The 72,089-nt window shown below is 41.0% G+C and overlaps 1 protein-coding gene across 1 annotated transcript; it reads right to left on the bottom strand.

Annotated features, from left to right (window-relative positions):
- ADAMTS5 (ADAM metallopeptidase with thrombospondin type 1 motif 5) lies at positions 17,525-71,090 on the bottom strand. The gene is made up of 9 exons (XM_013965221.2): positions 70,365-71,090; positions 68,195-70,032; positions 56,031-56,163; positions 43,495-43,662; positions 33,465-33,748; positions 31,327-31,510; positions 30,579-30,754; positions 28,234-28,409; positions 17,525-20,648 (listed from the first exon to the last, which is right to left on the bottom strand). The coding sequence occupies exons 2-9, from the start codon at positions 69,308-69,310 to the stop codon at positions 20,081-20,083; spliced, it is 2,805 nt and encodes a 934-aa protein (XP_013820675.2). The 5' UTR covers positions 69,311-70,032; positions 70,365-71,090; the 3' UTR covers positions 17,525-20,080.

Below are 72,089 nucleotides of genomic sequence, written 5' to 3'. Positions count from 1 at the left end.
AGTAAAGGGCTGGAAAAAGATATTCCATGCAAATAGAGACCAAAAGAAAGCAGGAGTAGCAATACTCATATTAGATAAATAGACTTTAAAACAAAGACTGTGAAAAGAGACAAAGAAGGCCACTACATAATGATCAAAGGATCAATCCAAGAAGAAGATATAACAGTTATAAATATATATGCACCCAACATAGGAGCACCACAATATGTAAGAAAAATGCTAACAAGTATGAAAGGGGAAATTGACAGTAACATAATAATAGTGGGAGACTTTAATACCCCACTCACACTTATGGACAGATCAACTAAACAGAAAATTAACAAAGAAACACAAACTTGAAATGATACAATAGACCACTTGGACCTAATTAATATCTATAGGACATTTCACCCTAAAACAATGAATTTTGCCTTTTTCTCAATTGCTATGGAAGCTTCCCCAGGATAGATCACATACTGGACCATAAATTTAGCCTTGATAAATTCAAAAAAATGTAAAATGGAGTAAAGACAATCTCTTTAACAAGTGGTGCTGGGAAAACTGGTCAACCACTTGTAAAAGAATGAAACTAGATCACTTTCTAACACCGTACACAAAAATAAACTCAAAATGGATTAAAGATCTAAATGTAAGATCAGAAACTATAAAACTCCTAGAGGAGAACATAGGCAAAACACTCTCAGACATAAATCACAGCAGGATCCTCTATGATCCACCTCCCAGAATTCTGGAAATAAAAGCAAAAATAAACAAATGGGATCTAATTAAAATTAAAAGCTTCTGTACAACAAAGGAAAATATAAGCAAGGTGAAAAGACAGCCTTCTGAATGGGAGAAAATAATAGCAAATGAAACAACTGACAAACAACTAATCTCAAAAATATACAAGCAACTTCTGCAGCTCAATTCCAGAAAAATAAACGACCCAATCAAAAAATGGGCCAAAGAACTAAATAGACATTTCTCCAAAGAAGACATACGGATGGCTAACAAACACATGAAAAGATGCTCAACATCACTCATTATTAGAGAAATGCAAATCAAAACCACAATGAGGTACCACTTCACACCAGTCAGAATGGCTGCGATCCAAAAATCTGCAAGCAATAAATGCTGGAGAGGGTGTGGAGAAAAGGGAACCCTCCTACACTGTTGGTGGGAATGCAAACTAGTACAACCACTATGGAGAACAGTGTGGAGATTCCTTAAAAAATTGCAAATAGAACTACCTTATGACCCAGCAATCCCACTTCTGGGCATACACACGGAGGAAACCAGAATTGAAAGAGACACATGTACCCCAATGTTCATCGCAGCACTGTTTATAATAGCCAGGACATGGAAACAACCTAGATGTCCATCAGCAGATGAATGGATAAGAAAGCTGTGGTACATATACACAATGGAGTATTACTCAGCCGTTAAAAAGAATTCATTTGAATCAGTTCTGATGAGATGGATGAAACTGGAGCCAATTATACAGAGTGAAGTAAGCCAGAAAGAAAAACACCAATACAGTATACTAACACATATATATGGAATTTAGGAAGATGGCAATGACGACCCTGTATGCAAGACACAGATGTGTATAACGGACTTTTGAACTCAGAGGGAGAGGGAGAGGGTGGGACGATTTGGGAGAATGGGAATTCTAACATGTATACTGTCATGTAAGAATTGAATCGCCAGTCCATGTCTGACGTAGGGTGCAGCTTGCTTGGGGCAGGTGCATGGGGATGACCCAGAGAGATGTTGTGGGGAGGGAGGTGGGAGGGGGGTTCATGTTTGGGAACGCATGTAAGAATTTAAGATTTTAAAATTTTTTAAAAAAAAATTAATAAATAAATTAAAAAAAAAATAAAAAAAAATAAAAAAAAATTAAAAAAAAAAATGAAATCATTCCAAGCATCTTTTCTGACCACAATGCAGTAAGATTAGATCTCAATTACAGGAGAAAAACTATTAAAAATTCCAACATATGGAGGCTGAACAACACGTTTCTGAATAACCAACAAATCACAGAAGAAATCAAAAAAGAAATCAAAATATGTATAGAAACGAATGAAAATGAAAACACAACAACCCAAAACCTGTGGGACACTATAAAAGCAGTGTTAAGGGGAAAGTTCATAGCACTACAGGCATACCTTAAGAAACAAGAAAAAAGTCAAATAAATAACCTAACTCTACACATAAGGCAACTAGAAAAGGAACAAATGGAGAACCCCAGGGTTAGCAGAAGGAAAGAAATCTTAAAAATTAGGGCAGAAATAAATGCAAAAGAAACAAAAGAGACCATAGCAAAAATCAACAAAGCCAAAAGCTGGTTCTTTGAAAGGATAAATAAAATGGACAAACCATTAGCCAGACTCATCAAGAAACAAAGGGAGAAAAATCAAATCAATAAAATTAGAAATGAAAATGGAGCGATCACAAAAGACAACACAGAAATACAAAGGATCATAAGAGATTACTGTCAGCAATTATATGCCAATAAAATGGACTAAGTGGAAGAAATGGACAAATTCTTAGAAAAGTACAACTTTCCAAAACTGAACCAGGAAGAAATAGAAAATCTTAACAGACCCATCACAAGCACGGAAATTGAAACTGTAATCAGAAATCTTCCAGCAAACAAAAGCCCAGGTCCAGACGGCTTCACAGCTGAATTCTACCAAAAATTTCGAGAAGAGCTAACACCTATCGTACTCAAACTCTTCCAGAAAATTGCAGAGGAAGGTAAACTTCCAAACTCATTCTACGAGGCCACCATCACCCTAATACCAAAACCTGACAAAGATGCCACAAGAAAAGAAAACTACAGGCCAATATCACTGATGAACATAGATGCAAAAACCCTTAACAAAATTCTAGCAATTAGAATCCAGCAACACATTAAAAAGATCATCCACCATGACCAAGTGGGCTTTATCCCAGGGATGCAAGGATTCTTCAATATCCGCAAGTCAATCAATGTAATTCACCACATTAACAAATTGAAAAATAAAAGCTATATGATTATCTCAATAGGTGCAGAGAAAGCCTTTGACAAAATTCAACATCCATTTATGATAAAAACTCTCCAGAAAGCAGGAATAGAAGGAACATACCTCAACATAATAAAAGCTATATATGACAAACCCACAGCAAACATTATCCTCAATGGTGAAAAATTGAAAGCATTTCCCCTAAAGTCAGGAACAAGACAAGGGTGCCCACTTTCACCGCTACTATTCAGCATAGTTCTGGAAGTTTTGGCCACAGCAATCAGAGCAGAAAAAGAAATAAAAGGAATCCAAATTGGAAAAGAAGAAGTAAAACTCTCACTGTTTGCAGATGACATGATCCTCTACATAGAAAACCCTAAAGACTCCACCAGAAAATTACTAGAACTAATCAATGAATATAGTAAAATTGTGGGATATAAAATCAACACACAGAAATCCCTTGCATTCCTATACACTAATCATGAGAAAGCAGAAAAAGAAATTAAGGAAACAATACCATTCACCATTGCAACAAAAAGAATAAAATATCTGGGAATATATCTACCTAAAGAAACTAAAGACCTATATATAGAAAACTATAAAACACTGATGAAAGAAATCAAAGTGGACACTAATAGATGGAGAAATATACCATGTTCATGGATCAGAAGAATCAATATAGTGAACATGAGTATACTACCCAAAGCAATCTATAGATTCAATGCAATCCCTATCAAGCTACCAGCGGTATTTTTCACAGAGCTAGAACAAATAATTTCACAATTTGTATGGAAATACAAAAAACCTCGAATAGCCAAAGCAATCTTGAGAAAGAAGAATGGAACTGGAGGAATCAATCTGCCTGACTTCAGGCTCTACTACAAAGCCACAGTCATCAAGACAGTATGGTACTGGCACAAAGACAGAAATATATATCAATGGAACAAAATAGAAAGCCCAGAGAGAAATCCACACACCTATGGACATCTTATCTTCGACAAAGGAGGCAAGAATATACAATGGATTAAAGACAATCTCTTTAACAAGTGGTGCTGGGAAAACTGGTCAACCACTTGTAAAAGAATGAAACTAGAACACTGTTTAACACCATTCACAAAAATAAACTCAAAATGGATTAAGGATCTAAACATAAGACCAGAAACTATAAAACTCCTAGAGGAGAACATAGGCAAAACACTCTCTGACATAAATCACAGCAGGATCCTTTATGACCCATCTCCCAGAATACTGGAAATAAAAGCAAAAATAAACAAATGGGATCTAATTAAATTTAAAAGCTTCTGCACAACAAAGGAAACTATAAGCAAGGTGAAAAGACAGCCTTCTGAATGGGAGAAAATAATAGCAAATGAGGCAACTGACAAACAACTAATCTCAAAAATATACGAGCAACATATGCAGCTCAATTCCAGAAAAATAAATGACCCAATCAATAAATGAACCAACGAACTAAACAGACATTTCTCCAAAGAAGATATACGGATGGCTAACAAACACATGAAAGATGCTCAACATCACTCATTATCAGAGAAATGCAAATCAAAGCCACAATGAGGTACCATTTCACACCAGTCAGAAGGGCTGCGATCCAAAAGTCTACAAGCAATAAATGGTGGAGAGGGTGTGGAGAAAAGGGAACCCTCTTACACTGTTGGTGGGAATGCAAACTTGTACAGCCACTATGGAGAACAGTGTGGAGAGTCCTTAAAAAACTGGAACTAGAACTGCCTTATGACCCAGCAATCCCACTTCTGGGCATACACACCGAGGAAACCAGAATTGAAAGAGACACGTGTACCCTAATGTTCATCGCAGCACTGTTTATAATAGCCAGGACATGGAAGCAACCTAGATGTCCATTAGCAGATGAATGGATAAGAAAGTTGTGGTACATATACACAATGGAGTATTACTCAGCCATTAAAAAGAATACTTTTGAATCCATTCTAACGAGGTGAATGAAACTGGAGCCGATTATACAGAGTGAAGTAAGCCAGAAAGAAAAACACCAATACAGTATACTAACACATATATATGGAATTTAGAAAGATGGTAATGATAACCCTGTATGTGAGATAGCAAAAGAGACACAGATGTAAAGAACAGACCTCTGGACTCTGTGGGAGAGGGAGAGGGTGAGATGATTTGGGAGAATGGCATTGAAACATGTATACCATCATGTAAGAAACAAATTGCTAGTCTAGGTTAGATACAGGATACAGGATGCTTGGGGCTGGTGCACTGGGATGACCCAGAGAGATGATATGGGGAGGGTGATGGGAGCGGGGTTCAGGGTTGGGAACTCATGTACACCTGTGGTGGATTCAAGTCAATGTATGAACCAATACAGTATTGTAAAGTAAAAAAATAAAATTAAAAAAAAAAGTTTTTCACTTGCAAAAAGTTGTTTATTAGAGGATTTCCATTTAAAACATTTATTTTTCTTTCTGTTGAATTATAATTTTTTGCTTAGCTTCGAAGTTCCATGAATTCTCTAGTAATTGTGTATAATATTTGTGTTCACGTCCCCTTAGAAGCAAACCACAGTTTTAATCAGGTTCTTAAAGTGATATTTGGCTTAAGAAGTTTAAACTTCTTATACAATATAGATTTTTTAAAAGATGAGAAATTAAAAGAAAATTTCTCTGAGAGAATTATTTCTAAGAAAATGAAAACAACCAGAAAGGGCCTATTTTGGAGAGATCTCTGTCTTCCTATGACTCTGAAGTAGTACCAGAAGACAAAAAAACAGACAGAAAAAGAGAAAGAGAAGAAAAAAAATAGCATCTTCTATGACAGTTCTGGATTTCATGTCAAACTCTGTCTCTTGAGATCATATACTGGTGTATTGCCAGTGTCAAAATCCAAAGAAGTTTCAGGACTCTAGTGGATTATAAAAACAAAAATAGTGGGCTCCAGAAATACTCCACAAGTACTGAAACAGTTTTATTATTTCACTAGGAGAAAAATGCAACAGACAAATTGTCCTTTCTACAAATCCCTGCCCATTTTCAGAAGTAGATGACTTTAAAAGTCTGTGTTGATAGATTTATGTTAATTCAACCATAGTCTCTGACTTCCCTGGTGACTCAGAAGGTAAAGAATCCCCCTGCAATGTGGGAGACCCCAGTTCGATCCCCGGGTTGGGAAGATCCTCTGGAGAGTGGCTTGGCAATCCACTCCAGTATTCTTGCCTGGAAATTTCCATGGACAGAGGAACTTGGTGGGCTACCATCCAGGGGATCGCAAAGAGTCAGACACAACTGAGTGATTAACATACACTAACTTCTTGTAGGACCAATGACATAAGAACTAATATAATTAGGAGTGAGGACTATCACTGTAAAGGAACTAGAACTTGATGTTGTCTGTACTAAATAAAGACAAATTAAGGTGCTATTCACATTCCCTAAACAGCCCATTTTCTAAGTCTTCATCCTTCTAATTAGAGGGGCTTTCCTAGTGGCTCAAATGGTAAAGAATTTGTCTGCCATGCAGGAGACCTGGGATCACTCCCTGATATGGGAAGATTCCCTGGAGAAGTGAATAGCTTATTCACTCCAGTATTCCTGCCTGGAGAGTTTCATGGACTGAGGAGCCTGCGGGCTCTGGTCCATGGGGTCACTTTACTTGCTTATGAAATGAACTGCAGATGATTGAACAATTTTATTGTATACATCTGGCTTAATATATTTTAGAAAATACATATTAGTTTGTTATTTGCTTAATTCCACATGTACAGCTGATACTCTAAACTTTCTTTGCAATATTAAGTTTAAGACCTGCTTAAGTCAGACACTCCTGGTCCACAGAGCTTCAACAACTTTTCAGACACATTGAAATGTTTTTTCAGGGAAAAGCACGCATAGTGGGAAAACTACAATAACAAAACTGAAACAGAGCAAAACAATAAAAATCAATTCATGTTTCCCACCCAATCAGAAAGATTCCCTAGAGTCTGGGCTGGTATACCAAGTTAATTACAAGACTGTGTGACTTCTTGTCTGTAGCCCACTGGTTTTGTACTCACACGAATATAAAGGGTAATGATTTCCATTTAATTGTTAACTATTATGTCTTTGTAATTTTAAGCATTGTTTTTTTCTTAAATGAAAGCCTCCATTTATTTGTGTGGAAATGACATGGTTGCAAAGAAAAGTTAACTTTAAAAGGTTGATAACTACGAGGAATAGCGTATCGTATAATCTTTCAACGTTAGAAGAATCAAGGAAAGATCTACGAATGTTGTTGATTCCTGTATTGTGAAATTTTTAATTAGTTGTGCTAAAAAAGAGTGTTCTGGGACTTCAGAGTCTTGGCCTCAAGAACCAGGTAGGTTCTACTTGATTCTCTAGAAACATCTACTTTTGGCCTTCTAAGCCACTTGTAAGAAGACTGACCACAACCTGCTGAAAAGATCCTTCTTCAGGGGAAGCCCTGAGACTACATGAAAAAGGAGGGCTCCAGCTGAACCCGACCTTCTTGTTGTCCTTGTCAAGATGCCAGACTTGTGAGTGAACCTGTCTTGGACCCTCCAATCCAGCTACAGATGAATCTCATTGAATAACTCCAGTTGGTATGTGAGGCAGGCACATCACTCAACTGAGGCCTGACTCACTGTATCATGAGGTTCAATACACTGTAGTCTTAAACCACAAAAATGTGGGGATGGTTCGTTAGTAGCAATTTATACTCAGAACATCCTTATTAAAACTTTGACTTATTTGATCAAAACTTTTATTCACTGATTTATTGCCAACAAAAGATTTACTAGCTGCATTTTGGAGAACAAGGTTCCAGGCAATAGATTTCTCTATTTCATGAATTCCTATCCCTTCTGCCCCTGTTTTCAACCTGTTTTCGCTTGTTCTAATCTGTAGCTACAGATTCTCACTTCCCGTCAAGTTTTTAGCTCATCCTGTATATGAGTCAAGGTGTATATATGGACCACTTCTCCAGCAGCCCAAGTGACTCCATGTCAAAGAGCTTAGATGAGGGTCTCATCTTAAGCCTTTGTACCTGTTTTAGCAAGTCAGAGTCTGTGTTTTTCTGTGTTCCCCCTTGTTATATTATAATCCCAAGAACTAGTTCCTACCTTGTTCATTGTTCATTCTGCTTAATGGTCTAAACCATTTCAGTTCAGTTCAGTTCAGTCGCTCACTCATGTCCAACTCTTTGTGACCCCAAGAACTGCAGCACGCCAGGCCTCCCTGTCCATCACCAACTCCTGAAGTCCACCCAGCCTTGTCCGTTGGTTCGATGATGCCATCCAACTATCTCATCCTCTGTTGTTCCATTCTCCTCCTGCTCTCAATCTTTCCCAGCATCAGGGTCTTTTCAAATGGGTCAGCTCTTCATATCAGGTGGCCAAAGTATGAGAGTTTCAGCTTCAGCATCAGTCCTACCAATGAACACCCAGTACTGATCTCCTTTATGATGGACTGGTTGGATCTCCCTGCAGTCCAAGGGACTCTCAAGAGTCTTCTCCAACACCACAGTTCAAAAGCATCAATTCTTTGGCGCTCAGCTTTCTTCACAGTCCAACTCTCACATCCGTACATGACCGCTGGAAAAACCATAGCCTTGACTAGATGGACCTTTGTTGACAAAGTAATGTCTCTGCTTTTCAATATGCTACCTAGGTTGGTCATAACTTTCCTTCCAAGGAGAAAGCGTCTTTTAACTTCATGGCTGCAATCACCATCTGCTGTGATTTTGGAGCCAAAGAAAATAAGTCTGTCACTGTTTCCCTGTTTCCCCATCTATTTGCCATGAAGTGATGGGACCAGATGCCATGATCTTCGTTTTCTGAATGTTGAGCTTTAAGCCAACTTTTTCACTTTCTTTCACTTTCATCAAGAGGCTCTTTAATTCTTCTTCACTTTCTGCCATAAAGGTGGTGTCATCTGCATATCTGAGGTTATTGATATTTCTCCCAGCAATCTTCACTCCAGCTTGTGTTTCCTCCAGCCCAGTGTTTCTCATGATGTGCTTCGCATAGAAGTTAAATAAGCAGGGTGACAATATACAGCCTTGACGTACTCCTTTTCCTATGTGGAACCAGTCTGTTATTCCATGTCCAGTTCTAACTGTTGCTTCTTGACCTACATACAGGTTTCTCAAGAGGCAGGTCACGTGGTCTGGGATTCCTATCTCTTCCAGAATTTTCCACAGTTTATTGTGATCCACACAGTCAAAGGCTTTGGCATAGTCAATAAAGCAGAAATAGATGTTTTTCTGGAACTCTCTTGCTTTTTCCATGATCCAGTAGATGTTGTCAAATTAATCTCTGGTTCCTCTGCCTTTTCTAAAACCAACTTGACCATCTGGAAGTTCATGGTTCACATATTGCTGAAGCCTGGCTTGGAGAATTTTGAGCATTACTTCACTAGCGTGTGAGATGAGTGCAATTGTGCCATAGTTTGAGCATTCTTTGGCATTGCCTTTCTTTGGGATATGAATGAAAACTGACCTTTTCCAGTCCTGTGGCCATTGCTGTTTTCCAAATTTGCTGGCATATTGAGTGCAACAGTTTCACAGCATCGTCTTCCATGATTTGAGACAGCTCAACTGGAATTCCATCACCTCCACTAGCTTTGTTTGTAGTGATGCTTCCTAAGGCCCACTTGACTTCACATTCCAGGATGAGTGGCTGTAGGTGAATGATCACACCATTGTGATTATCTGGGTTGTGAAGATCATTTTGTACAGTTCTGTGTATTCTTGCTACCTCTTCTTAATAGCCTCTACTCCTGTTAGGTCCATACCATTTCTGTCCTTTATTTAGCCCATGTTTGCATGAAATTTTCCCTTGGTATCTCTAATTATCTTGAAGAGACCTCTAGTCTTTCCCATTCTATTTTCCTCTATTTCTTTGCACTGATCACTGAGGACGGCTTTCTTATCTCTCCTTGGTTTTCTTTGGAACTCTGCATTCAAAAAAGTATATCTTTCCTTTTCTCCTTTGCTTTCACTTCCTTTTTTTTTCATAGCTATTTGTAAGGCCTCCTCAGACAGCCATTTTGCTTTTTTGCATTTCTTTTTCTTGGGGATGGTCTTGATTCCTGTCTCTTGTACAATGTCATGAACCTCCATCCATAGTTCATCAGGCACTCTGTCTGTCAGATCTAGTCCCTTAAATCTATTTCTCACTTCCACTGTATAATCATAAGGGATTTGATTTAGGTCATACTTGAATGGTATAGTGGTTTTCTCCACTTTCTTCAATTTCAGTCTGAATTTGGCAATAAGGAGTTCATGATCAGAGCCGCAGTCAGCTCCTGGTCTTGTTTTTGCTGACTGTATAGAGCTTCTCCATCTTTGGCTGCAAAGAATATAATCAATCTGATTTCAGTGTTAACCATCTGGTGATGTCCATGTGTAGAGTTTTCTTGTGTGTTGTTGGAAGAGGATATTTGCTATGAACAGTGCATTCTCTTGGCAAAATTCTATTAGCCTTTGCCCTGCTTCATTCTGTACTCCAAGGCCGAATTTGCCTGTTACTCCAGGAGTTTCTTGACTTCCTACTTTTGCATTCCAGTCATGTATAATGAAAAGGACATCTTTTTTGGGTGTTAGTTCTAGAAGGTCTTGTAGGTCTTCATAGAACTGTCTAAGCTGGTCTAAACTGATAGCTTTTCCAATACTCCACACTCTATTTCTATAAGCGCCATATCAAATTGCTATACACTTGGCAGCCTAAAACACCACCAGTTTATTATCTCACAGTTCTATAGTGAGATAATGATAGATGTTTAGACTTAGAGCTGGACTGTAAACAAGGCTGAGAGCCGAAAAATTGATACTATTGAACTGTGATGCTGGGGAAGACTCTTGAGAGTCCTTTGGACAGCAAGGCAACCAAACTAGTCAATCCTAAAGGATATCAACCCTGAATGTTCATCTGAAGGACTGATGCTGGAGCTGAAGTTCCAATACTTTAGCTACCTGATGCCAAGAGCCAACTTATTGAAAAGACCCTGATGCTGAGAAGGATTGAGGGCAAGACGAGAAGCGAGCGACAGAGAATGAGAGGGTTCGATGCCATGCATCACCAACTCAATGGACATGAGTTTGAGCAAACTCAGGGAGATAGTGAAGGACAAGGAAGCCTGGTGTGCTGCAGTCCATGGGATCACAAAGAGCCAGACATAACTTACCGACTGAGAAACACGAGGCTCAGCTTGGCTCAGTTGGATCTCTGGTTTCAGTGTAACCAGGTTGAAATCAAGGTGTCAGCAGAGTTGCCTTCCTTTCTGGAGGCTCTGGGGATGACTCTGATTCTGAACCTCATGCTGTTGCCAGTGTCTTGCAGGTGTAGAGCTGAGGTCCCTGTTTTCTCCCTGGCTGTCACCTGGGGGGTCGTTCTCAGCTCGTAGACTCTTTCTACATTCCTTGGCCTCTGACTCCCTCTCTCCATCTTCAGAGTCAGCAGTCATGCATGGAATCCTTCTCATTCTTGGAATTCCTCTGACGTGCCCTTCTGCCTTTCTTTCCTGCCTTTAAGAGTTCATATGATTGCTTTGAACCCTCCACCCCACCCCCAGTTAACCCAAGATAACCTTCCTCTCTTGAGTTAGAGAGGGTAGTAGCATTAATTACATCTGCAAAATGCCTGTACAGCAGTATCTGGATTAGTGTTTGATTGAATGATCAAGGGATGGGAATTACGGAGGGACATCTTTAGACTTCTTTTACAACATGTCATCCTAGGAACTAAAGATCTGTCTTGGAGCTAAGGAGCTACCATCCATCCGCTTTGGTTTCCTTACATCCTTGTCCTTTTGTCTAAAATGTCAGAACTCCCTGTTTAAAATATTTTCATTACCTGTTTTTCCCCACTTGCTAAGATATCTTTCATCATTTTCTGAATCCTTTTAGTGACGATTATCTACTTGGTTGCTATCCATTTCTTCCTTCTTTCCTTCATTTGGCAAGTACTTATTGAGTATTTATTTTTGCCAGGTAATTTCAGGGTAGCTGAGGAAATGGCAGTGAAGAAACAAACAAAAAGGCTGTGCTCTCAAGATATGTTTTGAGTTGGCCAAAAAGTTCATAAGATCTTGCAGAAAAACCTGAAAGAACTTTTTGGCCAGCCAAATGTATAAAGAAAGACCTCAGAGAGTCTAGGAATTAAAGATGGTTTGGACTTTTCACATGCCTATATTTCCATTTTGAACCATCTTCTTTGTTCATTTTACTCCTAATCTAAAAAAATACCCTCCAGACCACTTTTACACTTTCTACTTTGCCTGAACCAGCTCAATATTAACGTGAAGGAGTTTGTAAGATTAAATACCAAGGTGCTTTTTCCCCTTCCAGCCATTTACTGGTTTTCTAAATCAAATTCTCTCTCCTTAAACAACAGTTCTTTGTACACTCTAAGCTCTTGTCTCTATTCTCACTGTTTGCCCAATTCTCCACAGTTTCCATGCCATTTTAATTGGAATTTTAGGATCGCTCTTGTTTTTACTCAAAGGCCCACACATTAGGTCATTTAAATTCTCCCCTTCACCCCTGCCCCCAATTTCACGCATTCTTCCATGCACCCTGCAACCCCTCCCTCAGACTCCTAGTACTTTAAGAAGCCAATAACTGATGACAAATATCTAAGATTATTATACTAGTGCTTGGTCCTTGGCGGCAGCTAGACGACCACGACAATTGTTATGATTTGAGGGCCATCTGCAGTGTTGGTATCTTAAGACCAATGTCCTAAGGCTCATGGGATGGAAAATCTGGGAGACAGTTTGTGAGATATTTATTATTGGGCCTGACACAAAGAGGTGTTCAATAATCTTAAATTACAATATACCAGACTTTTAAATATTTAAGTGTTTTAAATTATTTCTTTCAACACTATACATCCTACCAAGGAGAAAATTTAAAGTACAATTCTGAAATACTATTTGATAAGAGAGAGAAATTCAGTGTTTGCAATGTACACTAACTAGTAATGATTTCAGTTTTAGAAGGAATTCATGTCTTTCAGAATCTTAATGCTGTAAATTTGATACCAAATAAATAGCCTTTTGTTGCTGCTGCCAAGTCATTCCAGTCGTGTCCGACTCTGTGCAACCCCATAGATGGCAGCCCACCACGCTCCCCCGTCCCTGGGATTCTCCAGGCAAGAACATTGGAGTGGGTTGCCATTTCCTTCTCCAATGCATGAAAGTGAAAAGTGAAAGTGAAGTCGCTCAGTTGTGTCTGACTATTAGCGATCCCATGGACTGTGAATGTTAATGCCTTTTAAATTTCCATGCATGCATTATTATTTTGGCTCTTTAATTTTATAGCTAGAATACATTTATCTTTGTAAAATTAAGGCTGAAGTAGGTAGGTTATGTTGCTTGTGGTTCCAATTTAACATCAGAAGTTTGATACTAGACAGATGTAGGGGCTGATGCTCTAGTAAGAAGAACTTGAAGCAAAAGGTCATTATAGTTTAAGATAGACAAAGTATTAAAGGCCTGTGCCAAAGTGAATGAGAGATGGTAGAAATTATAGAGAACCTGGGGCTTCATTAAGACCTAGCTTGGTCCTATTCCTGTTATGAGAAAATTAAGAATAAATAGACAGTAGTTTCTACCTCTAAAACATATTATATGCCGTACATACTTTAACCTATTTTACAGTTTACATTTATTATGCCCACTGAAACCACAAAACCAATGTTTAATTTTACAGTTTAAAGTCACACATAAGGAAATGCTTTACAAAATAGGATATTGTTCCTTAATGAAAACTATTACAGTAAAGGTCCCAAACATTTTATTTCAAGTGGTTTACCTGAATAACAGAGCTGTTGTGGAAGGTAGGCTACAAAACACAGTAATGCTTCCAATAGTTGTTTCAGGTTTGAAATATGCCAAAGCTGAAGAGACATTGTAAACAAGACCCGTCTTAGTTTTCCAAGATCTTTTTTTTTTTTTTTTTGATTTTCCAACAGCATTATATTTACTGAAAAAATGCCATCACTTCTGGAAAATTGAGAGTAAAAAGCAGCTTACATTTTACTGCTTGTATACAGCATGTAAATCTTCAATATTTTACTCTGCCTTGAAAGTATCTTTCAAGACTTAAAAATATCAGTTCTACACCTATTTTGGTTTATTACCTGACTTGACTCACAGACATTAATATAGAAATCAAATATCTGTGGCTACTGCCCATATCAAATCCAACATATTCCTGCAATCTGTTTACTTATTTGCAGTCTGTTTACAAAGCACATGCATGATTTCCGCTGATGAACGATCTTATTAAAATGTAAGCAGTATTTGTCAACTCCTACATTTATGTTACGCTGGAGTGTGTAATGCAAAAATACCATCCAGAGACAATATAAATTTCTTAATCCAAAGTCTAGTTTCACAAAGTCACACAGTATGACACTCTATCTTAGATATACTCAGCATGGGGTGAAATGTTTCTAATATGTTGTGAATTGTTACAGAAAAGATGGAGATAGAGTAGCCAAGTGTACAGACCTAAAATACTGCAAAACTTGAAGTCCAGCCAAATATACACAAAAGTTTTTTTGTGTATAAGAAACTTGAAACAAGTTTGTTTGAAAGGAATGCTGATGGCTTAGTACATGATGGAATGTGACTCATCTAAAACGGCTATGGTGACCTGATGCTTTTCAAGTGTGGATGTCACCTTAAATATCCTCAATGGACATGGAGCTTCTGTCACTAAACCCTGCCAATCTGAATGACCATTAGGTACAATTTCCCAAACTTTGATTATCAAGTTGTGCCCAGCCTTGACAAAAAGACTTAAAGAGCTCTTTCTTTCTTGTAGACCAAGAAATCATGTAGAATAAAATAGTAACTCAGAAATACTGCATCTGGCAGTTGGGTCACTGAAAGTGCTAGCACCTTGACAAAGATTGCAATTGTTCACTGGATGTGCCAAAGGAAAAGTAAAAAAAAAAAAAAAATCCCTGTTTTATTTATAAATCACAGTTGTCCTCACAGTGTTAGACTTGGATCATTCTGCTGTGGCAGTGCCTTATAGGAAGATGTGTGTGGGTGTGCTCAGTCATGTCAGACTCTTTGGCAACCCCATGGACTGTAGCCCACTAGGCTGCTTTGCCCATGGGATTTTCCAGGCAAGAATACTGGAGTGGGTTGCCATTTTCCTACTCCAGGGGATCTTCCCAACCCAAGGATCAAACCCGCAATAGGATGATGGGCCATTATATATTTTTTTCACTTGACCTATGGCAGTGCACATGGACTACTTGGTGGAGATGTGAGATATGCACCACAGACAGCAAACTTACTTTTAGTGTGAGAACATTAAGAGAGTGTAAGTTAACGTATATATATATATATATATATATAGATAGATATAGATATATATATATTTCAGTCCTATTCCATTTTAAAACCAACATTTTCTAACAAGACATTCCTTTATCTTTTCTACAAAATCTGCATTGCCAGCTATGATGTCATGGCAATAGGATAGCCAGATGGAGTGCTTTCCTGATCTGAACACTATGTATATTTTCATTTTCTGAATCACTGATACATGGGTTGGTGTTTCAATATGTTCTCATATATTAATTGAATAGAACATTCAGTATGCAGTATAGATTGATGTGTTTAAGAGCTGTAACTTAAAAAGTCATTTCTGTAGTTCATGTGAGTGAAAGTGAAAGTGAAACTCACTCAGTCGTGTCCAACTCTTTGCGACTCCATGGATTATTCAGTCTATGGAATTCTCCAGTCCAGAGTACTGGACTAGGTATTTCCCTTCTCCAGGGGATCTTCCTATCCTTGGGATCAAAACCCAGATCTCCAGCATTGCAGGCAGATCCTTTACCAGCTGAGCTACAAAGGAAGCACCGTAGTTCATGCTAACAGGGAGCTAATAGAAAGATTGTATTTTTCAGTGGGCTAGTTGATTTACCCACTTAGTTGGTCTACCTGTTTGATAACCTAAAACTACAGGTTATTGTCAAATTAGAAAAATAATAGATAAAACATAAAAGTTCCTTTTCTGTGTGTCTATATGATAGATCACCTTGACCCTGCACTTGAATGGCCATTTCTGTTGTCAAGGTCATTCATATAGAATAAAATAGTAACTCAGAGGTTACTTTGTAGCTTTGAAATGTTAAAAAAAAATAAGGTGTTTCTATGACTTCAAGTTTGACTATTAATAGATTAATAATAGTCACTGATCATGCAGATAAGATTTCATACTCAGCCATAAACTATTAGCAAAATCCAGCGGTTGTTAAGTTTGATCTTATTTCACAGTGAACTCTAAGTTATAGCACAAGTCCTGAACTTCTTTGGATCTGGCTGCTGTCCTCTCCTAAACCATTAAAATGACCTTGTTAGTATAGGAGCCAAGGGGAGAAACATCAGAACCAAAGACTGATCTGATCAACTGTGTGTCCAAAGGTGCTTTCCCAAATCCTATTATCCCTCCAAAAGATTAACTTGTAATAGCAAAACATCATATCATATCAATGGAGATCCAGAAACAGTTGTGACTACAGAAACAGTTATGCAGAAACAGTTATGACTATGAACATCTAAATCATTTAAATCTGATTTGTTTACTCTCATTTATAAATTCCTAAAGATGCTGAAAGGAAATGATATTAATGTTAAGAAGGGTTTCTAAAGCAGCAGAAGGCATTATTTTGCTTTATTATCACTGATATTATTTGGAGGTTGTGATATATCAACTGCTCCTTGTCCAAGTTTGTCAGTGAAAGGGTATGGACCTGATTCTGAATTGTCTTAGATTCTACTTGAAGCTTCCATGCTACCTATATACTTTAGTTTTAAATTTAGACTTTAGTTCCTTGAATAAATGTGTTCCTTAGCTGAGGTTTGGGAAGATTAGGAACCCAAAGACCTGTTAACATAACTACAAGTGATGAACACTACTAGCCACGGAAGATTAAACTAAAATGTCCTTAGAAAGGAATGGGACAGTATCAGAACAAGAATACATGAGGAATATACACATATACACCTGTTTCACACAGAAAGCTTTCAGTAAAAAAAAAAAAATACAAAAGCAACCAGTGCCATATATTATGTAAACTCACAAAGTGTACTTTATACACAAACATGAAGCATAAATTAAAAAGTAGGACAACAGCAGAACATCTTAAATATAGAAGAATTTGCACATATTTTTGTTAAATAAGAATAAATAATTTTATCACACAAATTCACATACCAGTTGCAAAAACAATAAATTACTTTTTTTTTCAGTGCTGCAACTTTTTTGTCTGTGATTAACCCCTTCATTCTTAATGTGCTTAAACTGTTTCCACAGGAAGGCAGAGGAAATTGAATTGGTTGAATAAATTAAAACAACGTCCTTAAACCTCTAAACAACAAGGTAGGGCTTCATTTGACATTTTCTGTTCCAGAAGAAATAAATGTTTTATTGTTCAGGGCTCCCTTTTAGCTACTGAAACAATTTGGAGTGTTTAGTTTTGTGAGTGTGATTAGATTCTTACTAACCTGAGCATTTTCAGACAAACTCTTTTAAACTCTTTTTTTTTTTTTTTTTAGGAAATTTATACTCTTAATTCAAGATGCAACTATGGAAAAAATAAAGGCATAACACAACTTGAAACTGAACTAAATTACTTTGCATATAGTGAGGATTTTCCCTTTGCTCATCATTCTCTGTGTCTATCCAACACTCCATTTCTCTAAATTTCAGTTTCCAGTTTATATTTTCTCAGGAGTTTAGACATACATTCCTTAGTCAATCTACTGATACCCATGCAAGAAAAAAAAAAAAAAAAACTAAAAAAGCCCCTTAGATAGAAGCATGGAATAGTGGTTTATTTATTTTAAAGTCTCTAGGATTGCTCCTACAAGAAGTGTAAAACTTCGGTATTTGGGGAAAATTGGAATCATTGATAAATCATATTTTAAAATCTATGAATACAGTATGGAGAAGCAGAATAGGAGACAATCACGTTTGCTCTTCAATTATTTTTTAATGTTACTGCCAATACAACCACAAAAGATTAAAAAATTGCCATAGCTGAATTACTTGATTCAAGTTATTTTGAATATTGGAAAAAGTAAAGCTGGTCTGTTAATTCTCTCGGCATAGTCAAATGATCAGTGTTATTTTTATTTTTTTCTACTGATGTGAACAGCTTTGCTTTCAGTGCCTCAAATCTGGTACCTTCATCAAATGGAGGTTACCAGTCTTGTACAGGCCTCCATTATCTCACTGTTTCTTGATTATGAAAAAGGACCACGTCTAAAGCAAAGTCAGCCTACAAAAACCCAAAAGATGGTTAACACTTTTGATTTCTTGAGAAAATACTTGAAACACAGAGACATTCATTTCCTTGGTCTACTGAAATGAATGTGCTATAGCAAGATCAATTACATAATTCTTTTATATTAAAAATATGTTATGACAAAAATAAACTCTCATGAGCTTAAGAAAACTCAAATAGTAGTTCCCTAATATCCTTATAAGCAAATCTCTAATAATAGGGCACATTTGGTAGGATTATTAGAAAATTTCATAAAAGCAAATTGTTTGTGCTATTTCACAAAGAAAAACCAAATAAAATAAAATATTTTAGTTTTTCTGAACCATGGCATAGAGGGATGTGGTTTATTGCCTATGAAGTTTCTATGCAGGTAACTGGAAAAATTTTTCATGTCTAACTATTCCAACTCACAATCTACCTAAACAGGCTATGGAAATAAGAGCAAACTTTGCAAAGGCCATCACATTTCATCACTCACTGGTACAACCAAATGCTTCCTAACTGGGAACAATCTTAACAGTATCAGTATACTTGGATTTAAAAAATAATGCAAAGAATTATTGCCCATGGTGTGGAAACAGTCTTGTTAATATTAACCTTTTTCTTTTTTTTTTTTTTTGCACTAGCCACATTAATGATAACCACTTCTACATGTGGCTGACTACCACGTCAACAAGTCCAAAACATCATAGGTTCAGAACCCTTGAACAAAGCAAACAAACGAGCGGAAACAAAACGTACTATAAAGGCTTGCTGGTAAGAGGTATACCAGTGTTGTACGTGATTGAAAACTTTGCTGTGTGTTCTGTATGGATATGACATATTGTGAGATATCAGATAGGAGCCACAGAGAGAGAAAGCAGTTGTGAAAATATAACTTGAAAATATGGTGAAGCAGGTATTTTCTGTTTGTTTGTTTTTACTTTTAAATTCTAACAGGAGGAAATTAATTTTCAGACCTTTGAATACTGATGCACACACAAACACTTCTCCTACCTCCTCATGATACATTAATTTGTCTGGCTGCCTGAAAAAATACAGGCAGTTAGTGATTTAAATAAATGGACCCCTGCGTATATTTAAATGACTAGATACACTGAGACCTTTTTTTCTTTTCAGAATTTCTCAGAAGATGCTTGCTGTCAAAATGGTTTATGACAAAAATTATATCTCCCGTAGTCTGAACGTATAACTAACTCTTTTTAAAACAGCAGCAAGTTCTTAATTTCCAGTAAAACATCCACAGCTCTTTCTGGAAACTGGAAAGAGTGGAAATAGCTGCAGACCTACTTTGGTCAAATACTTTTTTTTTATAGAAATATATATATATATATTTTAATAGAACCAAGTGATATAAAGTGACATACCAAGGAAGAATGTATTTACAAACAATAAAAATAAGCTGCTGTGTAAATAATATGCATGAAAATGATTATGATGCCTTTGAAGACATTCTATAAGAGGTAGGTGACGAGGGAGAGACTGCTCTGCCATCTTCGAATGTCCCCTGATTCTACATTCATCCGTGTTTCTGCAATCTCCTCGGCCCAGGGGATGTTCAAGAACTCGCAAGTGTTTCCACGTTCCAAGGTCACCACTGTCCCACGAAGCAGTGAACACCTTCATTTTGGTCGCTGAGGGCAGATTCTGCCCATAATTGGACTCCTCGTTGACAATGACACCGCAGGGTGTGACTTTCTGCACTTTAGGTGCACCCTGTGTTCACCAGGCCAGCATCCACGAGCCATCCTTTCAGTCGTCCCGGCAGACGGTCGTAACCACAGGGCTAACACTTCTTCAGCAAACACTGCTTAAAGGCGGAAGGCCTCTGCGAGAGGAGACATCCCTTCGCCAGCTTCCGATTCCCGTCCTGGCACTGCACCGTCCTGGTGTGCCAGCCCGTGTCACAGGTTCGTGAACAGGCAAGCCAGGGGCCTGTCACCCACTGCAGCTGCGGGGTGGGCGAGCCCACTTTATTGCTGCCCTGGCTGGTGACAGAGTTTGCTTTTGGAGCGGACTTCTTGGGAACGAAGAAACTGTAGCGGACATCAAGGGCTTTCGTGGGGTCTGTGGCAAGAATCTGCACAATGAGAATTTCCTTGGTGGCCGAGTAGCCCATCCCGTGCAAGAAGTCGTCCCTATGGCTCCAACCGCTGTAGTTCATAACGGTCCCGTTAATGTCGATGATGGTTTCCGAAGTGGAGATCATGTACTTGCCGTTGATCAGGTACTCACCGTTTTTCTTCTTCAGGGCTAAGTAGGCAGTGAATCTGGTCTGGTCTTTAGCCTTGAACTGGCGGACTTTTATGTGAGTCGCCCCTTCGGGGATCCTCACGACATCAGTGTAACCCTTACTGGAAGCAGGGATGTCGGCACAGGAGAGAGAAGGAAAGGGGCCGGGGCGGGAGGGGGGAGGAAGGAAAAAAAAAATAAGTAAGAGACTTAACAAATAGATGCACAAACAGAATTTCTCTAAAAGTGTGGAAGACCCGGGTTTCATCCCTGGGCAGGTATCGAAGGGAATGGAGGGAAGGGAATGGATACACACTCCAATATTCTTGCCTAGAGAATTCCATGGACAGAGGAGCCTGGTGGGTCACAGTCCATGGTGTGACAAAGAGTCAGACACTAACTGAATGATTAACACTTGCACATCACCTTATCTTGGTGCAGTTTTAGTGTATTAAAATTTAAAAATTTCAATTTATTAAAGCTTAAAATTGGTTTCAAACGTTGGTTTTCTTGTAACAAGATAAAATTATAGTTAGACTATTATATGGTATACATTTCTTTAAACAACAGGATTTTTTTTATTTTTGAAATTTTCTCATTATTTTTGGCCACACCATGAGTCATGAGGGATTGTAGTTGCCTGATCAGGGATTGAACCTATGCCCCCTGCAGTGACAGCGCAGTCTTAACCACTAAACCACGAAGGGATGTCCTGTATACATTTTTATTATGATGTTCAAAATTTACAAAGCTACTCTATGTTCTTTTTGGCACAAAATGAGATACAGGTAAACAGAAGCCAACAAAAATCTACCCTCAATTAATCTCACAGAAATCTTTCAATTAACGTTCCTCAAGCTTGTATACACATTAAGATCACAGGGGGATCTTTGAAAAAGTTCAAAGCCTGCAAATATGAATCCAGGGCAGTTAAATCCTCATCTTTGGGTCAGAAGGAGCAGTACTTTTGGAGTTTCCCCCACTGTTCTAATGTGCATACTAATTGAGAAACCATGGGCTTAATTATTTGTTAGACCAGAGGCAGCATAGAGGCTCTGATTCTGTTTCTACCTAACACTCTGGATTTGCTGGGGCAGGACAGAAAATAAAACATAAAATTCTGTAACTGAGTAACCACAGCTTACTGGTATCAAAAGGGGGGAAAGAAAGAAACATTAATGCCTTAGCAAATTTCCCAGAATTACTAGGGTTTGCAAAACTTTATGGTGGACTGACTGAGGCTTTTATGATGAGCAACAAATGAGATAGATTTCTAATGATCCATCTTCTGCTCAGGAAAGTGGGCAAAGGTATAAGTATCTCTGATACCCATAAGTTTGCAGAAAAGGCTAGGATGAAAGTTAGCTGAGCACCAAGGCATTACACCAGTGCAGGGGAGGCATCTTTTGCCAAAATCTTTGTCTCTCTAAGTAATTATACTAGTGTCTCCATATGTTTTAGGTTCCTAGCTATTTAAATAGAAACAAATACTTTGCGTGTGCAGTTTGACTAATGTATATGAAAGTTACTTATTTACTTTCAAATTCTTACTCAAGTTTAGAGGATATGGGGCAACTGATCCATATATGGAAAATGCAAGTGTGTTTCCCACTCAAGCATTTCCTCTGAGTTGGAGAGAAGGCTTAGTCCCAGGGAAGGCCCCTTTGTGCTGGGCATCTGATCTACAGTGATGGCCAGGCAGGTGGCAGAACTTCTTACTGTCTTGAAGAGAGGAGATGCAATGCTGATGATATGGCTTACCTACTCAATTTGGTTTATTACCTTTCTTTACGTAGTACATTTTGGATTAGATTCTGTTACAGGATCTTTTTTTTTTTTTTTCCCAAGTGTCTAATAGTAAAAGATGAGATGTTTCTATAATGGCTTCAAACAAAGCCAGGAGAAAAATATCCCATCTTACCTAAATAGTCTTGATGAGGGTGAAAGAGGAGAGTGAAAAAGCTGGCTTAAAACTCAACATTAAAAAAATGAAGATCATGGCATCTGGTCTCATAATTTCATGGAAAATAGAAGGGGAAAAAGTGGAAGCAGTGACAGAATTTATTTGGGGGGGCACCAAAATCACTGTCGACAGTGACTGCAGCCATGAAATTAAAAGATGTTTGCTCCTTGGAAGAAAAGCTATGACAAACCTAGACAGTATATTAATAAGCAGAGACATCACTTTGCCGACAAAGGTCCATCTAGTCAAAGCTATGGTTTTTCCAGTAGTCATGTATGGATGTGAGAGTTGGACCATAAAGAAGGCTGAGCGCCAAAGAACTGATGCTTTCGAACTGCAGTGCTGAAGAAGACTCTTGAGTCCCTTGGACTGAAAGCAGATCTAACCAGTCAATCTGAAAGGGAATCAATCCTTAATGTTCATTGGAAGGACAAATGGTGAAGCTGAAGCTCCAATACTTTGGCTGCCTGATGAGAAGAGCTGACTCATTGGAAAAGACTCTGATGCTGAGAAAGACTGAAGGCAAAAGGAGAAGGGGGTGGCAGAGGATGAGATGGTTAGAATCACCAACTCAGTGGGCATGAATCTGAGCAAACTCCTGGAGCTAACGAAGGAAAGGGGAGCCTGGTGTGCTACAGTCCATGGGGTCACAAACAGTTGGACATGACTTAGTGACTGAACAACAACAACAAAATCATACATTACCATGTGTAAAATAGCTAGTCAATGGGAATTTGCTGTATGACTCAGGGAACTCCAACTGGGGCTCTGTAACAACCTAGACGGGTGGGATGGTGAGGGAGGTTCAAGAGGGAGGGGACATATGTCTACTCATGGCTGATTCATGTTGATATTTGGCAGAAACCAACATAATACTATAAAGCAAGTATCCTTCAATTAGAAACAAATAAATTTTAAAAAAGGGAAAGCAGAAAAATTCCATGTGTAAATGAATTACACTGCTAAATCTAAACAAAACTCAAATACATGTTTGGAAAAAAAAAAAAAAGCCTATCATCAGGGAAGATGTATTAAAGTAATTTGCCCAAGTTCACTAGAGTTAACCAGTGGCAGTGCTAGGACATTGGACTCCCAATTTCTGCTCCTTTCACCACGTTTCTGTGCATGGAACCCTTAGCTCAATCAGCTGAACTTACTAACAGTTAAATGAAAATATGTTCTGGTGATGTTCAGAGTTTAAGTGATACCAAACAGAGTGTCAAGAAAGTAAAGAATGTCGGTTGAGAGAAACAGACAGCACAGACTTTTTTCTTTAATCCTTGTTCTTGGAGTCTGACTCATACTCATGAGAATCACTGGGAACTCAGCCCCGGACAGGTCTCCAGACTGAGTAGCTCAAGGCATTGGGCAGTATGAAGATTCGTGTGCTGATTTCTTGATGCTTCAGTAAAATAGGATTTCCTTTTATTCCTTATTTGTTTTCCTTCACCCTGATTGGTGTCATTTAAACTCTGGGCATGAACCATGACTGAATGCAGCTGTTTTCATGTAAGTATGAAGTATGAAGTGTGGATGGCAGGGCAAGGAATCTTCTTTCTTCTTTATACAAATGTCCCCTCTTTTTTGGATTTCCTTCCTATTTAGGACATGGGAGCAACCTAAATGTCCAGAGGAATGAATCAAGAAGATGTGGTAGCTATATATAAAGGAATATTACTCAGTCATATAAAGGGACAAAATTGTGCCCTCCGCAGAGACGTGGATGGACCTAGTGAGTCTATACAGAATGAAGTCAGAAAGAGAAAAACAAATATTATATTAACGCATATATGTGGAATCTAGAACAATGGTACAGATGAACCTATCTGCAAAGGGAATCTTCTTGTGTCCAGGGCTTTCTCCATAGTACTAGGAAGAGCACCTGCCATGAAGGAATACACGCATTCTTACATACTACACATGCTGTCATGGAAGTGACATTCTAGCAGGAGCAGGGGAGTTAGATCCCCAAACACAATTATGTGACTATATCTGTTGATGAGGGCTGTGGAGAAGAGAGGAGAGTAAGAAGACAGCGGAACTAGGAGGAAGGGGGAGAGACTCTCCAATTCATTTAAGGAAGTCACTGCCTGGGGGCGATGGGGGTTACACTTAGCAGACATTTAAAGGAATTCTAGAGGAAGCATCGGTTATATTGTCAAAAACTGTTCCAGGCAGAGGAAATAGTGCCCATGCTCCTGCCTGCCTTGTTTGAAGAGCGTTGGGAAGTTGGAAAGTCCAGAATGTTAGAGCAGAACAAGAGAAGAGTCCAGGGAAGAAGAGACTCAGAGCAGGGCAAGGACCAAAGCTTTTGGCATCACCCAGGTTACAAAACAGCCTTGTACACTGACTCTAAGTGAGCTGGCAGCCACTGAAAAGTTGAGCCCAGGAAGGCCACCATCTGACTCAGGTAAGAAGAGACCATGAAGACCCATAGGCTGAGAAGCCACCCTTGGGAAGACTGCGGGATTGATACGGCCCAAGAGGATGACCACTGGATGGTGGTGCTTGTCCTCCTGGTGGTGAGGGGCAACCAACCAGATTCTGGGACACACCTTGGAAGTAGGACTAAGCAGATTTGCAGATGAATGGATGTGCGGTGTGACAGAACATCAGGTGTGAAAGACGGCTCAAAGTTTTAGACCTAGGCAGTTAGAAGGACTGAACTGCCCTTTAGAGACATGAAGAAAATTGAGAGGAGTGAATTAAAATTAGGATCATGCTCCTGAAGGTTTTTGAACTTAGTGAAATATTTTAATATGCATAATCTCATTTGATCCTCACAGAAACATTTATTTGCAAGATAATTACTATTATTTCCATTCTCCAATTAAAATAAATAAATTTATATTAAAAAATTAAAAAAATAAAACCATTCTACTTTCAAGGCTGTTAATAGGAAAGAAGGTGAGTGATCCCTCGAGACCATGTGGCTAGGGAATTACTAAGTCAGAGCTGGATTGCGAATATTCCAGCTCCAAGATCAGTGTTCCTTTTTATCAGTCAACTATGTCAAGATAATTTATTCAGGATACTCAAAAAGATCATTTGCATCACATATTCTAATCTTGGTCAAATCAGTTTGCAAGGATTTATGGTGCATCCTGCTTGTTGCTATCATGAATACCTTCATCTTTTCGTGTGACAGCAAATACGTATTTATTTGCTGTAAACACATAAAAAACCTAAAAGCTAAATCTAGCTTAGGCTTGCACAGAGTTGGACAAGACTGAAGCGACTTAGCAGCAGCAGCAGCATTATAAGAGTCTTATAAGTTGATGTAGGAAGAATACATAGCATATAGTACATAAGCTATTAAAAAATAATTTTATTTCTCTGTTGGTTATGAATTTTTTCCCTTCCTTCTTTTTTCTCTCTCTCTCTCTCTCTCTTTCCTTTTTTTTTTTTAACAAATAGCCTGTGCATCCTATTTTTATGATCTAAACTATAGCCTCTACTTTGACATTCCTCAGTCATGTAAAACTACATAAATCTTAAACTTTCAGAGTCCCAAATCCATCATTTATAAAGCAAACATTAGACTGGATCTTTTCTAAGGTACCTGCACCTTTGAAATATACTGAAATGCAGAATATAATTGGACTTGCAGGCTTTTTGACCCAGATGGTCCAACACCATTAGATGAATAATTATAATATCACTAGCAAACAAGATTAGGAATGAATATTTTAATATGGAATAAATTCTCAAGCCATACATTTTTTTATCATCTCAAGGATTACCTTTAGTTTTTTTACATTACCATGGCACGCAATTTGTTTTGAGAAATGCTTCTTGTTGACTTGGCTTGTATATTGCTCTCCAGTTACAGACAGCACAGTACATACATCAAGAATGCAGATGTACCTGATCAATGTATGTGTGTGAGTGTGTGTGCACACTCAGTCATGTCGGATTCTTTGTGACTTCATGGATTGTAGCTTACCATGGAACGGTAATCCTACTCTGTCCATGGAATTTTTCAGGCAAGAATATTGGAGTGTGTTGCCATTTCCTGCTCCAGGGGATCTTTCTGACCCAGGGATCAAACCCGTGTCTCTGGCATCTCCTGCATTGGCAGGCGGATTCTTTACCACTGTGGCAGCTGGGAAGCCCCATCTGACCAATACCACATAGCGTAAGGATAGTCTTGGTGAAGAGGAAAAACAATTCTGCATTCCTGCAGACTCTTTAGCTGACTCAGTCATCCTAGCTGAGAGTATAATATTTCATGCCAGAAACTGGTTACTTTCTAAACTTACATTTTTTAAAGCAAGAGTGTAATCAAGGACCATGAGAGGGAGCAGGAAACAGATATTATGCTTCATAGAGTAGATAGAAACCAGGGTAGTGCACTCAAAAACAGGCTTGCCCTCTACACCACTGCAGATCACTTACATTTTGGTTTGAGAAATGTTTTCTCAAGAAAAATACAGGCCAAAGAGAATTTATTTGTTTTAAAAAAAAAAAGTAGTTAAGATGGAAACCAGTCATCTCTTCCTAAATTGTGTTTCAGGAATAACAGATCTGCAAGGTACGGCTCAAGTGGAATGTCACAGATTTTTTCTTTGCCTTTTTCACACTCTACAAAACCTGGAGCCACGGCCATTGTGATTCCATCTGCTTTGAGAGGTGCCACAAGTTTCCAGTCGGGATCCGTTTCACGTCCTTGCCTTCCCTTCTCATATTCATAAAGCATTAATAAGGGGAGGCTGGCCAAACCTCCTCTGAGACGGGCCTGGGACCTGGGATGCTTTGCTGCAGCGCTGCAATGCTTGCACCCGGACATACCTCTCCTCCAGCAACAAAACTCACAGACACTGTATGGGGTTAAAAATTAACTGCATGTGTGACCGACTGTGTGTAGCTGGGGCAAATTCTGGGCCCCCAAAATACGAAGAGATCAAAAAACCCAACTGCCACTTTTGAAGAGCATGGAGCAAAAAGCAGGGTACTGTGCTCACCCCCCTTCACTCGACACCACCAGAAAGTGAAAGCGTTAGTTGCTCAGTGGCGTCCAACTCTCTGCAACTCTATGGACTATAGCCCACCAGCCTCCTCTGTCCATGGAATTCTCCAGGCAAGAGCACTGGAGTGGGTAACCATTCCCTCTTCTCCAGGGCATCTTCCCGACCCAGGGATAGAACCTGTGGTCTCCCGAATTGCAAGCAGATTCTTTACCCTCTGAGTCATACCACCAGAAGGGTGGGCAAAATACCTAGGTCCCCCTTTCTACCCTCATCCGGTATAAAGAATGAGCTCTCCCTCCTCAGGGGAGCGAGCAAGCAAGGGAGCATGTTGCTTGTTGTTTTGCTTCCCCTTGTATGGGCCCCAGTAAAGCTTTTCCTGAATTTCTTGTATGCCCTGTAGTCAATTTCTGTTGCTTGGAGGAGGCCAAGAGCCCTGGTGGGTAACATGCCCACAGATAGCTTAGGATGTAATAAGTCCTCCTTTATCAATTTTGTAAGAGTCTAAAGTCATGTGATGCGAAGAACTGACTCATTTGAAAAGATCCTGACGCTGGGAAAGATCGAAGGCAGGAGGAGAAGGGGACGACAGAGGGTGAGATGGTTGGATGGCATCACCGATTCAATGGACATGAGCTTGAGTAAACTCCGGGAGTTGGTGATGGACAGGGAGGCCTGGTGTGTTGCAGTCCATGGGGTTGCAAAGAGTCAGACACGACAGAGTGACTGAACTGAAAGTCTTGTTCAGGTCAGTTAAGGGTGGTTCTCTCACATTACCTTTTTTTATTGAAGGTTCCAACCACCTTTGTGCAACTGGAGTTGTCTCCTCCACAGATGCCACACTTGTCATACTGCAGCTTCGAGCCAATGATGCCATCACAGCCTGTCCGCACACACTTCCCCCGGACACACACGGAATTGCTATATGGCCTGCATTCTGTTCCATCGGTCACCTGAATAAGAGAAACACCTTAGCGGTGGGAAATACTGGCTCTGCATACGTGATTTCTTTGATAAAATCAAGTTTTAATTTGGGACTTTTAAGTTTGATTGGAATAGATTTTATATCAGAAACTAAACAACCAAAAAAAGAAAAATAAACAATGTCCCCCCCCCCCGCCCCGCCTCCCGCAAAAAAGCCACAGTTTCCAGGAGTATTGAGTAGAAAATCTTTGCCGTATTGGTAGGAAGAAGAACTGGGATAAATCAGGGCTATGCCCTTTCTTTCTTCTTTCTCTCTAGAGCTTAATCTGAATGTATTAGGAGACCCAAGGTTCTCATCTCCATTTCTGGGTCTGCGATAAGTCCCCATGGTATAGTCTTGTCTTTCTATTGATAGAATATTTCACCCAGTATGTGGGACTGTTTCACCCAGTATGTGTCACTTGTGTGGAGAGAGGGAGAGCAGGATTTGGGAAGGCTCAAGAATGTGGGCATCCTTTTTGGTTGCATACTTGTTATTACTGTCATAAAACTGAAAATCTACGCTGGACACGCACAGCCTTGTCATGTTGGAAAGCCTTCCCTATTGTGTGAAATGGTGAGATGCTGAAATAGAGATGTGAGCACGTATGCTCAGTTGCTTCAGTCGTGTCCAGCTCTTTGCAGACCCATGGTCCATGGCCCAGCAGGCTCCTCTGTCCATGGGACGGTCCTGGCAAGAATACTGGAGTGGGTTGCCATGCTCTCCTCTGGGGATCGAACCCACTCAGCGTTCACCACTGAGCCACCAGGGAAGCCCCAAACAGAGACAAATTTGTGTAAAAAAAAATGAGTCTGGGGAAGTCTGAGAAAAGTACTTACTGGAAGAGACTGCATATTTTTGAAAAAAAGAATTAGCATATATTGAAAAAGGTAGTTATAAAATAGTATATATATATATGATCTCTTAGTGGTTTGTGCATGTAAGTAATACACATAGTTATACAAATAAATGTACATATTTTGTATTTGTGTATAAACAAAACTCTTGTCATATATGTCTGTGAGTATATGAATATGTGCATGTGTGTTAATTGGGGTGGGATATTCCTCAACAGGTTAACAACTCTCTGGATGATTATATTTCCAGATGATGGTTTTTGCTTTTATTTTTTATATAATATTTTTTAAAGAAAATGTATTATTTTACAATAAAAGATGAAATGTTTTAAAATGTACATAACTGGGACATTAACTTATTTTTCAATAATATGTCATAAATATCTGAAGATGTGTTACAGAGGTGGTTTTAAATATCACATCTATTTACAAATTAGATAAATAGTATCTTAAGCCATTGTATAATGTTGATTGTGAGAACTGAAACTTCAGTAATTTAGAAAACGCTCTTCTTTGGAAAATAAAGGATAATTTCACATGCATAAATTATGATGTGTATATCTAGAGGGACATTGATTCATATTAAAAGTGCAGGACATTTTAAAGTCTCGGTCAGGGATAATGATGTTGACATCCTGCTTCATGAATCACCAATGGAATTCTTCAATAAAACATAGAAAAATAGAAAACTTTGTTTTATAGTCCCCTTTACAAATATAATTTGTGCTAAAAATATGAAAAAAGTATTCTTTTGAGAAGCAGTCATTCCATCTAGCAGGGAATACAAACTTTAAGTATCCTTTATATTTATCTTTGCTTCCCAGGTGGCTCAGTGGTAGAGAATCTGCCTGCTGGTGTAGGAGATGCAAGTTTGAACCCTTGGTAGGGAAGATCCTCTGGAGAAGGACATGGCAACACACTCTAGTATTCTTGGGAATCCCATGGACAGAGGAGGCTGATGGGCTACAGTCCATGGGGTTGCAAAGAGTCAGACACGACAAATTATAAATGTACCTAAGGAATACTATTTTGAAGTTAAGGTCACAACTCATCTTCTTGACAGAGTTACACTTTTTCAAAAAATAGCTTTTAAAACATTTACTTGTTCTGTTTACAAAATCCTTTTGATTCATTGTAGCAAGTTTGAAAACACAGAAATTACAGAGGTGAAAATAAAACCTTCCAAAATCTAGCCACCCCTCAAATAATGACTGTTTACATTTGGTATGTGCAGCCTCCATTCTACCAAATAATTTCCGCCAAGGGCACCCACTGTTTCTGGACGGTCTGTGAGCAGTTACCTTTGGGGAAAACACCACGTAGTAGCCAGTGCCCTTAGCTCTGCAGGCCAGTTTGCACACGTCTCCGGGCAAGACACCAGCATATTTGGGAACCCATTCCACAAATGTTTTGACTCCTTTTGCATCAGACTGATATCCATTTTTGGCCTCACACTGCTCATGACGAAAAGATTTACCTAAAAATAAAAAAAAAAAAGCACATTATTACTCTCTTCTGAAACTCAGATACGTTCTTATTCATGTAAATACTCTCAAGGAGAAGATGCTAAATCTCTTTTTTCTACAGTCTCTTGACACACCAGTGTTGAAGGATTTTTATCCACAAGCAATTATTTTTTCCTACTCCTAGAATACTCAACTGTTTATGATAATAATTTAAAAACCACTCATGTATTTGTACCTGATTTGCACACTCGTGGAACAGTGTGGAAGAAGATTAACAGAATATTTCTTCAGCCTCTCCTGTTGACGACTGCTAGAATAAAATCATTGTTGTCTAGTTGCTAAGTCCTGCCTGGCTCTTTTGCAACCCCATGAACTGTAGCCCACCAGGCTCCTCTGTCCAGAGGATTTCCCAGGCAAGAATACTGGAGCCATTCCCTTCTCCAGGGGATCTTTCTGACCCAGGAATTGAACCCATGTCTCCTGGATAGGCAGGCAGACTCTTTACCACTGAGCCACCAAAGAAGCCCCAGAATACAAACCACGCTTGACATATGGTCGTTGCTGACACTTGGGAGCAGCGTACCGTTAGCTGGGCAGGGCGTGACGCTGCACGAGCGGTAGATAGCCCTCTTCCCTGTGCAGTAGCGGCCGTTGTTCCTGGGTGCCGGGTTATTGCAGTGGCGGTAGGCAAACTGCACTCCGCCCCCACAAGAGCGAGAACACTGGCCCCAGGACCCCCAGGACCCCCAGTTGCCGTGGCTTGATGTCTAAAATAGAAAACAGGAGATATTTTACTCAGAAGGGTGGACAATTTTCAAAATGTACATTTAGAAATCACTTGTATACAATGACTCGGTGGAAACGTCATCGCAGGTAAAACATGATCATCTCTGAGCTTAACATGGTCACAGATGTTGAACACTCTGAAGTTGCAACGTGATTCCAATTCTAAACAATCCACCTTTTCTGCCCCCTGCCCCCCAGCACTAGAGGATCTGAATGGGTGTGTGCTTGGTCACTCATTCTTGTTCAACTCTTTGTGACCCCATGGACTGTAGCCCACCACAGGCTCCTCTGTCCATGGGATTATTCAGGCAAGAATACTGGGGTGGGTGGCCATTTCCTCCTCCAGGGAATCTTCCTGACTCAGGGATCAAACCTGTGTCTTCTGCATCTCCTGCACTGGTAGGGGCATTCTTTACCACTGAGCCACCTGAGAAGCCCAGAGGGTTTGAGTACTTCACCTGAAGTACTGAGCACGCTGCAAGGACCTTCTGTGTATTTCTGTCAGTCACCACCGAATCATGGTTCACTTCGTGTCCACTCTGACTCTGCATCTTTAAAGAACTGTGTGATGCTAAAGAAGCTGCATGATCCCAGGTTGATTACTCTTCCATCATTTCTCCCTCTTGAGTGCTCAAGTTCTGCAGCCCCTTTGCAGACATCACACAGCCCATCTGTCACATGTAAACGTATCTGACCCGAGCTTGGCTTCATAACACCCAGTAGAAAGGAAACAGGACAGATACTAACAGCACCCAATCACATGGACCAACACCACAGGGAATGAAGAGCCCTGTTATGACAGCCCAGGTTGATTCCTCTGGAAACGCTGCAGCAGGAAGCCGAGACGCCAAAAGAAAAATATTAGTAACTCTTTTGTCAAGGACATTCTTGAAGAACCTCCTCTGGTTGCATGGTTCATGGTGTCTGTGTCAGGGTATCTGAGACTGGTAGCTTGGCTGGGAAGCCTTGAAAGGAACAAGCAATGAGCTCATGGCAAAGGCCTTCCAGGGACTCTGAAAATGTTGCAAGTGCTGCTGCTGCTGCTAAGTCGCTTCAGTCGTGCCTGACTCTGTGAGACCCCATAGACAGCAGCCCACTAGGCTCCTCTGTCCCTGGGATTCTTCAGGCAAGAGTACTGGAGTGGGTTGCCATTGCCTTCTCTGGTTGCAAGTGAGAAGGAACCAGTGCTTTGCTTGACAATGAAGGTGGTGGGAGCTGACCTGAAGCTGGACTGGGTGTACAGAGAGGGAGGTCCGGTGCCTTCCTGGAGCAGGTGTGGCTACTTTAGTTCCTGACATTAGATGACTTGCCGTTGCCTCAGATGGTTAAAGAATCCGTCTGCAAGGTGGGAGGCCCAGGTTTGATCCGTGGGTTGGGAAGACCGCCTGAGGAACGAAATGGCAACCCACTCCAGTGGGTTCCCTGGAGAATCCCACGGACAGAGGAGCTTAGCGGGTTGTAGTCCATGGGTTTGCACAGAGTCGGACAGGACTGAGCGACTAAGTATGCAGCAGGCACACCATGAGGGGGAAGAGGACCATTTTGGAGCTGACCAAGTATGCCTGAGGATCATCTGTCAGCTCTCCTATGATTCCCTTCCTGAATTTAAACAAATGTATTCCAATAATTTGAAGAGCAGTTTGAAAGCAAACTCCCAAGTGGTGACTCAGGGGCCCTACTTGTGGTCTCAATGAGACAGAATCTGGGCTCTCTACTTATTTATTACTGGGTATAACCCGAGACTGGCATTTTCTCCAGTAATTGACAGCTGAGGATGACTCCTGCAGGTAAAAGAGGAAGTGGTAAATAGATCCCTCAAGGAAAAATATTTAAACCAGGAAACAGAGCTTTTTGGGGACAGTCCCCTCCATATGTCACAGGAATGTACTTCAGCCCTTGAGGCTCCGGGGCTTGCGTGACAAGAAAAGCACTTACCGAGTAATATTTTTTCTTGGTTTTGTCCACACACTTGCCCTGCAGGCAGATCCTCCCTTTCCCACATGGTGTTCCTTCCACGGCCGGCAGCTTCTTGGTCAGACACACCATTTGGCCCTGGCGCACCACGGCACACCAGAGACGGGCACACACGTCCATGCCCGGACACACCGAGTACTCTGGTCCGAAGGTCAGGTTGCACTGCTGGCTGGCATCGTAGGTCTGGCCCGGGAGCTCCTCAGGCCCTGGAATCTGTTTGCGTGGTAGGTCCAGCAAACAGTTACCTACAAGAACAACCAAGATTGGCCACTGTTCTGCATTTCTGTTTCCAACTTTGAAAATGATGGATCTAAAGAAGCAAGACTCCGGCTGGTGTAGAGACACATTGCATCCACAGATCCCCGGCGAGGGGACTCTCTGGACAAGGCTGAGCACCTCGATGAACTCGCCAACACCCACCAGGATTTCTGATGGATGATGTGCCCTGGGGTATCCATAATGATGGTATCATAAAGATGGCAGTGAATTTTATTTGCTTAAATGAAATTTTGCAATAATTAGTTTTGAAAATAACCATCGTGCTAAGGGACTAAAAGAAACTGGGATGGACCTAGCAGAAATCAGAAAGTGGGTATAATAACAATGTGTGTGCTGTGTGCTAAGTCACTTCAATCATGTCTCACTCTTTGCGACCCCATGGACTGTAGCCCGCCAGGCTCCTCTGTCCATGGGATTCTCCAGGCAAGAATACAGGAGTGGGTTGCCATGCCCTCCTCCAGAGGAGCTTCCCGACCCAGGGATCCAGCTGTGTCTCATGTCTCCTGCACTGGTAGGTGGGTTCTTTACCACTAGCGCCACCTAGGTGTTAGAACAGCAAAAACAACAAAGCAATAAATCTATGTTCACAACTTTGAGAAACAGAGTTTGCCCTTGCGCCCTTTCTATGCTCCTTTGTCCACTACCAACCCAAGTTCTTACCTCTTTTTCATGCACTCATCCCCCATCCATGTTACCTTTCCATTAATTCCATAAATTAAGAACACTGGTCATTGCTGCACTCAGTAAGCGTCCGCTTAGCATGTACCGTGTTCTACCAAACATACCAGATATTTGGAAATACAGAAAAGTGACCCAGATCCACCCCTCAAGGGCTCCTGATAAACTGAAGGAAGCAAAATAAGTCAAGTCTTTCTCTTAGACTGAAAGAATTTTAATGAGGAGCTTTCAGGCACCACGCATTAGAGCAGTGGGAAGAGAAAGGAAAATATCTCTGATAACTTGGGACTGAGCCCATTTTGTCACTCTTCACCTCCTTTTCTCCCCTTTGTGTTGGTTGTTGAGTGCAGTTGGTATTTGTTGGGTCTTTGGAGTACACAGTGATGGGGGGATCAGACAGGGAGTGGGGACTCAGTAGAAGCTGACACACAGATGGTGCAAACTCAGAAGCTGAAATACACCTCGCCTTCCCCAGAAAGCTTCCCTAAGAAATTCCTTTTGAGTGAGTTAACTCCGTTAATTTCCTCAGTTTGTATAGGAGCTTACATATTGTCTGTCAGGTTCAGTATTTTTCTATTTACTTGGTTTTAGGATTTACACACTGACTGCTACTGAACAAACTTGCAACAAATTGCAACGAATGAACTTCTTGGCCAACACAACAGAATCTGCAAGGTAGAATTCTGGTAAAGATTGAATAAACTGATACATTTAAAGAACTGAAAAGAGTGTCCTGCTAAGTCACTTCAGTCGTGTCCGACTCTTCGCAACCCCATGGACTGCAGCTTACCAGGCTCCTCCATCCATGGGTTTTTCCAGGCAAGAGTACTGGAGTGGGGTGCCATGGCCTTCTCTGACACACTGATTATTTACACACTAAAAATGATGAATATTTGTTATACACTGACACTCTTTCTGGATTTCCCTGGTGGTTCAAAAGGTTAAAGAATTCACCTGCAATGCAGGAGACCCAGGTTTGGTCCCTGGGTTGGGAAGATCCCCTGCAGATGGGAATGGCAACCCACTCCAGTATTCTTGCCTGTAGAATTCCATGGACAGAGGAGCCTGGTGGGCTACAGTCCACAGGGTCACAAAGAGTCAGACACGAATGAAGTGACTTAGCTGGACACTCTTTTCAGTTCTTTAAATGTATCAGTTTATTCAATCTTTACGAGAATTTTACGTAGCAGATTCTGTTGTGTTGGCCAAGAAGTTCATTCGTTTTTTTTTTTTCCATAGATGTTATGGAAAAACTGAAACAGAATTTTTGGTCAACTCAAATATTATTTTCTTTATTTTGCAGATAAGGAAACCGAGGAACTTGAAGACCTAAGGATCAGTTACCTAAGATTTCATAGCTATTAGGGCTTTGTGCTCAGACCCTGCTCTTCTCATCATATACAAACCTGACTCTGCTTACCATGTGGACAGGCTGCTTATTTTATTGCTAAAGGGCAGACATGTGTACGAATCCTTTAAACAGTAACACCAGGCCTAATGGTAGAAACACCCGGTCTAAAGTCTAATTCTGGCAAAACACTAAATGGCTGAGTGTTCTTGGCCAAATTAGTTCACCGTCCCTAATTTATTTTCAAGATCTATGAAATGTTGATTTTCTCACTGTGACATTGGAGGGGCAAAATTAGCTCACAGAGCTATTAAGGGGTGATCAGAAAAACATAAAACAATCATACTGGTCCTATGCCCAACATATTTAACATTTCAGATTTATTTCGAGTTATTCTTTATATCCAACAAAAGAAAACCATGTTTAAATCCTATTTTCCACTGAGAAATGGAATATTCAGCACATTTTAAGTACACTGCAAATGTTTTTACAACTACACTCAAGTTTCTTCAAAGCGAATACCTTGAAATTTGTCAATCTGTGATGGAGGCATTATATGAAAATGAATAAAGAGCAAAGTTCCTATTTAACTTCTAAGCCAGAACTTTTGAAGAGGTAAAGCTTTTTAAGGCAGGCCAGAAAAAGCATTAAAACCTCCTATCCAGCCAAATAGAACTTTGGGAGGAAAACATCAAGTTAAAAGAAAAACATCAACAGCAAGTCAATAGAAGGAATGATAGTAAAACCTCACTAAGCTTTGTTTAGAAGATAAAGTGAGATGAGGCCCTTTGGACTTGAGGAAAAGCATTATCTTCCTTGCTACATAAAAAAGAGCCTTGTGTAAAGCAGAGAATGCTTAGTGGATTGATGATGGCAGAAGACTGTCAACAGATTTCTGAGGCATCAAGAATGCTTTCCAGATCTTCAAAAGTACTGTTTGACGAATCTTTTTTTTCACTGAAAATCACAGACTGTAACACTGGGTAACAAAATATCAGCTGGGAAGTATTTAACATGCGTGGGTACCTGTGGCATGGGTCAACAGTGCTTTTCCCCAAGTCAAAACAACGCATCACCTCCCCAGGGATACATCACTGACACCCTTTCAACCTCCCTGGCAGATGACTCGTGAAAAGAAATGGACAAGGCAATTGGAAATTGACTTACAACAAAGGAGGCTTGAAGATGTGGTACGTCTTTGTTTAAGCTCATGTATGCCTCCTGCTCAGTCATGTCTGACTGCTTGCCACCCTTTGAACTGTAGCTGGCCAGACTCCTCTGTCTGCGGGAGTTTTCAGGCAAGAATACTGGAGTGGGTTGCCAATTCCTTCTCCAGGAGAATCTTGCTGACCCAGGGATCGAACCCGTGTCTCCTGTGTCTCCCGCATGGCAGGTGGATTCTTTACCCACTGAGCCATAACATATTTGCTTGACTATTAAAAAAAAACCCAAACATATTTAGCTCTGTGGTTTTCCCTTAGAGGTCATTTGGAGATGAGCTGTTCTTGCTTAAAAAAAAAGCTTTATTCAGACATGCCTTTTACTTATGACTTTAATGTTCTCAGCATCAGGATTTGTTGCTGCATTAGCTTCTGACAACACTGAAATCTACAGTCGATCAATTTTATCTATATGTTGACATGTCGTTTGGCAATAAAATAGGTATAGACAGCACTACCAAATGGCAGACTGGTGCCAGGGAAGAAGAATAAAAAAATCAAAATACAGTTTGATTCTGAGGCTCATGATATGAAATATTTAAGATCTGAGTAACAGTGGATTGGATATACATCCTTCATCTAAAAACATTTGAGGAGGTGTTAGCAAGGAAATTGACCAGTCTTTAATACCGTTTATATTGACCTCTAAAAGTGTTCAGTTTATTGCTGACTTTTCTTAATCTCTATTACTTTTATTCTCAACCAAATCTTTACGTAGTTTAAGATTCATCTTAGCCTGAAACCCTATCTGGACTTCGCTGCCAACATTTTGTCTATTTTGCTCCATAAAATTGCCAAGTTCTTTTTCCCTCTTCTTTCCCCATCTCTTTTCCTTCCTTCTTTCCTTTTGTCTTAACATTCTGTGTAAAGACAATGAAAATGTGTGCATACTGCAAATTTGTTTTCACTATCCATGTTAAATTAAATGCTTTAAGTAAGGTGAAAAGTTTAAAAAATAAGACTTAGTGATTTGCAATGAACAAATAAAGGGAATAATGTAGTCATATCCCATGGCCATAAAGTATACTTTTGGGTGATGGAAGGTATGCCAGGTCTCCAGGAAATGGAGCAGAAAAATCTTTCTTTTTAATATCTGACTGGTGTCACTATCTTTCATATTAATGATTAATGAAAATTATCAGATGAAGGTTGGTTGTTCTTTTTCTCCCCACCCTCCCCCATTTCTAGCACTGCAGTTATTTCTGTCTTCTCTTCCTTTTCAATACACACAATGAAATTAAGAATTGACCCAAACAGAGAATTCCCTGGTGGCCCAGTGGTTAGGATTTCATGCTTCCACTGGCAGGGGCCTGGATTGGAGCCCTGGTCAGTGAACCAAGATTCTGCAAACCAAGTAGAGCACACACACACACACACACACACACACACACACACACACACACACACTGGCCCAAATATTCTTGGCCTAGGAGAAATAAATTAATATTCTTAATGACACTCATTCAAAGAACCCTCATAACACTCATCTCTTTATCATCATTTCCCTGGTCTTGAAACTCTTCTTCAAGGTCTTTATTTGAATGCCTAACATTAAAAGAGACACTGATACATCACGGGTTCAGTGATGAATAAACTAGCTTGTTGCTTGTTGTTTAGTCCCTAAGTCATTTCTGACCCTTTTGTGCCCCTGTGAACTGTAGCCTGCCAGGCTCCTCTGTCTATAGGATTTCCCAGGCAAGCGTATTGGCGTGGGTTGCCATTTCCTTCTCCAGGGAATCTTCCTGACCCAGGGATCAAACCTACATCTCTTGCTTGGCAGGAGGATTCTTTGCCACTGAGTCAGTGACTCAGTAGTCATTTGCTCAGCCTATAGCCCTCTAGGCTCCTCTGTCCATGGGATTCTCCAGGCAAGAATACTGGAGTGGACTGCCATTCCCTTCTCTAGCAGACCTTCCCGACCCAGGGATCAAACCCAGGTCTCCTGCATTGCAGGCAGACTCTTTACCATCTAAGCTAAAGGGAAATCACTAGGGAAGCCCTTAAACTAACTTGGGCGATGACAAAGACACAGCCATTACTGTGCCAGAGTAATTCAAAGTGAGTCACGAGATCTGTTTGTGAAACTGAGAAGCATTAGCGCACTGTTTAGCAGATGTCAGGCCAAGGAAATTTCGATTAAAAATTCTCTGTATTTGAGGATGAAGATTAGCTTTATAAACAGGTCACTGTGGACTTAAAATTCATGTCTTACTTGCAGACTCTGTTACAGAACATATTTACTTTGAAAAATCAAGAGGCTACCCTAGTGGGCTTTGAATTTCATATGACCTTAAAAACCAAATGTTAAGATTGTATTACAACCTCTACTGTCTATACTTACAAAGGGTTAAGAGAATGGCTTTTTAATACCACTTTTTCTCCAAAGTTGTGTGTTCAGTAAGAGGCTGGGAATTAGTTCTTTAAATATGAATTTTTCAGAGATGTCTATAGCTTTTCCTTAGCAGCCTGTGTGCTTGAGTTGTATCTGCTTTGGCAGTGGCCCTTTCTCATCACCTGGCACTGGGGACTCAGTGATCCAGAGGACACGGCTATTATTTTTGGCTTCAAGATTATTAAGCATTTGAGAAAGGAAATTTAATAACTTGCTTTTGCTAAGCAATTTCTCTGCCAGTGCTTACCTTTATTTTTGAGGATCATACTCCTAAGCCAATTTGCCTAGAGCTAGGTTGTATAAACACTGCAGAAAGTTACAAGTATCTTGGCCAGGCTGGGGTTGTGGGTCCCCCATAAGACATGACTTCTTCCTTTCTGAATCAGAAATTTGCAGGCCCAGTTATTTTAGAGTATGCAAACTGAATTGTCAGTCATAACCTAATTGCTGTGCATTTCTTGTTGGAACTACATCAGAAAGCACTCAATATTAATAAATTTAAATTTGGCAGTGGTAGAGTGCTACACATGTCTAGCTACTTATGGCTAATAATTTTAAAAACAAATGATACAGATTAAATTGTTCCCTAAGAACTCATTTCTCCAGCATTGCTGGAGGTGGGAAGCAGACAGGTAAGCAATTATATAAATGGATTTTCTAGGTACTCTGCATGTGTGTGTGCTAAGTCGCTTAGTTGTGTTTGACTCTTTGTGACCCCATGGACTGTAGCCCACAAGGCTCCTCTGTCCATAGGATTCTCGAGGCAAGAATACTGGAGTGGGTTGCCATTTCCTCCTCCAGGGGATCTTCCCAACCCAGGAATCGAACCTGGGTCTCCTGCATTTCAGGCAGATTCTTTACTAACTGAGCTATGAGGGAAGCTCTAAATTGTTAGTGGCCTAGAAAATCAGAACAGAAAAACAGAAACATTTCATTCCTACTGCATGTGAACGAATGGGCTCTGCATGCAAATAGTAGATGGAAAAGGAAGGTTTGATGACATGGTTTCATGACATCAGCTTAGTCTTCTAACAAAGATGTGTGTTTGTTTGCTTTTGTTTGTCTTTCCACTGCCTTGGGCTTTGACAGTCCCCTTGATTCTCTCCTAAGCTCTGAAGTTGAAATGTCAGAACGGCCACCATCTCAAAATCCCGCTGACTAATTCCTGTCACCACACTCTCAGTTGAACTGACCTAAGTCAGTTTTTCATTGCACTCTAAAAGTTATTAAGCTATTTAAAGTGACGCTTAAATGACAGTGCTACATAGAGTATTGTAGCTTCGATTCTGTATCTGTTCTTCAATGAATGCTTCCCTGGTGGCTCAGCGGTAAAGAATCCGCATGTGACACAGCAGACTCGGGTTTGACCCCTGGATCGGGCAGATCCCCTGGAGAAGGGAATTGCTATCCATTTCAGTATTGTTGCTGGGATAATCCCATGGACAGAGGAACCTGGTGGGCTACAGTCCACGGGGTTGCAAAGAGTCGGACATGACTGAGCATGCATAGGTTAGGTTTGAAATGAATATAATTGATCTTGTCACTGTGTCAAAGTGTCTTTCTTAGACCCTCATCATAAAATCAGTTTTCTTTTGGTGGGCAGAGTGGGGTTGAAGTGTTAGCTAAAACACAAAACTGCTTACTCAACATTCAAAGGTGAAAGAGTCTAGGTTTTGATGAAACGAATGAATGAATGACTATATTATGAGAATTTCCTGTCCAACAAATATTGGTAATGAAATTTATTTATTTACTTAACATATAGATGGGAAAGTTAGATAAGATTTTCTCAGTGCAAATGAATGAGATCTAATTCTAGTAAAAGTACGGTGTGGTGGTTATCTACCAGGATATCCTTTGGAGCAGATGCAGAAAGATGTATAAAATTTGTTGTAAAAATTTTAAAAATCTGAGTGTAGACTCTTTTAAATACAGAAATGAGATTTAGAAAGTGAAAACAATACTGGAAGCATCTTTACTGCATGGAAAGTAAAATCATGAATTCCACAAACATGAAATAAATGAATCATTCCAGAAATATGGCAATAAGGAACAAGATTTTGCACAGCATTGTAATTAGCTGACCTAATACTTATACAGGAAAAAAAAGAAAAAAGTTGGTCCCATTTTAGCCATAAGTATTTGCTGCCTTAGCAACTAAATCTGTTCATTTAGTGATTCAAAGTTTAGCTCAACCTTTTGGAATGTGTAATGTGGGATTCTAAAATAAAATTTAATGTTATTCCATATTCACAAAAGCTGAAAAAAAAACAGTAAAAGTAACAATAAGAGTAGAAACTAAGATTCCACCTAAGAAGAAATGTTATTAGATATGGACTTGATCAATGTAGGTAGGCAGATAATTAGGTAAGCATTCATCTCAGGACTCTCTGCTTTTACTCAGCATTTTAAACTGAGCTAACTAAACAGAAAATTACCACTTTATTATTAGTCTAGGATAAACCTACCACATCGATTCTTGAAATTGTTTCTAAATCTTTGAGATATTAGGCCATCTTTTCAACTAACAAAGAACATTTATTTTGTGTTAAGAGAAATTTTAAAGCAAGCTGGGTAGGTACTGTTTTCAGGAACAGGAAATTTAAATAGTCAAAAGGAGCTAAAGCATTATCAATTCACTATTAACATAGCAAAAATGAGTTTGTGAACATTTTGGCGACAAGACAAGAGGCTATATAGTAGAATTTCCTGTTGTCTGAAAAGAACTGAATTTACTAATTGTCTTGTAATTATGTAGCCAAAGCTCAAGATGGCAAACTCACTAAGAAATTACAAAAATGTCAAGCTATAATTGCTGTGGAACTAGGGGGAAACAGTTACCCCAGATTCTCTTTATCCAGCTTTGAACCATATCCTGAGATAAATTTGTGAACAATTATCATGATCAAGAACTTCTGTCCCATTTACTTCAACCATCAGTTTTAGAAAGAAACAAATTTTAAGAGGGAAGAAAAAGGAATGGGAATGTGTCCATTCAGGCGGCGCAGAGGGTAAAGAATCTGCCTGCAACTCAGGAGATGCAGTAGAGGTGGGTTCAGTCCCTGGGCTGTGAAGATCCCCTGGAGAAGGAGATAGCAACCCACTCCAACATTCTTGCCTGGAGAGCCCCATGGACAGAGAAGCCTGGTGGGTTACGGTCCAAAGGGTCGCAAAAATGTCCATAGTGTCAAAGAGTAGGAACGGACTGAAGTGACTGAGCACGCACGCACGTAATATAAGACACTTGAACTCTGTGGTCTCTGAAAATCTCTTCCAAATTTGTCTCATCTATTCGCCTGTTTCCAGTATTTTAAGGTAACAGGGATGCTAGGAAATTAGCAATAGCTTGTTTCAAAGATTACTTCAGGGCCAGAATTTATTACTTCTAAAAACTGTGACTTCCTTGGTATTTTGATAGAATTTACAGTGCTAATCCTAGATTTAATAGACCTTAATAAAGTATGCTGTGCTCTTGAACTCCATTTAGAGGATAAAGCCAAAGATTTTCTTTTGAAGTTCTTAAACTGTTTTCTCACAGTTCAGATTGATTTTCTATTTCTGTTTCTGAAGCTTTTACTCCACTTTCAGGAAAACGGGCTGTCAGGGTGAAGCCAAGTCTTGTAGTGAATGTAGACCTATAGAGCTTCCTTTCTTGGTTTTATGCTGCCAGAAAGAGAATCTGACAGAATTGTCACTTACATTCTAACCATACCTTTATAATAAGTGTGTAACAAATAATTCTGAGAGTCCTATTAATAACAGGGAAATGAGATATATGCCAACATTCTCACAGGAGGCTGGTGTGGTGAAAGAGGGAATAAAAGCCAGGCTTTCAGGGCACTAGCAAGGCCTTCTGTGTGGTCTCCCACATTGCTTCTCTTTGAACTTGGCAATTCAAAAGCAAAAAATACCATGGCTATAATGCCACCAAGGATGTTGGCATTCCATACCAGTAGACAGACCCCCTTGTTCCTTTTCCTGACACTGTCTCGGCAACCATTGTCTTGGAGGGCAAGGTGAACACCAGGAGGATACAATGAGGTGTTGTTTCTGAGCCTGTGGAACTGTACCTACCGTGGCCATCATCCAGAAATTCTGTGATGGTGGCTGAGGTGCATTTGGACCAGGGTTTGGATGCGTCAATGCTGGTTAGGATGGAAGACATTAAGCGCTTATCTTCCGTGGAGCCGAAATTTTCTTCACAGAATTTGGAATCGTCATGGGAGAGGCCAAGCAGATGTCCTAAAAGGCAGGATAGATGAAATGCAAATAATGAGTGATTTTTGCACATCTACTTTTCTGTGGCAATTAAACTAGCACTTGACTCTTCTCTTCCCAGTTGTACATGAGTTCATTTTAACTGCTTTTTCACACAGAGACTGGACTCCCCCTAGGGAAATTAAAGCTGCATGTCATCAGAGCGGTTACTTTTGGTGAATATTCTGGGGAAAACTGAAAAATTACACAAGACGAGATGTTCCCATAATCCATCTGGATCACACATGCTCAAGAATATGTAGAAATAGACCTTATTTAGAATCTAGAATTTGCAAGGCAACTGTGGGATTATGTCATAGTCCTCACAACATATTATTTTGAATGCTTGTTAATTTTCCATCTTCTGTGCTCAACTATAAGCCCCATGAGATCAGAGAGCATTCCCTACCCACTCCCCCCGCCCCACTCTCCACCAGCCACTGCTGGAAAATCTATATTTAACTCAATGTTCTGCAAGTTACAAACACTTAATACATGGTATTTGAAGGTCAGGGACTTCCATTTTCTTGGCCACATAAATAGGTAGCCAAATAAGAGATGACTAGAAGAGAAAAGAAAGAAGTGAACTTAGTAACTTCCTGGTTTCATGCAAATGTTAGCTTGCTTCACTCTTTCATTTCTTTTAGTTATTCAGTGAGTTGTGAATGTTCACTAGTTCTGCAAGTAAATGGTATATCTTGAGGATATACCCATTTGCATTTCAGAAATGTCTAAAGCACCAATATGACTCTCACCAAGTGTTAGCCCTTGGAGAGAAAACAAATGCTAAGAAGGGAAGTGATTGTCTAAAACCACTCAGGTGGTGTTTGTGCTTAAGTTTACCAAACACACTCTCTGTGACCCCATACTGGTGCTCCCGTTCTACCATCCTAGGTATTATTCCACAGAGTACATAAGCCCATTCTTACAAGGTGACTAAATTTTTTTATTACATAGGATTAATTTTTCACATAGTCTAAACGTATAATACATTCTACAATACATTTAAAATACTGTGTTTTTTTTTAGTTTTTTTCTTTTTTAATTGGGGGATAATTGCTTTACAATGATCTGTTGGTTTCCGCCATACAGCAATGTGAATCAGCTATAAGTACACATATATCCACTCCCTCTTGAGCCTCCCTCCCACCCTCCTATCTCACTCCTCTAGGTCATCACAGAGCACCAGCCTGAGCTCCCTGTAGTTATACAACAACCTCCCACTAGCTATCTAGTTTACACATGGTGGTGCATATACTTCAGTGGTAAAATTCAGATTGGAGAGATTCTAAATAGTAAACAAGACATTCTAGTAGTGTTTTTTGCAAAGCTTTTTAAAACCCTACACAAACCACCAAAAAAAAAAAGAAAAGAAAAAAAGTGGAAAATACCATAGAAAAGTGATTACTGCATTCTCCTTGGGTTCCTGAATACCAAAGGCAGGAACTTTGGCCATTCTGCCAAGAAAAAGTCCAGTGTGCAGTAGTAAAACCCAACAGAGATGAAATTTTTCACGCCAAATTCCAACTACTCGGGGCCAACTTGTTAAATCACTAACACCTCATAATAAAATTGTCCACTGAGCAGCTGGTTGCTGTTGTGGTTGAAATTAAGTGGCCAGGGCTCAGTGACCTTCTAAGCTTTGCATTTTGATGCTATTTATACAGTTATTTACTTCAATAGCATTTACTCAGCTAGTTAGTTCTCTGCGGGAAACCCTCTTACCACCACTCACGTTCTATTTGGTCAGCAGCATAAACTCACAGCGTAGTTCATAAAATATCTTCCAAATAATATGCAAAAGAAGATGGGCAGGAGCTCGTCCAAGTTTTGGGTGGTATGTTGAGTTTCACCGCACCCACAGAAAAATAGTACCTTTCATTCACATCCTATTCAAAACTGCTAAAAGCTACTTAGTACATCAAATACTTGTTGAGAATGTAGAAAAGTTTATCAGTGAACATTGCGGGATTAGTGTGGAGGTTTCACACTTGAATTTTTCCCCCCGGCATAGTAGAGAAAGTGGCCCAATGGAACCTCTGTATTATGAATCTAGGTTTTATACTTCAAAAAGTGTGATTTTTTTCACTCTATTTCATAAGACATTTATATTTATTTAATGGAGAAATGGTGGCTTAGACAGTAAAGAATTTGCCTGCAGTGCAGGAGACCCGGATTGGATCCCTGGGTTGGGAAGATCCCTCGGAGAAGGGAATGGCTACCTCACTCCTGTATTTTTGCTTGGAAGTTCTATGAACAGACGAGCCTGGTGGACTACAGTCCATTAGGTCACAAAGACTTAGACACGACTAAGTGACTAGCACTTTCAATGGAATAATAGTCTTTTCCTCCAAATACTATTCATATGTATGTGTATTATTGCCTCAAGAGATACTCACTTCATCTGGATGCTATACTTTAGATATTTCATTTAAATACAAGCCACATGGTAGACACCAAATTCACTTTGAGGGGCCAAGGAAACTACCTCTATTTTTTTCTTTTATACATAATGGTGATGCCTATGTGCTAAATATCAATTATGGAAGCAAAGCAATTTATTTTAAGAAGCTCTGGTCTTTTTAAATGAATCTTTTGCCAGACTCTTTGGCCTCTGAATTGCTAATTTATCCATGTGATAACTTGTTGCTGAAGACACAGGTATACGGTCATTAGAAAAGACAGCTACTCTGGACATGAACAAATCGGAGGTCCACTTTGGCAAGAGCTGAATGGAGAAGTGAATTTTATAAGATCTCCCAGAGTCAGTCAGAAAGGGACTGCTTGCGGGTCAACTGAGAGAGACAGATTCCTTGGAGAGAGGATGAATGTTCTGTTCTCCGTGAAGAAAGCCTGTCAGCTGGCTGGGAGAGGAATGCTCTCCCCAGGACAAGGAGAATCATGGGCGATGCGAAGACCGTTTCAGCACCCAGAGAAACAGGCAGCCAGTGCCACATGAGCTGGATCCAGAGCACAGCGAGAGAGACCCATGTGACTTCCCTTCAGAAGCTGGAGAGGGATTGAAATGGAAGAACAATGTGCGGGATGTCTGGACAGTCTTCAGGAGAGACGTGACAGGCATACTAAAGTCTGCGGACAGCCAAAGAAATGGCATTCTCAAATGTGATTCCCCTCATCATTAAGCTAGGACACCTAACGTCAGCCTGAAATCACCCTGTGTCTTTGAGCCCTAGAGTGCCAAGATACAAATAAAAACATTAGTTATTTTCAAGGGACACTCACATTAGAAACCACATGCTTATTAACAGAGAAAAGCCTGGAACCTAGGAAATTTCGAATGTTCTGTCGCAACTGACAACAACACATTTTAAGTAGATGTTGTGAAGGGCTTGACCAGAATTTATCATGATGTCACCGATGGCCTTTTCCAGTGAGAATCTGTTCCTAAATCATCCAATGAGATGTGCAAAATGACAGGCATGGATTAGAGATTAATCGCTTCTCCCACAAGCAGCCTTGAGCAGGATTAGTGAAGCTGAGATTTAAACACATGTGCCCCAGAGGATAACACAGTGTCAGAGAAAATGTTGACATCTCCTAAAATAATGTACTGTTTTCATCAAAAGGATTTTTTATGATGAGTTTTTTGAGCAATGCAAACCAGAGTTAGTTGAAGGGTGGGCTTCCAGGTGGAGCTGGTGGTAAAGAACCTGCCTGTCAATGCAGGAAATAGAAGAGACGCACGTTCAATCCCTGCATCAGGAAGATCCTCTGGAATAGGAAACGGCAACCCACTCCAGTAATCTTGCTTGGGAAAATCCATGGATGGAGGAGCCTGGCAGGCTACAGTCCACAGTCTCACAGAGCTGGACACAACTGAAGCGACTTAGCACAAGATCGAGGAGAAGTCCGGGAGATAGGATCCAGAAAGTCACAGAGAAAGGCGGTTCTTTCCCTTAGAAAGACACAGATACTTCTTCCTCTAGGCCAGGTATGGGAAAAGAGTGAATTCAAGATTCAAGGCAGTTTTGAAAGGTAAGGGAAGAGATTTGAGGAAGTTCTACCAAGCTCCTTTACTAAAACAGGATGTGAAAAATCCTAGTGAGGGGGCAAGGCTGATATGGATTAAGGACCACAATTCAAGATCCGGGTTTAAAGGAGAGGTTCCAAAGTGTTGCTTCAGGGAAGCATTAGCATTTGTATATGGAACCATTTGTAATCAGTAGACATGCAAAAGATTGAAGAGCGGTTTGTTTGCCTTAACTAAGTTAAGCACCCTATTTACAATGCTATCTTTCTTTGTGAATCTTTAATTCTTGAGTGATGTAACTGGGAGCCACTTCTCACGTAAAATCCCAACACAGTTACAGACCAAACACTGTTAGGCAGTGGGTGAGTTTGTTAATGGCATTCATACACTAAATTTCTTAAAAAAGTATTACAGAATTCAGAGTGAAATTTACAGTGATGTGGGGGTCCAATTCATTATTTTCCCAAGTGATGCAGCCCTTACAACTGTATCTTGATGTTTGAAATCATTAGTAAAAATCCAGGTGTAAATTATAAGGGCTTCTGTAGAAAATACCCATCTATTCTTAACAGATATTAAACCATGTCATAAACGTGACAGTCCTGCTAATGAGTGCCCATCATACAAAGTAACCTCAGGGAAGAGTTTATTTGAATTATGTGGAGGAAATGAGTTTCGGGTAAATTATGTCAAAGCAAAGTCTGTAGGGTAAGAGTCTGAGGTATAAGTGTTAGTTCAGAAACAGCAAACTATTAGTCACCTGGTAATTTTTTTTGGACAACAATCATTTTTTAAAATTGGTACATAGGCAGAATTTCATTAAATCAATTTCATCTTGGATATTCACAATGTAGATTTTAAATAGCATCTTGCCTCCTTAAATTCACATATGAATTTGGTGTCAGAAAATCCAAAATAAGGGACACCCTGGCGAAGACACATTACAGGAAAATGCTGGTTTAGCTTCTTATTCAACTCAGGTATTACTGTACAACCAGGGCTGATTTATAATATTAACCTCAGGAAGGAAATTGGGTTGTTTTTCTAAACTTTGGTCTGTAAATTAAACAGAACTTCAAGCTCTTGTGTCCTGACCCCAAACCGGCCAATAGGCAAGGGGCCACAGCATCACATCCTAAAAAAATGTCACAAAAAGCTCTGTCATGTGTTTACTTAAGAAAGCCTTGCTCATGAAGCATCTGTTTCTTAATGAGGTCATGTTTTTATTTTTACCTAATTTTCCAGCTGGGATTATTAAGGTTCAGGAAGGTCTTGGCAGGGGTTGGAAAGGGAGTCAAAAACTCACAGGGCATCAGGATATAGAATCCTTGGTGAAGGAAACCAGAAGCCCCAATAATTGGATCCTACACATCTATTCAAATGCAAATCATTAAGAGAAGTGATAAAACTCTTAAACTCCCATTTAAAAACATTTGTGTTAGTTACCCAGACCTGTCTAACTCTTTGTGATCCCATGGATTGTAGCCTGCCAAGGTCCTCTGTCCATGGAATTCTCCAGGCAAGAATACTGGACTGGGTAGCTATTCCCTTCTCCAGGGGGTCTTCCTGACTCAGGGACTGAACCTGGGTCTCCAGCATTGGCAGGCAGATTCTTTACCATCTAAGCCACTAGGGAAGCCCTAAACACAAATGCTAAATGTTATATCAGTGATGCAATTTAGAAAGAAGAAAATAAATTTTTTTCACCTTATAAATAGCTGTGTCAATATCCTTCTGATTCAAATTCAAGACTATCTTTCAAAAGGGACCCTAACAAGCCATTCTAGCATAGCGTCCAAATTTTGGGCTCTGGAGCCAGATAAACTGGATTTAACTTTTCCCCAAGTAGTATACGTAGTTGTTGACCTTAGATCAGTTTAGAGACTTCTCTGTGTGTCAGCATCCTCCTTTCTTGGGTGACTCATTAATAGTACTCACCTCATGGGATTTTGTGAGGCTTAAAGGATATGAAAGTTGCAAAGTGCTTAGAAAATGCGCCTGAGAAATATAAAGGCCCAGTGATTGTTACTGAACTATATTGTTCTCACTGATATCTTGGGTTTGTTACAATTTTAACTTACAAGTAGTTTAATCTTATGTAGTTTTTGATAAATTATGATTACCAGATGCTAGATTACTAGTGTCTGATTAGTAGACACTAGATTATTAATAATGATAATAATTATTATTACCTGATAATCAGACACTCAATTTGGGAGACAAGGGGAAATTTTCTAATCCTAAGAAGGAAAAACAAATTTACACATTGTGTGTGATATATTTATTTTATATTACCTTCAACTTGTTGGCTTTCCATACCCATGGCAGACAACGCATAGGCTTTCCCTAGAGAAATATGAATTGGGATTTGATTTCAAAACAAACCAACTGATACTAAAACTACATCTTTCAATGCTGCCTCTGGACACGGAGCAAAGACCTATTCCCACCTTTCATCTAGGGGCCAAGAAAGACACAGTATGGCACTGCTCCAAACCGGACAGAAAAAAAAAAAAGCTCAGTTCATGTTGATTAAAGCTATGGGTTTTGAGGGTAAATACCAAGTTTAATCCTGGCTTCCTTTCACCTCACATCTCACAGCCGGTCCTGACATCTGATTCTGTGTACTTGGCTTTGGTCTATGGTGTTTCCAGGGCCTCTGCAGCCTTTCAAAACATGGCCTCATTTAATCTAATCGATGGCGGGGGCAGAGTCACACGCAGATCAGCAGAACCAGAGCACTCGCTCAGACCTCAGCAAAACACAGGCAGCCATACTGTTGTGTTTCCACCGCTTCCTAAGTTTCCAGCTGACTATCTGGCCCTGACTCTTTTTGGGCCTGATTTTAGCTTAGGAAGCATTTTTGGAGTCTTTCATGATGGAGAGATTCACTTAGCACATTTTATAATTAACCACTCTAAGGCAGAGCTTCAGCCTGTTTGCAAACTATGGATTTCATGAGTCTAAATAAAATCAGACGGCTCCCCTAGCACATTAGAGGCTGGCCCAACATCAATAAAATTATTATGTTGGAGAACCATGTGTGCAGCAGGTGAAATCATTATTACAAGCCCATAATAAAAGTTTGACAAGTTAAAAACATAAACTCTAAATGTAAACTTACATTCACTTGAAACTTGCTACAGCTCACATTTGGATTGTAAAACACTATAGTCACATTCTTACCTCCACCCATAGTCCAGGGATGGGAACCATGCTCTTGATAGTTTAAAAAACTTTCTCAAAGATCCTAACACTTTACTCGATGTTGACCTTGCTATAAGATGGCAAGAAGGCAGGCAGTAAGGCAATTCTTTACTGCCTAGGCAGTGTCAAGATGAATCAAAATCTATTTTCCAGGAAGCTGTATTGACACCAGTGGACTGTGTCTCCAAAGTCTAGCTTTCTGTTAGGAAGGAACTGGAAAGCAGGAAAAGAGAAGTATTCCCATTCACACGTGGCACAAGAAGCCTCCCTTCTCAGAACTGTTCATTTAAGTCACTTCATTATGACTTTAACATCATGGACAGAAAAAGTACAAGATAAAGACTTAAGGCTTGCCTCTGTCTTACATGATAATTTTCAATGTAGGGACATGTTTCAATGGACTGAGTGAAAGAGCAAGTAAAAGTGAGTAAAAGAACAACAACAACAAAAACCTTTGGGGGACTTTGCTGATTACCCAGTGGTTAAAGAATCCACATTACAGTGCAAGGGATGTGGGTTGGATCCCTGGTCTGGGAAACTGTGATCCCACATGTCTGCAGAGCTCCTGAGCCTGCACACTTCACAGCCTGTGGACCCTGATGAAAGATCCTGCACCAAGAAACTAAGACCCAAGTAAATAAATTATCAAAAAAGAACAAAAAATTTTATGTTCAACTCTCAAGACTGTGTTTTAAACCCTTATTGTATAGAAATAGGAAGTGACTAGAGAATGCCATGAGAAGCTAAACCAGTTAATAAAAGTGAACTTAAATGCAGAGTATATCATGCGAAATGCCAGGCTGGATGAAGCACAAGCTGGAATCAAGATTGCTGGGAGAAACATCAATAACCTCAGGTAGGCAGATGACACCACTCTTATAGCAGAAAGTAAAGAGGAACTAAAAAGCCTCTTGATGAAAGAGGAGAGTGAAAAAGCTGGCTTAAAACTCAACATTCAAAAAACTAAGATAGTGGCATCCAGTCCCATCACTTCATGGCAAATACATGGGAAAACAGTGGAAACTGTGACAGACTATTTTCTTGGGCTCCAAAATCATTGCAGATGGTGACTGAAGTCATGAAATTAAATGACACTTGCTCCTTGGAAGAAAAACTATGACCAACCTAGAGAGCATATTAAAAACCAGAGACATTACTTTGCCAACAAAGGTCCATCTTGTCAAAGCTATGGTTTTTCCAGCAGTCATGTGGGGATATGAGAGTTGGACCACAAAGAAAGCTGAGTGCTGACGAATTGATGCTTTTGAACTGTGGTGCTGGAGAAGACTCTTGCGAGTCCCTTGGCCTGCAAGGAGATCAAGCCAGTGAATTCTAAAGGAAATTGGTCCTGATTATTCACTGGAAGGACTGATGCTGAAGCTAAAGCTCCAATACTTTGGCCACCTGATGTAAAGAACTAACTGATTCATTGGAAAAGACCCTGATGCTGGGCAAGATTGAAGGCAGGAGGAGAAGGGGATGACAGAAGATGAGATGGTTGTATGGCATCACCGACTTGATAAACATCAATTTGAGCAAGCTCTGGAAGTTGGTGATGGACAGGGAGGCCTGGCATGCTGCAGTCTGAGCGACTGAACTGAACTGATTCTTAATTATACCTTTCATTGCTGATAGATGAAATAAAGTAAAAAAATCATGGGAACATCCTGGAAATTTTCTCCACAGCTTATGTATTGTGCACAGAAACATATTTACCATACAGACGAAGCAAATTGTTCATTTTGGAATAGACTCAAGCAAATTCAAAACACTCTGGCAAAACTGAGGTTTCACAGCGGCACTTTATCACCATATGTAGCCTGGATATAACCTCCAGAACTGGAAAGTAGTAAATGTCTAGTAAAAAGGGAGGAAATTACATAGAAGAACAGAGTAGAATTAGAATCCAGAGCATAGTAAACTCAGGCTGATGGCTAAAAACAACAACCTAAAAATAAAGCGCTGGAAACAGAACAGGGAACTCCATGACCCAAGAGCACACTGGCTGCAAAGGCAAAGCTCTGTAATCGTATACAGATGATTAGGAAACATTTTGTAAGGCTATCTTTGCTACAATTTTTAAGGCTCATACTTTATAACACGTGTTCGCAATATTTAGGTGAAAAGTGAAATTAAAGAATAATAAAGCAATTAGAAAACAAAATGAATGAAAGCCAGATTCCTTATGAAAGGGAAATTAAACCCATATTCCCCTATCCCCAGACCTTACATTTCTCAGATTAGGCCATATGTGACACATAAAGAGAAATGAAGTAGGCACTGTTTTATTGGAGAATAAATTACAGAGAATTCTAAAGAAGTACATAGAAATGGTCCAATCAAGAAATCAAAAGGAACATGGAGTGTAGTCAGACAGCAAAGATTTAGGTGTGATTTTTTTGCAGAGAAACCCACATTTCTCCCACATTATTCTCTTGTAGAACCATGTCCCCTTAAGGAAAGAAAACTTCTTATTGTACATAAACAGTTTTAATAAAACACCTGTTCTCGTTAGCATCTGGCTTCCTACCTCTCTGCTGTATCTGCCTGTGTAATCCCTTGGTGTAGGAACTCACGAGGGCTGAGAAAGGTGGTGCTAGAAGGTTCTTCATTCCAATTCGGTTGCTTTGAGGGTCCATGAAACTTCAAAGAAGCTGCATTTACTGCCACTGTGGTTCCCTTACAAAGAAACCTCCCAGATGCTGTCAATGTGTGAAAATAGATCACTAGTTGGACCATAAAGAAGGCTGAGCGCCAAAGAATTGATGCTTTTGAACTGCGGTGCTGGAGAAGAATTTTGAGAGGCCCTTGGACAGCAAGGAGATCTAACCAGTCAATCTGAAAGGAAATCAACCCTGAATATTCATTGGAAGGACTGACACTGAAGCTGAAATTCCAATACTTTGACCACCTGATGCAAAGAGCGGACTCATTGGAAAAGATCCCGATGCTGGGAAAGATTGAAGGCAAGAGGAGAAGGGGGTGATAGAGGACCAGATGGCTGGATGGCAACACTGCCTCAGTGGACATGAGTTTGTGCAAACTCTGGAAGATACTGAAGGACATGGAAGCCTGGCGTGCTGCAGTTCATGGGGTCCAAAGAGTTGGACACAACTTAGCAACTGAACAACAACAACAAGAGGATTGAAGGAAGAAAGCCCATCCTTCGTGGAATCTGAACTCTCTTTTTTAGAAGGTCAGTATTAGGGCTTATGGTGGTTGATGCCACAATTCTACTTTGTTGCTTATCCCTCATCATTCCTTAACCAGCATCTGCCTGCCAGGGCTTAGAACTTTCCTTATGGAACTTCTCCAATTCCGAATAATGGTGATTAAATACAGGTGTACTTTTAAAATCATCTCTGGGTAACTACAATGCTTTTGAGCATTTGAATTTATTCTTCTTAGCTTTGCTGAAACATCAGAATATTGCCTTGAGTGGCTCTTGTGTTTCTCCCACTTACTCACTTGTGCACATAAATATATATGTAACAAATATTGATGAAAGACTGATGTTAGGCTGTATTTTTATCAATCAGTTTAATAGGCAAGAGTGAGACATAGATGAAGGCACAATCCCAGTCCTGAAGTTCAAATGGCAGCTGTGTTTTAAAAATATTTGCAGCCATATGAGGTCTTCCAGCGACTTAGCAGCAGCAACAGCAGTGCAGTCACCAGAGAGCCGTCTCATTCATTATTGGTCTACCTTCTAGAGAAAAAACGGGGGCTCGTTGTCTGAATCTCTTGCCTGAGATAAAACTGAGAACATGGAGATGGAGCTGGGAGTCCATCTCGAAGCTAAAGAGGCTCAATTAACAAAGTGTTAAATTGGATTGTGATCAGTGATGCTATTGGACAGTTATTTACATTAAGATGTTATTATTATTATTTTTTTTGCTTACGTGGTAAGAAGAATGTCAGTTAAGAAAATTAAGATCATGATTAATACATATTAATTGGAATTTAACTACTGATTTTTATGCTACTGCTCTAATAAATGGACTTATGCAATTGCACTTTTGATGTGAAGTTAAGTCCCCAAAGAAAACATAGTGGCCAAACATCAGCACATTGTGCAATGTTTTTTGCCTACTAAAGTGGAAGAAAAGTTTTAATTTCTACTTTAAAATTACTGTGTTAGCTTAAGAAAACTACATCTGTTTAATAAAATACAGCAAAAGGTACAATAATTTGCACCATACTTTGTCCCCAAAAAGACAATGCTAAAAGGTGATACATTTAAAAAGTAAATCAATTAGTTAATTAAAAAGCAAACAGAAGTGCATATGAATACAAATAACAGCTGGTATCTATAATTTACCCAACTTGGTCCCTGAACTAATTCAATGAAACAGGCACTATTATTTCTATAATTCAGATATGAAAACTGAAGCTCAGAGTTTAAATCATCAGACCAACAGGACACAGGCAGAAAGTACTTTGGCAAGAACTGAGCCCAGATGTATCTAATTCTAAAATCTAATCCTAAATAGTGAATTAACTTCTCATATGTCTAGTAGCCTCGGTCAGTGATTACAAAACACATATTCCTAATTGCTGGGATATTTGTCACATTTAGTCTAACATTTCCAGTTTCAGGATTGAAATGAATTTCTTAATGTCACCAGGTAAGGAACACTTTACAATCAACCCTGGTGACAGGTTTTGTTTCATTTGCTTTCCTTCTTAAAAAAAAAGACTGGAATGGTGACCATAAGCTATTGATTACCTTTGTCAGGAGTCGAGGTATCACTGACAGTGGAATAAAACCTGATGAATTTCTGTGTAAATTGATTTGCCCTGGATGAGTCCACAGAGTAATTTCTAAGACAAACATCTCTGCATTCCATTGTCAACTGTGACAGATTTTATCTCATCAGGTCCTGGGTGGACACTTTACGAGACAGTGGCAGTAGTAACTTTCTCTTAAACTTTTAAATGGCACCAACAGAAAGGAAGTCTCCACCACGTGTGCCTAACTTTGGTTTCCGTCCCTCTTAGGAGTTAACCCTAAAAGGGCAAATATAAACAAATATAATCCCCAAGGGTTATCCGAACCAGGAGAAATCTGGAATTAATTGCCAAGTATGTCGGTTCCTGTTGCAGCTGTTACAAGTGTTTGGTTTGGCCAGGGAAGAGAAAAGACGCTGCATACCAATTTCGTGAGCCACGGTGAAGGCTGCATGGAGGCCATCGTCTTCAATCACCGCACAGCTGCGCTCAGGAGAGCATATGGTCCCAACGTCTGCCATTCCCAGGGTGTCGCATGAATGATGCCCACATAAATCCTGCCCAGGAGAAAGAAAGAAATCATTAAAGTCAATTTACATCCAGAAGGAGCCACCTTGTAGAACCACTTGCTCACTCCAAATGTCAACACTGGGATTTGTTTATGGTATCACCTGCTCAGCTCTGGAAATGGTCCAAAGACAAACTAATGGCATTGACTCTGCTAAGCTTCTCCGGGCCCCAGAAACACAGAAAGATGACGGGACTCAATTACATTTTAAAAGATGTCCAGGACTGTGGCTTGTCTGGTACAAAAGTAGCCACAGTCTTAACAAAGCTGTATCATGTAAATGTAGGCACGTATGTTATGAATCATTTTCACACAGGGTCATGCTTAAGAAAGTCTTAATATTCTGACCTAAATTCATGTTAAATGTATCAGAAGTCAAACGTAATAATTTATTTTCCATCACAGGGGCAAAACTGCAATTCTGCCACCTATTTATGGAAGAATGTAAATTTCTCAGTCATTTGGATAGGAAACTAAGTTTTAATGTATGAGGGTAATTCCTCAAAAGATCATCTCAATTTTCAAATCCAGTGGTAATTTCATAGATTGTTTCTTCAGAAATGTATACAATCTTTCCCATAGCGTTTAATGTAGTGTTTCTCAATCCGATCAATCCTCAGAAAATATAGGTAACATATTGTGGGTGCTCAGTTACTCAGTCATGCCTGCCTCTTTGTGGCCCCATAGACTGTAGCCCACCAGGCTCCCCTGTCCATGGGATTTTCCAGACAAGAATACTGGAGTGGGTTACCATTTCCTCCTCCAGGGGATCTTCCCAACCGAGGGATTGAACCCAAGTCTTTTGAGTCTCCTGAATTGGCAGGCAGAATTTTACCACTGGTACCACCTGGGAAGCCCCTGTAATATATTGTATTTATACAAATGAGTGTATGCATTTGTCTGGTGAGAAGTTGTATAGCTTATAAGAGTTTCTCAGAGGAGAACACGATCACATCTCACTAATGGTTGTGAAAGTCGCTCAGTCGTGTCCGACTCTTTGCGACCCCATGGACTGTCTCCAGGCCAGAATACTGGAGTGGGTAGCCCTTCTTTTCTCCAGAGGATCTTCCCAACCCAGGTCTCCCACACTGCAGGATTCTTTACCGGCTGAGCCACAAGGGAAGCCCATTACTAATGGTTAAGATGGTCAAATTAGATGAAAGAGACACCAACAAGACAATTTTAAATTATGAAGCATAAAGAGAAAATAGAAGCCAAAATGTATGATATAGATGTGTAATGATAAACTTTCCACTAAATGTTATTTGAATATTAATGGACATTAGCTTTTCTTGTATTTGACTCCTGTTTTCAATGAAAATGAATTGAGAGTGTGTATATTTCTATCAAAGAAGCCATAAGTGAATAACAGCAGAAGAGTTTTATAAAATACTGATTACTATGAAAGATGACTGTTTACTAATTGAAATTGTTCTTTCTATTGCAGTTATTATCTTTGTGTCTTGAACTACCACAGTGTCTGACTTTCAACGGGAACTCAACAAACATTTGCTTGATTGAAGGTGAATTCTGACATATAGTCAGATGCAATGTAGACCTCACACGCCTTTATTTTTTGTTCATTTATATTTTGATGACATAAGCTAATATTTTTATTCTACCAGGATGAAGAGAAAAGATGTTTATCTTATGTGGGTTTTTGCCTTACTGAACATTGTCACACATGTTTAATATGCTATATGCTAACAAGACTGCAATAGACTTCAGGAAGCCAACAGGAGATGTTACTATATATAACCAATGCCGCCTAGTTAATGTCTACATACTCTTCCAACTCTTCTCTATTTTGCTGGATGGAAGTCCAGCCAAGGTGAATAATATTTAAAAGATATACACTACAATTTCCCTAGTACTTTTTCAGATCCTTATTGTGTTCCACATGAGATCCCAGCTGTGATGAACTGTACTGTGGCAGCCATGTCATTACAACTTCAGACAGTGGAAATCTCAGCCAAGTAGCTTTGGTGAATCGAGTCACCAAACCAACAATAACCTCCCAAAGTCTGCTGGATATCCTCATATGCCATCCTGTGGGATGTCAAATTACTACTGTTGAGAACAAATTAGTAGTTTTTAAAATTGAAATTAGAACACACGTTTGCATAACAATCGGTCTTTAAGATAATTGTATAGTAGAATGCATGTTTTAATCCATTTTTTTCCTCTGGTCATTTTAGTAGCTTTAAGACCAAAGACCCGGGTCATGGTTTAAGTGAATTGCTGGACACTGTAGGTTATTTCTGCACATGCAAATTTTTTTTAAACCAGGATTTATGTTTACCTTCAAAGTTTGGGGTTATTGTCTTCAAATGACAAAATCTAAGAAATGTTTCCCCTTCTTACACTTTACTTCATTAATAAGCTTGGATGAAGAGTCACAACTAATGGAAATGACCTCTTGTTCTACACAGAGTTTATTGTGGATTCTTCATCTCTCTCTGTTTACTGATAATCAATTGCTCATTAGAGCCCATCAACCCTCCTTGTCATCCTTGAATTGCATTAAATGCATTTGGCCCTTTGCCATGGAAATTTGTACATGTGACAAAATTATGAACAAAAGCAGTTTTTTTTTTTTAAATCACATTGATTAAACCCCTTGACTGCATAGCCACAGTCTTTATTTCTGTAACTGTAATTATGTGAACTGTCAACCTTTCCATTTTACTTACGCAGTTTCAAATCATGGCAGCCCAGTAATGGTGTCTTCCTCAAGACTGACAATGAATGCCTGTCCTTCTCTGTGATCCAACGTTCACTCCAATCCACTAAAACTGAACTTGTGCATCAAATTATTAAGAATATAACACATCAAACTCGTCTCTATTTTCTGATGATAATTTATAACAACATTTACAGGTCCAAAGCTTATTTGATGTTTATAAGTGTTTTTGTTTTTTTAATTCAGAGCAGGATTAAGTATTCTAGTGAGACAATAGCATATCTACCTATCTACCTGTCTGTTCATCCATTCATCTATCTTTCAAAACTGGAGGTAGGAGGTACTAAAGGAATGAAAATCACAAAAGGTATCCACATAAGAGTCAAATGAATTAGAGTGCTGACAAGGATTTTTCTGCTTAGTCAGTGTAAATCTGAAGGTAAGTTATATCTGTTATGTTAAAGATGGCTCTTTTTAAACAGTATTGATTTCATGATATTGATATGTATAGACAATGATGCAATGGAAAATTTAATACAATGTAAGGGTTGCAAGAGCATGCAGAGATTTAACCAGTGGGCTTCTGGGGTGTCCCTGGCTGGGGGACAGGACTGGGACACTGTACCTAAAATAGAGCTGAAATGGTCAGCAAGACCAGGGAAAGCTTGACAGAGAGGTCACTGACATGGTGACTAGGGGTGGCCATTTACAATATCATGAATATGGCAGTATCTGTGATTCATCATGGAGTTTAGAAGGACTCACAGTGTCCCAGACCTATACTTGCAGACGGAGCGGGGAGCAGGGAGCCAGCAAAGATGCTACCTTGAAATGCAGGTGCCTAGAGGCTAACACAACCTGGAAAATCAAAGTGATTGGTACTGGGTGGGGAAAGGGAACGAAGCAGACATGAACGTGCAAAATGGAAGTGACAGCAAGCGATGTAGGGGAGACTGGCCTCTCAGGCAGCACAAACGAGCTAAGGGAAGGAAGGCAGCACGGAGGCAGAGAAGAGCGGATTTGATCACATCAGCAGAACAGCAGCCAGGATGAAGGCAGAGTGCTTTGTAAGGGGGAATCTGGAGTTAACTAACTCGGTTAACTTCAGTTCAGTTCAGTTCAGTTCACTCGCTCTGTCATGTCTGACTCTTTGCGACCCCATGGACTGCAGCACACCAGGCCTCCCTGTCCATCACCAACTCCCAGAGTTTACAAAAACTCATGTCTATCGAGTCGGTGATGCCATCCAACCATCTCATCCTCTGTCACCCTCTTCTCCTCCTGCCCTCAATCTTTCCCAGCATCACGGTCTTTTCCAAATGAGTCAGTTCTTCCCATCAGGTGGCCAAAGTATTGAAGTTTCAGCTTCAGCATCAGTCCTTCCAATGAATATTCAGGACTGAGCTCCTTTAGGATGGACTGGTGGATCTCCTTGCAGTCCAAGGAACTCTCAAGAGTCTTCTCCAACACCGCAGTTCAAAAGCATCAATTCTTCAGCACTCAGCTTACTTTATAGTCCAACTCTCACATCCATACAGGACTACTGGAAAGACCAACAGAGTAATGTCTCTGCTTTGTAATGCGCTGTCTGGGTTTCTCATGGCTTTTCAGCTAGACCCCTACCTATTGCTGGTCGTTGCTGTTGAAGTGCTCGACAGTTGTGGTGAAGAGATGCTCAGCTTTGCTTCTTCCAGTGTTTGTAAAAGTACTTTCTATTAAATATTTATACAGATATTACCTCTGATAAGGAAAAGCTTGGGCTTCCCTGGGGGCTCTGTGGTAAAGAATCTGCCTGCCAATGCAGGAGATAAAGGTTCGATCCCTGGGTCAGGAAGATCCTCTGGAGGAGGGAATGGCAGCCCACTCCAGTATTCTTGCCTGGAGAATGCCATAGACAGAGAAGCCTGACCGGCTATAGTCCATGGGGTTGCAGAGTTGGACACAACTGAGCCACTGAGCACACACATGAGGACAAGCCTGGAACTCAAGGGAAGGGCAGAGAAGAGGGTTTACGTAGCCTTGTGTGTCTGCCTATCTGCCTGCCCAGTTCTTAATGAAGGAGAATTATTGATAGGAGAAAGGGGTGTGGTACATATTATGGCCATCAGTATAACTCAGATACATGCTTATTCATCATAATTCATATTTTTCCTGTGGGATCCTATTTTTTTGAGATGTTTTTGATGTGGAGCCTTTTTAAAGTCTTTATTGAATTTGTTATAATACTGCTTTTGTTTTATGTTTTGGTATTTTGGCCTCTACGAATGTGGGATCTTAGTTCCCTGGCCAGGGATCGAACCGACACCCCCTGCCTTGGAAGGTGAGGTCTTAACCACTAGACCACCGGGGAAGTTCCCCTGGATCTGATTCTTGAGGTATCATTTCCCTCTCTGGCTATCTAAATGGCATCCCCCAATAACAGAGGGTCTTATGTGGACCTCAGCAGAGACTACATTATTTGGGTCTGTTAAGCCGAACAAGACGATGTCCCATGTTATGCAATCTCCATCTGTGCTTCTGGACATAGCTAGGTGACACAAAACACAGCGAGCCCTGCTGGATTAGGGACCAAGGGACCTGGGTACACTTATTCCTAAAACAATTACTGTGTGGTCACAACCTGCCAGACACTGTACTAAGTGCTGACAGTATAACGAATAAATAAAACAAGATCTGATCTCAACGGTTAAGAAACGTGACACGATTTAGACATGTCAAGAGGGGGGCAGATTGAACAGACTATTGAGGGATTTCAGAAGAGGAATGACACACTCTCCTTGGGGAAATCAACGAAGGTGTCTCAAAGGAGGTCACTCGATCTTGAGGGATGAAAAGATGTCTGACAATGTTAAAAAAAAAAAAGTGAAAGTGTTAGTCTCTTGGTCATGTCTGACTCTTTGTGACCCCATGGACTATAGCCCACCAGGCTACTCTGTTCTGGAATTTTCCTGGCAAGAATATTGGAGTGGGTTACTATTTCCTCCTCCAGGGGATCTTTCCAAGCAAGGGATCAACTCATGTCTCCTGCAGTCCCTGTATTGGGAGGTGGATCCTTTACCACTGAGCCACCTGGGAAGCATAATCTTTATCTCTATGGTATGCCTGGTGAGATTCAATAATCTACAGGCACAGTGCAATACATATGAAACACTGAGAAAGATATTCCAGAAAAGAAGCTGAAAGTGATGGATAAGACACCTGGTGACCTCATTAACTTGCCTGTCTCTCACTGCCACCTCAGATTGGTCATAGTGAGTCCCAAATGTCTCAGGTAGCTGTCCTCTCTTTCTCACTCCTTTCATTGTTCCTTCCTATCACTTAAGGCTTTTAAAGGGTCCTTTGTCTCCTGAGAGATCCCTACCTATAGGCTACAGTAAGTTACCTTTTAGCATCCTGATGTCGTGCTGGGTGCTAAGTAGCTTCAGTCCTGTCCAACTCTCTGTGATCCTATGGACTGTAGCCAGCCAAGCTCCTCTGTCCATAGGATTTTTCAGGCAAGAATACTGGAGTGGGTTGCTACTCCCTCCTCCAAGGCATCTTCCTGACTCAGGGATCAAACCTGAGTCTCTTGTGTCTCCTGTGTCTCTTGAATTGGCAGGCAGGTTCTTTACCACGAGCACCACCTGGGAAGCCCCTGTCCCTTCTTTCATACCTAAACCTTATTATATTTCTGGGGATTGCCATGCTGCCTGTGGGCAACTCCAAGAATTAATCTGGTGTTTCTACAATGCCTATATCCTCCTTATGGATCTGGTTAATTCTCCTCTTTCTTACAAACTGAACTCAGATGGGTTAGGCTACCTTCTAATGCAATCCCATGACATTTAATGACCACATATATTAAAACATCATCACACTGTATAACAACCATCTACTTCCTTTTCTGTTTCCTACATTAGGATTCTTAGGAAAAGGGCCACTTTTCAAACCTCTGAATCCCCCTTTGCCTATTGGAAATATATTGAATGTTTGCATAAATTCATTGTAATATTTTTATGTTAGAGACCACTTAATAGGACAACTTCCCTTTCAGCCCTTTGTCAGCTGTTACTGGGAGAAGTTTATCTCTGTTTCTCTTTCTATGCATGTCCTTATCTGTCAAATGATAATAGGATCAGATGCATGCAGATTGTTGAAAGAGTTAACTTTTAAATGATTTATGACTATGAATAGCATCTTATGAAATGCTCAACAAAAGCTGGTTGAATCCAAATAAAATCTATCCATCCTTTGAGGACCAATTCAATTCTTCATTTACAATAAAGCCTGTATAAAGATCCCTTCTCTTTCCTTTCTCGGCTTTTGTTTATAGTTCAGGTGCAGCAATTATTAGAGCTTTCCTAATATTAGAGTGATATATGCATACATGTGAGCTTCCCAGGGAGCACCAGTGGTAAAGGACAAGCTTGCCAATGTAGGAGAGGTGCATTTGATCCCTGGATTGAAAAGATCCCCTGGAGGAGGGTAAGGCAACTCACTCCAGCATTCTTGCTTGGAGAGTCCCATGGACAGGCTATAATCCACTGCATCAACTGAAACAACTTAGCTTGCAGGCACAGCACATACATATACACATAAGCCACAAAGGTCCATACAGTCATAGCAATGTTTTTTCCAGTACTCATGTACAGAGGTGGGATTTGGACCATGAAGAAGGCTGAGTGCTGGAAGAATTGATGCTTTTGAATTATGGTGCTGGAGAAGACTCTTAAGAGTCCCTTGGACTACAAGGAGATCCAACCAGTTCATCCTAAAGGAAATCAGTCCTGAATATTCATTGAAAGGACTGATTCTGAAGCTGAAGCTCCAGTACTTTGACTACCTAATGCGAAGAGCTGACTTATTGGAAAAGACCCTGATGTTGGGAAAGACTGAAGGCAGGAGGAAAAGAGGGCAGCAGAGGATGAGATGGTTAGACAGCATCACTGACTCAATGGATATGAATCTGAGCAAATTCAAATGGTGGATGATGGGAGATGGTGGAGGACAGGGGAGCCTGGCATGCTGCAGTCCATGGGGTCACAGAGAGTTGGACATGACTTAGCAACTAAATGACAACAACAGGCATATATCTGCTTCCTCTCCCTTGGTGACAAGCCAGAGTGGGCAGGGATGAGATATTTTCTTACTCCTTTCAACTCCCTAAATATGTGTCTCACAAATAGGAGGTGCTCAGATGCATGAGCTGAATCTAAGAGAGATGACAGTGAAATATATCCTCTGTGTCATGGTTTATTGTCTCTGATCTAATGGCTTTTGATTTTGTGGAATATTCTTCACAACTACTTAATTTGCACATAATTTATTTACAACATTATGTTAGTTTCAGGTGTGCAAACTAATGATTCAATAGACACATATATTGCAAACTGATTGCCATAGTAAGTCTACTTAACACCCATCACAAAGTTTTTCCCTTGTGATGTAGAACTTTTAAGACCTACTCTTAGCAATTTTCAATTCATAATTTATTATTTAAATGCCAACTTGAGCGGCTGAAGCTGCTCCCTGTCTTCCCATTTCTGAGTTATTTAGCTTTTTACCAGTTAGAATTGACCTATTGGCTATGATTCTTTGAGAATGCTTCCCTTGTCAGTTTAAATGGAATTTGAACTCAAATGTGTGATAGAATCAGTTAATCTAGCCTACAAGCAAATAAGAAAAAGCTCATCCTTCTCCATCTTCCAAGCTCCCAATCTTCTTTTAGGGCCCCCTATTATGATAACCTTGCAAGAAGCTAGCTAGTAATTCTGAGTGGAGTCCCCATTACAATGTAAAAGTCCCCCTTATAATGCCTCACAGCATTGTAAGGCAGAACGTAGATTGGCAGTTTGGGATTGACATGTACATACTGCTATGTTTGAAACAGGTAACCAACAAGGACCCACTGTGTAGCACAGGGAACTCTGTTCAACACCATGTAATAGACTGAATGGGAAAAAAATTTGAAAAAGAATAGATAGATGTATTTGCATAATTGAATCACTTTGCTGTATACCCGAAACTAACACCAATATAAAAAATACTGAAAAAATAAGACCAATTATAGGAGCAAGGTGTTAACTGACAGACAATTACCTGTTAACTGGCACACTGATGATTCATGAAAATGAATGAACTGTTTCTATTGCATAGTCTGATAGTTGGTTCAGTTTCAATCCAACTCTTCCAATCCGTGAAAAAGTCAAGCTTTCACTGATGTGGTGCAGAGGGCAGAAAATATTAAACAAACAATTTCTCACTTTGTTCTCAAGCAGGCAGGTGTTTAATCTCTAAAAAAAAATTGCATGGCCCCCAAAGTGGGTTTAGGAGTTTGTCTTTAAAGAAACTATCTTAAAAAAAAAAAAAAAAAAGGAAGCCAAGAACCAGAAAAGGATTCTGGAAGGCAAAAATAAATCCTAGGGTGATCGGATTTCTACTGTTTGATGGAAGAAGTGGTGTGAATTCCAGTGTAAGTGCCACTCCGGGATGAAAACTGCTCCTCTTGCAAAAAAAAAAAAAGTGACTGGTGCTAAGTTTCTCTAATTAGGACAGCACCAAGTGCTGGGGTACAGTCCTAACAGTGAAGTCTGTTAGTTTGATAAATGAATTACCAGCAGTATTCTGCTGACTCCTAGACACAGCATTTAAAGTGGCCTCGGCTAGTCAACAGGGGTGGAAAACATATCCTCACACATTTGCTTCATGCCTGAAAAACAAGCAATTTAGGAAAAGACATCTGGACACAGAATTTGAACAGTGCTCAGAGCCCATCAAAACATGGATTTCATGGCTTGGCGTCTGGCTGCTAAGCAACGTACTTCTTACATTCAAAACAGAGTTGTAAAAGTGGGATCCTGTTGCCAACTCTGGGTATTTCTCATTGAAAAAAAAAACAGCCATGAAAGTTTTTCTTTAGATCCCAGATATCTGATTTCCATGAACCTGAAGATCTCAGATCATTTCTCCTTTAGTTCCCCTTGGTTTCCATACTCTGAAGTATTAACCAGAGACTGACATTGTATTTTAAAGTACTCCCCAGTGAATGCTATGTGAGAATCTTGCAATATTCTTCTCAGCCCCTTAATTAATTGTGCTTTTTAAAATTAGATGCATATAATCATGATAATATGCTTTTCAAATATTTGGTTCTCATCAACTTATATGTATATACCAGAGAGCCAGCCACCAGCTAAATGAGATTTACTTTACTGCTTCTGCTTGGCAAGGAGGCCAGGGAGGGCCCATGTAAAATATTTTCCATGTGTAGACTAGCTTGAAAAATGAAAGTCCTTATAGTACTTATTAAAATGAAGATAGATGTTAATTTATTCCTTCCTTATCTATTAAAAGGTACTGATATATTCCAAAGCTTGGAAAATAGGAATTGTTAACTACTCAAATCAAATCCAGAAAAGGCAACAGACAAATTATTTAGAATCACTGACTAGTTTAACTTTTTTTCTTTTTATTCTAAGACACAATTAGGAAAATTATAGGGCAGGAACTAGGGAGACATGGGGTCTTCTATTTAATGTTTGTTTAAAAAAAATTATGGAATCTGCATTTGTATTAAAAATGAAAGTGCACCATGACTATGTTCAATGGGAACACTTTGGAGTATTATGCCTACAAAAGTATTTTTTCTTCTGTCTTTGGAGAACTTCCTTCCATAAACTCTCTGAAGCCTCCTTCTTGGCAGCCTCTAGTGATGTAGCAAAGCAAGAAATCCAGACACGGAAAGTTGCTTACCAAAAAAAAAAAAAAAAAAAAAAAGACTTGGAAACCAAATAAGAAAGGGATAGTTTTACAGGAGAACTTCACTTCATATGGAAGGCTACAAAAGTGAATGTTCTTCCGTTTTAAAGATTAATGTTGTGCAGAAAAATTAAAGGATGTTGTCCAGGAGATCACTTAATGAAGAGAAAGATTTTCCATCTTGCAAAGCACCCTGTACTGGCGGCGTCTCCCTAACTGCTGCCCTCCAGCGTCTTTATTTACATGTGGTTTACATTTATGTCCACCCCATGAACCACAAGTGTTTCTTCACTCCAAATTTATCAACACTTTTCCTTCATACCAGGAGTGCCTTAGTAAAAATAGGAGAATAAGGTGGTGGAGCTGTGTGATTCTGAAACATCCTGCAAGCCGTCATTGAATTTCCTGTCCTATTTCTGTTCGTTCCCTTTTGTACCATGATTTTGCATAATATTCCAAAGTTTCTAATCCTTCCTCTATCCTGGATGGATCTCAAGTACTTAAAGAATGTGCTATCAAGGTCCATTCTTACCAGACATCCGAGAGCATGACTCAAAACTGCCAATCAGAGGACAGCTGTGAAAACGGAGGCTCAGAGCTCCCAGCAAAACCAGCAGAAAACCAGCTCAGACTCTGTATACGAATGTCACAATTTTGTGGTGGTCTACATAGGTACTGGGTTACTCCCAGAACCTTTGTGTCTATAAAGATCATTTTTTTCCCCTCCCGTTACCTCTGTCCTTAAAAGAGGGAAATCCTGGAAAAACATTCCTTCATGTCTTGACTCTCTGCCCAGATCTTTCCGCTCTGGGACTTCAGAAACATTCATCCAAAACCCAAACATGCGAGTTGGATGTGACCCTTGAAGGGCAGCTGTGGACACCCTAGCAGTGCTTGCTGTGCACTGAAGAACCAGGCAAAGGCGTTGCTAAGGAACCTCACAAGACTGGTTTCTATATCCTGCTGGCCCTCCCTGTCTCTTCCATCCAAGGAACCAAGTTTCCACCAAGGTGGATATGTAAGAACTCCATTAGAAAGCCAGATGAGAAAATGAATCCTTCCTTTAGAAAGTCTTCCTTTGACTTATGTCCCAAAAGAGGTTCAAGGAAGAAGGTCGGGCATTTACAGAGGAAGATGGTGGATAAGAGTGATTACAGTGAATCACCCATCACAGCCCTTTCCATCAGGTTAGGCAAAGTTCTACCTTTGGGTTCATTGGAAAGTAGATGACTCCTGATTCCAAAGACAGACTCAGCTTTCCCCTTCTCCCCACGGAACCGCGCACATTTCCCCAAGCATGCTAGCCCAGCCCATTTTATCCTATTTGCACCTCTATGGCACCAGATCTCAGATTGGAGACATCCACCCTGATGGATTGATGTCTAAACCAGACTTGGCCGTTTAAGGTTTGATTTGGGGCTGGCTCTATACTCTGAAAACAGGAGCACAGTGGGAGGCTGTCATGGGTTTCCTGCAAGGGCAGATCAGCAAACCCACGGGGCCAGGCGGTTCGTGGGAGAAAGAAGGCTGTCAACAAGGCCGTCCATTTGACCTACCTCCTTACTGCAGGGCTTGAACCACTCACCCAGGCGGGACCTACCTCCCGAGTAAACAGGATGGCCGCGTCATAGTGCTCCTCGTGATCATCCCCTAGCTGGTTGTGCTGGTGCTGCCACTTGCAGAAGTTCTTGAGCGTGGTGGCCGCGTTCTTGCTCACCTCCAGGCTCTTGTCCTTGTCGCCCAGCACCACCACCTTCACCACGACCAGGCGGATGTGGTTCTCGATGCTGGCGTGGCTGTACAGCTTGTTGGCTATGGAGGCCAGGGTCAGTAGGTAATGCTGGAGGCCCCGGCCGTACATCCGCGCCATGGATGCGTCGGCCACCAGGAGCAACTCCACCTGGCGGGCCCGGGAGATGGAGCGGCGCCGCCGCCGCCACCACGTCCGTGGTCCTTGACTCCCGTCGGACGAGGGAGCCGACTGGCCCGGGAGCTGCTGCGGGGCCAGAGCCCAGCGTCCGTCCTGGCGGCGGGGCGCCGGGGGGCGCTCGCGGGCGCCTGGCGGGGACGCGTGGGTCTCGCAGCTGGTGCGAGGAGGCAGAGCCTCAAAGCTGAAACCCTCGCGGGTATAGACGTGCAGGATCCGCGGGGACCCGTCCCCGTAGACGCGCGCATCGTCCTCCGCCTCTGCCCAGGGACCGCGCAGCAGCGGCTGCAGGGTGTAGCGCGCGCGCTTGACTGCGAAGAAGCCGTCGAGGCCGCCGCAGAGGTCAAAGACCGCCAGCGAGCGCGGGCTGCCGTCCACCGTGCCCCGATAGAAGCAGTGGCCCCGGTGGCGCCGGGTCGCGTTCGGTCCGCCTCCTGCGGGCACCAAGCCAGCGGCGCCCACCGAATCGTCCCTCTCTAAGTCCAAGAGGAACCGCCGACCTCCCGCGTAGACGAGGTAGCCCACCTTGCCGCCGCCGGAGTAGAGCTGGTCGATGTTCTGCACGAGCCCGCGGCTCCCGCGCTGCGGCGCCAGGGGGTGCGGGTGGCCCGGAGGCTCGGCTGGCTCCTGCGCCTCCTCCCCCCGCCACCCGCGGGGCTGGGCGGCCGTAGCCACAGCAGCAGCCCGAGGCTGCCCAGCTTTATCCTGGGCAGGTGCCGCTGCGGGGCCGGCAGCCACCGGGGGCAGGCGGAGCGCGCACAGCATCAGGGACGCCCACCCGAGCAGCATAGTGCGCTGCCCGCGGGGAGGGGCTGCGCGCCAGGGGACACTTGGTGGGTTATTTGTTAATAGCTCAGGAAGTTACCGGGGCGGGAGGTGGGGATACACACACACTTGCTTGCAAGGTTGAATCTAGTGTCGGAGGGAGGGGGAACCCGGTAGCAGCGCCAGCCTGTCCCGGCCGCGATGCCAGCGTGCGAACTTTTCTTTGTTGCTTTGGAAAATGTTTGGATTCGGGCTCCGGAAAGAAGAGGAAAGAAAGAAAAGGAAAAAAAAAACAAAAAAAGCCGGGTTGCGGATATTCAGCAAGTACTAGAAAAGGGGGGAAAACCCAAACACGGCCAGGATCGGGGCACCAAGAAAAGTCAGGAAGGTGCCGCGCACCATGCGGGCGACTGGTGCATGCTTTCCTCCAGGCTCCTTGCTGCTCCCGACCCGCCGGCCGCGGGGCTCCCAGGTCTGGAGCCGGCTTCCTTTCTTATTTGGGGGTCTCCTTGACTCTACTGGAACCGGCCGGAAGGGAAGAAGAGGAAAAAAAGGCAGAAAAACTAAAACAAAAATGCCAGGGGCGGCCTGCGGCAAGCCAGCGAAGCGGCGCGTCTGGGTCCCTTCGGATGCAGTGTCTTCCTGCCCGCCGTCATCCCCAGTCTGCCGCTGCGAGCGCCGAGAGCAGCGCGAGCGCTGTGAAGATGCGAGGAGGTGGAACAATGAATTTATAGCGGCATGCCATCCTGCAATGGCAATTTCAACAATTCGTCACTGCAAGCTGCCTCTTAAAGGGAGAGCTTCCCCCACCACTCCCACCCTTCCTGGTCCGCGCCTAATCAGATGGGGGAGGGCGGGCCTGGGGTGGGGTGGGGGGGTTGATCGAGGAAAGGGCGACCGCGGAGGAGGAAGGCACCCGGCGAGGTGGAAGGAGGGAGGAGGGAGAGAACAAGGGCGAAGGGGGAGAAAAAAGTATTTGAGGAAGCAAAACAGATTTCTTTGGCTTCATTTAAAGCCACAGCGGCTCGGGGTTTGTCTGATATTTCACAACCAATGGGGTTGGCTAACCTCGGCTTACCTCATCTCCAGAAAGGGTGTTTTTGGTGTGCTTTTCAAGTTACTGAGACGTTTCAAGTCTCTCCCTGCCTCCTTCTCGCCTGCTTTTCTTTCCCTCGGTAGGAAGTTCCTGCCGCAAGTTTTTCCCCCCTCTCTTTGCAGGCCGGTGCGCGCCGGCCTCGCAGACCTTGCAGCAGCATCCACCAGCCAAGGGCTTTCGGCTTCCTGTGCACCCCCTCGCCCTGCGCTCCCGGTACCAATCTCCTCCCTTCACATTCCCCAGACTCTTCGCTGTCGCTTTCGGATGCCCGCTAGGCTAGGGTTTCGGGTGACTAACTTCTCCCAGCCTCCAGCAGAGGGGCCAGGCAGCTGGCGCGCCGCTGCGGTGTCCCCGGGCAGGGCCGCGGGAGGCCTGGGAACTCCTCGCCTTTGTGTGCGAGCCGCGCGCTCCCCCCTCTCTCCAGCGCGCGTTTCATCCGCGCCCGCAATCTGTCCCTCAATCCCAGATGACTGGAACTACCTTTGCTTCGCTTTCTGACCGCCAGGTCGAAAGCGTTAACTCATTTCCTCCTCCGTAAGATTAAAAAAAATAATGTACCCACACTTCACTTCTTCCTTCAGCTAAAATGATACTTACATGATAAATACCCATGAGTGAAGTTACCTGAAAGTTGCTCAATTGTGTCCGACTCTTTGCGACCCCATGGACTTCTTCCATGGAATTCTCCAGGCCAGAGTACTGGAATGAGTAGCCTTCCGTTTCTCCAGGGGACCTTCCCAGCCCAGGGATGGAACCCAGGTCTCCCACCTTGCAGGTGGATTCTTTACCAGCTGAGCCACCAGAGAGGCCCATGAAGACCCATATTTATATTTATTTCTCTTAAAACAACCACTCACCACCCTTGGTCCTACCATACTATCATTCTCAGAAATTCCTTGTAGGAGAAAAAGAAGACTGTTTTTTGGGAGGAAGGGTGCCAATTGGTGATAGTATGTGAGCAGCATTGTGACTGCAACTTTATTTGTCCCTCCTCTTTCTTTCCTCAAATTATCAACTCTAGCAGAAAAAAAGAAAGAAAAAAAAAAAAGAAAAAAAAAGGAAAATCCAACAACTTTCTAACCACTCAGTTCAGTTCAGTTCAGTCGCTCAGTCATGTCCGACTCTTTGGGACCCCATGGACTACACCACGCCAGGCCTTCCTGGCCATCACCAGCTCCCAGAGTTTACTCAAACTCCCGTCCATTGAGTCGGTGATGCCATCCAACCATCTCATCCTCTGTCATCCCCGTCTCCTCCTGCCTTCAATCTTTCCCAGCATCAGAATCTTTCCAAATGAGTCAGTTCTTCACATCAGGTGGCCAAAGTATCGGAGTTTCAGCATCAGCATCAGTCCTACCAATGAACACCCAAGACTGATCTCCTTTAGGCTGGACTGGTTGGGTCTCCTTGCAATCCAAGGGACTCTCAAGAGTCTTCTCCAACACCACAGTTCAAAAACATCTGTTCGTCGGCACTCAGCTTTGTAGTCCAACTGTCACGTCCATACATGACTACTGGAAAAATATTCTAACCACTATTGATAATGATTAAAAGGTCTACTGTAGGGACAAGAGCATCTTCCTTCCCCATTATTCCTAGGTGAATTAATGAATACATCAGTGAAAAATGAATCTGCTTTCTACCTTAAATTCACAGAGGATGCATGCCAAGGATAGCAGGGACACCTCTGTGTAGGCCAAGCTGCTG

Source organism: Capra hircus, chromosome 1 (genome assembly GCF_001704415.2).
Source record: "Capra hircus breed San Clemente chromosome 1, ASM170441v1, whole genome shotgun sequence".
In the NCBI taxonomy this organism is placed as follows: Eukaryota; Metazoa; Chordata; class Mammalia; order Artiodactyla; family Bovidae; genus Capra; species Capra hircus.
This window is presented reverse-complemented; position numbering and strand designations above follow the sequence as displayed.

What these genes read in the sequence shown, in the direction of transcription:
- ADAMTS5 (XM_013965221.2), bottom strand. Translation starts at nt 69,310, where the DNA reads ATGCTGCTCGGGTGGGCGTCCCTGATGCTGTGCGCGCTCCGCCTGCCC. An exon ending in CCAAGAAAAAATATTACTCG is followed by an intron (nt 31,511 to 33,464) that starts GTAAGTGCTTTT and finishes TTTCTATTTTAG; the next exon opens with ACATCAAGCCACGGCAACTG. An exon ending in ACGTGGTGTTTTCCCCAAAG is followed by an intron (nt 28,410 to 30,578) that starts GTAACTGCTCAC and finishes TCTCTTATTCAG; the next exon opens with GTGACCGATGGAACAGAATG.